General features: G+C 39.9%; 4 protein-coding genes across 15 annotated transcripts; 1 reads left to right on the plus strand and 3 right to left on the minus strand.

Annotated features, from left to right (window-relative positions):
* Positions 1-8,802: 8,802 nt before the first annotated feature.
* gapvd1 (GTPase activating protein and VPS9 domains 1) lies at positions 8,803-34,623 on the minus strand. Of its 9 annotated transcripts, XM_068604736.1 has the most exons (29): positions 34,486-34,623; positions 29,189-29,398; positions 27,961-28,228; positions 27,280-27,852; positions 27,103-27,186; positions 26,876-27,010; positions 25,682-25,874; positions 24,996-25,076; positions 23,469-23,626; positions 22,954-23,083; positions 22,739-22,864; positions 22,412-22,585; positions 19,741-19,878; positions 17,947-18,081; positions 17,226-17,345; positions 16,831-16,905; positions 15,647-15,990; positions 15,439-15,526; positions 14,601-14,633; positions 13,928-13,999; positions 13,693-13,821; positions 13,431-13,557; positions 13,204-13,316; positions 12,403-12,562; positions 12,059-12,246; positions 11,385-11,598; positions 11,131-11,203; positions 10,816-11,013; positions 8,803-10,524 (listed from the first exon to the last, which is right to left on the minus strand). In XM_068604736.1, the coding sequence occupies exons 2-29, from the start codon at positions 29,371-29,373 to the stop codon at positions 10,384-10,386; spliced, it is 4,455 nt and encodes a 1,484-aa protein (XP_068460837.1). In that variant the 5' UTR covers positions 29,374-29,398; positions 34,486-34,623; the 3' UTR covers positions 8,803-10,383. The 9 variants fall into 9 exon arrangements, with proteins under 9 accessions (XP_068460837.1, XP_068460830.1, XP_068460831.1 ...); XM_068604729.1 differs by lacking the exon at positions 14,601-14,633 and having other exon boundaries at positions 13,913-13,999; positions 23,469-23,623; XM_068604730.1 differs by lacking the exon at positions 14,601-14,633 and having other exon boundaries at positions 13,913-13,999; positions 17,947-18,078.
* Positions 34,624-37,498: 2,875 nt separating this feature from the next.
* On the minus strand, positions 37,499-44,589 carry unm_hu7912 (un-named hu7912). Its single transcript, XM_068566839.1, has 2 exons — positions 44,352-44,589; positions 37,499-41,746 (listed from the first exon to the last, which is right to left on the minus strand). Exon 2 carries the CDS (start codon positions 41,692-41,694, stop codon positions 38,485-38,487), a length of 3,210 nt encoding a protein of 1,069 aa, XP_068422940.1. The 5' UTR covers positions 41,695-41,746; positions 44,352-44,589; the 3' UTR covers positions 37,499-38,484.
* A 5,950-nt stretch (positions 44,590-50,539) lies between these two features.
* On the minus strand, positions 50,540-60,352 carry syn1 (synapsin I). 4 transcript variants are annotated; one of them, XM_068605134.1, is made up of 14 exons: positions 60,112-60,352; positions 59,345-59,838; positions 58,405-58,462; positions 57,614-57,705; positions 57,294-57,450; positions 57,086-57,175; positions 56,532-56,594; positions 56,291-56,433; positions 56,114-56,188; positions 55,923-56,025; positions 55,696-55,833; positions 55,078-55,147; positions 54,464-54,950; positions 50,540-53,400 (listed from the first exon to the last, which is right to left on the minus strand). In XM_068605134.1, the coding sequence occupies exons 2-14, from the start codon at positions 59,707-59,709 to the stop codon at positions 53,373-53,375; spliced, it is 1,869 nt and encodes a 622-aa protein (XP_068461235.1). In that variant the 5' UTR covers positions 59,710-59,838; positions 60,112-60,352; the 3' UTR covers positions 50,540-53,372. The 4 variants fall into 4 exon arrangements, with proteins under 4 accessions (XP_068461235.1, XP_068461234.1, XP_068461236.1 ...); XM_068605133.1 differs by having other exon boundaries at positions 50,540-53,438; XM_068605135.1 differs by having other exon boundaries at positions 53,315-53,400; positions 54,460-54,950.
* A 4,977-nt stretch (positions 60,353-65,329) lies between these two features.
* On the plus strand, positions 65,330-69,001 carry vgll4l (vestigial like 4 like). Its single transcript, XM_068605138.1, has 5 exons — positions 65,330-65,396; positions 66,992-67,115; positions 67,215-67,458; positions 68,023-68,104; positions 68,255-69,001. Exons 1-5 carry the CDS (start codon positions 65,330-65,332, stop codon positions 68,554-68,556), a joined length of 819 nt encoding a protein of 272 aa, XP_068461239.1. The 3' UTR covers positions 68,557-69,001.
* Positions 69,002-72,089: the final 3,088 nt, after the last annotated feature.

Here is a 72,089-nt window from a genome sequence, read left to right on the forward strand (position 1 = left end):
CAAAAAAAAAAATAGAAGCTAATTGTAATCTGTCATAATCCTTGAGTTAAACACTTGAATATAAGTTGCTCATTAGAGACGCTTCAGCCACTGGGCCACTGATGACTAGCAGTGTAAAAGGCAACCCAACAGCCTCCTTGATAAGGCTCTTGGTTGCACTGAGACTGTTTGTGATGTGCAATCCATGAGAGACAGAGGAAGCAGGCAGGCAGACAGTCATTATTTTCTCCACAATTACCTGAAGTCCTTGATAACGAGCAAAAAAAATGCCATATAATTAGAAAAACACCAGCAACACCATTATTGTCAGGAGAACACAACAGTATAATGAAGCAATTATAAATGAGCAGCTTTGTGCTTGTCATTAATTTCTGCTTTTAAGGATGTGGAGATGAAGCATGGCTAAACGTCAGAGGGAGCAGGGAGGATGTTTAGGTGGGTTAGGCTACGAGGAGCGCACTCTGGGGTGTTGTGTGTGTGTGTGTGCGTGTGTGTGGGAGGGGGGTGTGCGGGGGTGCTGCGGCATAGACAGAACGGCGGGTGATGAGTCCACCAAGTGGCAGGATGGACAAAATATCCACTGGGGGACACTTTAAGCACGTTATAATAACTTTCTATCATGAAAGTGCAACTAAGGCTTTCAGTCTGAAATGTGTGTTTACAAATATGCTCAGATGAGGACGTGCAGGTTCCACTGCGGCCAAAGACGGCCGGATATCATCACACTGCATTCAAGTTGTTTATTTTGCATCAAGTGGAAGATGCTCGGTTGCCAAATGAAAGGTAATGAGGAAAAGTACATGCTGGGTAAGGAGCTTGCCCTTTTCACAAATCATCACAGAGATTGATCTCTCCTTCCCTTCCCCTCACTTGCATCCAGTCTCAATTGAGAGATACATTTGAAATTCATGCATATTTTCCTTTGAAATGTATACTGTGCTCCTGATGCAGCCGTGCAATTAGATAACATGTTGCATTTCATTAAAAATATGTCCTCCCAACCATTGAGTGGATTAGAGAGTATTTTTATTAATGAGCCTGTTTCCCTCTTTGATTTCTCCACATATTGAAATGAGTGGAGACAAGCTGAAATCCCAGTTTCCTCCTGATATGTCAGGGCGACTGTGCAGCTCAGTTGTCTACCGCCTCAAAGGCATCAAGGTGAGCAAATAAGAAAGACAGTGAGTGAGTGAAGTCACTCCACTTGGCATACACTGAGAGTACAAGTCCAAAGCAATGTCCTCAGTTAGAAATGCCATCTTATTAACACATCCCACAGCACACTTCATCACATTGTCTTGAGAAGGCAATTGTATGGAAGAGGCAATTAGGACAGAGAAGCTGTGAGGTTGCCATTATTTTTGAATTTAATGACCACGCAATACGGAGCTAGATGTAGAAATGAGGGCTACAATACTACAATTATGCATAATCTGGCAGATCTTACCGCACCCCCCACACTACTCTTCTTTTCGCCTTGAATAAATTTACATGAAAATGCATCCCTGCCTAATTTATTCCGAAAAATTAGAATATACATTACAAATATTTCCATAGACGGCAACATGCGGTTTACAATTTAATGACTTATTTCTTTGTATTCATGCTTATGGATTAGACCGGTAGGGCACACCATCCAAAGTTTTTTTTAAGATAAATAATCAAACAGGTAAATATTCTAAGATATATATATATATATATATATATATATATATATATATATATATATATATATATATATATATATATATATATATATATATATACGTATATTCACCTTTCATTTTTTTTCCAGCAGCTGTGCGATTTATTCTATAGGAAAAGAAAGCTTTACGGCCCAAAAGAGAGAGAATACACACCTTGGAAATGTGTGCTCTGTATGCAAGTGTGTGTGTGTGTGTGTGTGTGTGTGTGTGTGTGTGTGTGTGTGTGTGTGTGTTATAACTGTGCTGAAAAAGCAAGCGTGTGTGTGTGTGTGTGTGTGTGTGTGTGTGTGTGTGTGTGTGTGTGTGTGTGTGTGCACACGTGCCACTTGTAGTGGCAAGATGCATGACTCTGGACACAACCCAAAAGCAGGGATTATTGACATGGATGCTCCACCATTAATAAGCTGCCGTATCCTTTTGTGTTCGGGGTCTCCATTGCTGCAGTTAACTATAACTTGTCAAGGCTGCTCCAGCCGCACAATGCGTACCTCATGCATCTCCTGTCAGCAGGCATAATTCCTGGATGCTGGCACGCCGCTGATTTCTGCATAAGTGATGCGAGCCTTCTAGTAGAGTTAGGAGCACGAGTCTTTTGCCATTGAGAGATGTTCATCATTCTTGATCTGGCTCTGTCAAGACCTGGTGTTTTAGTGCCTCTCACGATTAGGCAGAATTGACAGGCCAAGAAGGCGGTGAATAGCAAAAATGTGTGGAACTAAGGGGGTGTGGTGTAGGCTGTAGGGTGAAGTGGAGTGTGGCCGCCATTTAATCTGCAATTTATCAGTTTAGGCTGCACCATGTAACATCAGGGAGATTACATTCTGGAGAGAAGGAGCTCTATCTCTCCTCCATCCCCTCCTCCTCCCCTATCTCCTCTCAAATGCCTCCTAATGTCGTCTGACGGCAGAACGCGGAGGACAAAGAGGGAGGACTGTCTTTATTGTCACCATTATTGTTTCTGAAACCCTTAATTAATATATAGCATTGTAGACTCCTCTGTGAGTAAGCAATGAAGTGCCAGTGACAGAAAGACAGAGCTTAAGAGGTTTGCTGCAGCGAGACAGGCTGCATCTTTCATAGAGTCTATTTGTCATAAAAAAAAAAGTTGGGTCAGATTTAATATGCACAAGCACACAGACTGCACGTGCGTTCAAACAACCACGCACACACTCGCTGCCATTGACGCCTGCATATGACCTCTGACAACACTGATCACGTTTGGCCAATAAATGCTTAATTGCCATTTTTCCGTTGGGCTGCTTTATTGATGTCGCTTCAAAAGTGATTAATATGAACTGTTAATTAGCTGTTGCATTTAGTACTAAACAAAACTGAACTGGCACGTGGAATTTTATTGATTTCCTAGATTTTTCTAACATCGTACAGAGATGAAATTAATAAAAAAAATAATGTTATTATGGTTCAATGTCAATGTAAAATGTAATTCATTTAATTAAAACATTTGCGATTGGAAATAAAAGTCTTAAGCATAGTGTTTTTGGACTTGATGTTTAATGGATTAATGCCTTTGTTTTATAAATATTTATAGCAATTTGTCATAAGCAGCATGAGGACACAGGTGTGGATTTAAAAAAAAATACATATTTACATATTTCAAATATTCTAAAATCCAAATTATTTTCTCAACATTTGTGCTTCCTGCACACTCTCAATGATGTTCAAAAGGATCATTAACAAGGTCACTAACTCTATTAATATAGACCGGTAGAGCATACCAACAATAGTTTTATCTTTTGTTCTGGGAGGGCATAAACAGAAAAACAAAGAAGCTGGCTTACAGAAAGGAAACCCATGGCAGTCTGATATTAAAATGGTTCAGGAGTCAAGTAGAACAAGTCAAGCAGCTGGAGGGCAAACGAGAGAGAGAGAAAGAGGAAGGAAAGAACAGGTCATTCTTAAAGGCTAATGGACTGTCAATGGTCATATTGTATTATCAAATATTATAAAATATGTTTGCTTCATGTGAAGATTGTGCTATTAGTCATTGTCTGTCTATTATTTAATCAAGACTCCTGATCAACAACAACAGAAATTAATTAAATGTACATACTAGTGTTAAAATAGTGACCATGTGTACAATTGTAACAGAGTTTCCAATTAGAGTTAAAAAAAAAAAAAAAAAAAGAAAATGTTTCAGTCTTCACATTTTTTAAATTAGACCCCCTGCACACACATTGTCGTCCTACGTATTGCAAACCTCTTCATTGTGGAGTCTGTCTCCCAGCTGCTGAGACCAGAGCACTCTCCTGCTGCAGCATACTGGCCTGTCCACCAGATGGACTGCAGCCTGAACAGCAGGCCGTTCTGGGCTCAAACTAAACACATTTCTGTGCCTGGACACACAGCTTGTTAAACATTATACACTTTGATTTTTGATAAGGGAATAAATGTGAGCGTTTAAAATCAAGTGTTGTACGATACAGAGTGCACACACACACACACACGCTGATGCATTTTATTGCTTCATGATCGCCAATAAAGCGACCTTTATTAAGCATGCCTGTGTCCCAGTGGTTATTTGAGAGACATTCAGAAGGGGAAGTATGATTCTCTCTCCAGCGACAGAGAGCTTGATTCATCCTGAAAAGGGGATTGAACTCTCACAAGATGAAGACATGACATCTTCGGCTTACTTGATGTCAATGATAGGACAGCTCACTTGTAAATCGGGCATGTTGCCAGCCAGCTCTCCCTGGGTCCTGAATGCTGCCTCTGAACAGAGGCCAACGACACAGATGACATCCGGGGAAGCCCATCACCTGTTGCTTAAGGACAGAATAATCAAAGTGGGTCATATTGGGACGCTGGCCTCTCAGTGTGTGCAAGGGCTGATGTGTTCATTTAGTGTGTGTGTGTGTGTGTGTGTGTGTGTGTGTGTGTGTGTGTGTGTGTGTTCCCTTGACTTGTCAGGGCAGCAGTCAGAGCTGAGCCCTGAAATCCACCCCATGACAGAGATCATCAGCATCAGCAGCAGATCTTCAGCCTAGATCATGTTCACAATGAGCGTTGCACCAAACAGTGACACAACTGCACTGTCCTGTTGGACATCGACATTTTGCCTGCCAACATGTCTAACCATTGATTTAGACATATTAAAATCAGCAGACATGAGTAAGCAATATGAACATGTCTCAAGGCAATAACAAAGGTCATTTTAATACAAACAAATATCTTTATTGATTTACATGCATCCAGGTAAAATATGTTATTGTTGGCCAGAAGGGATTTTTTTCTTTTCTTACGATCCCCGTCTGACACAGTCCTAACAATATTGCTTAATTGCAACCTCAATGAAACATGCACGCTCAATCATGGAGGGAGTTTTCTGTCGAATTTATGGAAATGCATGAAAGAGGCCTGTGTTAGTTGTAGGGTACACCTGCACTTGTCAAGGTACTCAAGTACACCGGGTAATTGGCTGTTGATTGCTGCCATTAACATGTGATGGCTAAGTGCATCTAATTCCTGTTCTATTTCCACGGTTCAATTTGATGTCACCACCCACTCTTTCTCTCACAGGTGATTAGCTGTGCCTGTGAAAATTGTTCTTTTTCTAATGATATAAGCACAATATAAGGAAGGAGTGGTAGCCTCAGAAGCACCATTGTACCTGACACCGTTGCTTAATTGATATCCTTTGTGGTGAGCAGTAAAGGAAAACATGATGGGGAATGTCATTTATGACTGTGTGTACTATTGTAGACTAACCCCAGTAGGTTTGATGCCACAATAAAAGTGCAAAGGGATGCCATAATCTACATTTCTGTCCTTCGGAATGATGCTATAGCATGAGTGTTTGGGTTAGCATTGAGCCTACTGTACCTTTTGTTTAATATTAACTCTCTATAGCCGCCTTCTAATGAACCAGAGCTATTCTGTTATTTGTTACAAGACACAAATCTCCTTTGTCTTTGTAGTTTAAGTTGCAATAATTACAGAGAATGGTGCTCACTTTTTCTATTTGCATCTCTTACACTCTCACCACCTCAGGGCACAGATACTTGGTATCCCTTTGAGTTTTAATCTCCTCCTCTGCCTGCATCCTTGCGGCTTTTTAATTTAAGCTTTCATATGTGTATTTGACATTTGTGTTCATTTAGACCCCCCTTTCGCTCCCCACAATTAATTTAATTGACGTGCGGCTGCCTTGTGTTGTGTATTTTGTCCTTTGTGAAGATTTTCCCGCCACCAACAACAGATTAGTCCCAGTGAGATATGTACATATGGAACCATACCATGCAGTATTTGCACAAAAGGGCTGAAAGGAGGGCTCGCACTTGTGTGATGACACTTTTTACATTATATGAAATGCCACGCAGTCAACAGGCCATTCTTGCATGTTAAGTGATAACAAGTATTAGTCTTATATGCCTGTTTATTTGACTTTAAGTGTGTTATATGTCCATCCTACTACTATATCCACTGAAAAAAATGAAAGGTCCAATGATAACAATATTCAGATTTTTTATTTGACGACTATCCACGATGAACAACACAGATCCAGACAGCAAACGCCACTGGTTTTAAATTTCAAGCCGCCGTGCCCCGTGGTGTTCTTTGTCTGAGCTGCTCTCAGATCAGATCTGCAGACCGTCGTGGGGAATGGTGCGTCTGCCATCTGCAGGACAGCGAGGGGGAAACACACTTACAGTGGGTAAGGCACATGTGCAGTCATCAAGGATAACAGTACTGATGTGGTTTGTCATTATTCCTGCAGCTGCATGCACTTATGGTAAATATGAAAATCCTGCATCCTAGATGTAAACTGCTTGCAATAAAAAAAGAGTAATATTCCAGTTAATTTCACATAGAATAACCTTGTTTGTGGTATATCATGGTGTGTTTTTGTCATGCTTTTCAGCAATAATATATTCTCTTAACTTTTAGATCACCACAATTCTTTAGAGATCTATTTCCACTCTAATTTTACAGTTGATGATGACTCGATTTATGTATTAAAATGGAATGATTGCAATTTTAGTGTTCTCCTGTAAAATATCCTGTTCACCAGCTTCTCATTGTAATTGAACAGTAGGGGGTTTCTCCGCAGATCTTCTACAGAAAGAACCTTCCAACGTGCAAAGTCATGCATGAGCCCTGCTGGACTGATCATCCGTCATTCCACAGCCATCTGCGTGAGACCTCAGGCTTGTTGATGTCTTCAAGCAACAGAACGACATTAATTTAAACTCAGACGAGTCTTTCCCACTTGATCCATCTGCCACCTGAAAAACAAACTCCACTTTACTTTACCTTGTCCAATTTGGAAGTAGTGTTGCACCTCATGTGATGCCTGCACAGCCTCATGGTGCCTGTAGTTCACTGCTGATGAAAGCATCAGCCATTAATAACATAGTATGTGTATGGAGTAGCATAAGACAAAACAAAACCAAGCATCCTTGTATCTCAAATCAGGTAAGTGTCACCCAGTAAAAAAATATTATCTCCAAATCTAGCCCATTGGCTTATGCAACTAATTAACTTCACATACCAAAATTTGAATTTAAATTAACAATTGTGAGATACCATCAGGGGACACAAAGCACCCTATGAAGAAGTTTATGATGAAAAAAGGATGAGTATTAAAGAAGGGAATCGGTGAAGTAAAGAGGGCTTTTAGATGAGGGGATATCTCCAATTACAATCCACGTACACTTGTCAGCAGTAATGAAATGTTTGCTGAGAGGTTGCTATTTGTGGCTGCTAGATTGGATGATGCTGCTCCACTGCCCCCACTTACAATTATATTCCACGCATAAATTTCCCTACAATCTCTTCTATTGTGTGAACTGTCAGCCAGATTACCTACAACTGTCCCAAGAAGGCTCAGAATAATGAAACACTGTTGTGTATAATAGGTAGGACATTCTCCCCTTGCAGTGGAAATGTATCGCAAGAGTCACATAACAAGAATTAAACTTCTGCTCCTTTTATTGTTTTTAAATAATTACATAATGCAATAATCACAGTAAAGACAAACCGGAGATCCCCGCATGTCGTAATTGTGCAAGCTTACAATTAAATGTAAAAGTTGTTTTTTCTTCTCTGCTCAGCTTTTCAATTCAATCGCACAGGGAGCAGAGCATGAAGCTTTGAAGAACAGACCAACTCTTTTGTCTGTACACTTGACACTACCACCCAGTGGTTTGCATACGATCAAAGCAAAAATGAAGTTGCCATCACAGCCATGTGCATAGTTGTGTAGATAATCTGGTGTTTTGATCAGTGTTGCTACTGGGGTCATCTGTAGCTGCTGCGACCAGTTCTCTGAGGAAACGCTGAAACATTATCCAGGTCCAAATAATTTCATCCGATTTGTGCAGTATGTATTTCCAATTAAAGTGACGTCACATAAACCTAATTAGTATAGATGCAACCTGCAACTTGATTTTCCAGTGCATGGTTTTCTCATCCAATTGATTACAGAGACGCTGCGAGGAAGCATACTGCACATATAAATCTGTGTATGTGCTACTGAAGGCAGATATAAAAAATGTATTTGTGATTTGCCTACATATGTGGAAGCTTAAAATATTAACAGTCGGGTGCTTAACTCGGCTACTCAAACTTTATTCCAATCAAAATATCTTTGTTAAATAACTGTAAAGGCCAGCATAATGACATCTCAGAATGCACTGCTCCCTGTCAATTTCTTTTCAGGCAAACATCTGTTTTGTGCTAAATTAATTGTGTTTTGATATGCAAGTATCACAGACACAAAGAGAAGCTTTGCATCCTTTTGCAGGTTCAATTACTGGCCTGGCAGATGCTAACTCTATTCTACTGTTTATCATGATTGAGAATGTACAGACCATTCAATGACTTCATGCAAGAGGAGGCAGAGGGTCAACCAATCAGACGATCATCTCACACGCGAGATAAAAACCACGCTCATATAATACACTGACCACTTTTAGCATAAACTGAAGAAAACAAAATCAGTAACAAGTCAATGGTGTTGATTATTTGTGTTCTATCCTACTGTGTATTGTGCCGTCAGGTGAACTAATGAGAAAAGTAATGGATCATTGGAAACTATAATACACAAATATGTGCACAAAAATGAAGCAGAGGATTTCAAGAGAAAGAGGAGTTTTAGTCATTTCTGGATAATTAAAAGACATGCTTGTACTACACTTGGAAATATACAATGACACTGGGATATCACAGAACGCCAAATTGGGGAGAGAAAAAAAGAAAGCAATAGAAGTGCACGAGTCCCTTTCTTGAACTTATGAGGTAGAGAGCCAATACCAAATAGTTTACTAGTCTGCCCATGTAATTTCTCGGGTACAATATTAAAAACTAAAATGTCTTTGTTCGCTAACAATGGCTTGTGTTAATTAAGGGCGATGTAACCAGAATAAGAATCTCAGCAGATCAATATCCAACAGTTTTCTCCTTTTCCCTCACTGTTTTACTATTTCTTACCAGTGGGAAACTGATCCAGTACTCTGTTGACAACCAATACGGGACAGTCCTAATCAGGCTCATTGGCTCCAACACTGAGGTAGGATCTCAAATACCAAAAGGGGACATTTGTTCAGATTCAGGTGCATTAAAGGGACTAAGCCATGACAATCAGTGACGTGGAGATGCCCATATTTCTGCAGCGAGGGCTGGACAAAGGTTTCTCAGTGAGACAGGGTTGGCCCATTGGAGTGTGTTTGTGTGTGTCAAAAATAACTACCTGTACAGAGTAACCCACATCAAAAGGCACAATTTTCAGTATTTCCATAAATGCCACTGCTAATCTGAATGAGTTGACCCTGTATCATAATCCCAGCCTACTCATCACTAAGGTGCCTTCCTAACTCAAGCTTTTCTGACAAATGTATTAAAGTTACACCATTTGCCTCAGACATCTTAAATGGGCATGATATGCATTTTCATTTTTTTTTCATTTTTTTTTTTTTCATTAGATAAACAAAAGCATTAAATAGAATTAGAGAAATAAATACATTTTATTTCATATAAATATGTGGGCCCTTATGTCCAAATTGTCACTGCCACACTTGTTTTCTGGGAATAAGATGAAGTAAACAATTCATTGAAAAAGCTGCCCTACTTGTTTGATACACTTACCTTGTGAGTAGTATGATTATTGTGAATTGATATCAGTTTTTATGAGTCGTTTAATCCCATCAGTAACTACCACGCACTGTAAATCCCGGAGTTACAATGCCTTTAATTAACATTAAATTGTAATTTAATTGGAAGCCCTTCCCTCTCACTCAGTGGGGAATAAAAAGATCAGTGATCACATCAAGGAAGTCTGGTCCCTTTATATAGGATTATCTTTTAGATTGGTTTAATGTCATATTGGTAATTGTATATTTATAAAATTTCTAATACAGACCCCAGATTGAAGAGACAAAAAACGAATATCCAAATCAGGTTCAGAGTTAACAACTTGCCAATTTTTTTCACCAAGGCTGTTTTTTCAGCACAGCTAAAACCTGGATTTGTCCACATACATACAGTAATATATATTTTGTACTCTTTCAACGTCTCTGGCTATGTACAAGCTATACAAATAAAGAGCAGGCTGAGGGCCAGGTTTTATAAGGTGTGCAGAGGGAGCAGTTGGTTGGGAAGTCTCCAAGTCTCCCGGCTCCTTCCCCCGCAGCCTGCCCATACAGGTGGCTGTTCTGCTTCACTTGCGATCGTCGATGGTCTTAATGAATTCCAGCGCCGCGGTGAACTGCATCCACCAATAGCACTCCTCCCCACTCAGCCGGCTGGCATAGAAATTATTGATGTACTGAACGGTGGACAGCAGGCAGGGCGGGTTTGCCTGGAGGGGAGGAGATGTAGGGATGGGCCCACATTAGCCGCCGAAAGAACCTCACGCAACGCCGTACGGATTACAATCATAAATATGTAAATATGTAAAATATATCCACACAGGTTAGCGGATAGCAATCTTTTTCATGCATGAAGTTACAATGCAGTCATTTGGGAAATCATGTTGTGATGAGTATTCTTAGTCTTCATTTCCAAAAATCAGTCAATAAGCGATCAATGAAGGTCAAAGAAAGAGTTTAGAGACAGAGCTTAGTGCCGACTGTGCTGCTAACCAACTTACCCTTATGAGAACAAAGACGAGTACAGGGACAAAGTCATCTGCTCCAGGGACGGAGTCCTCATTGGCTAGACTGAGGAGGTTCATGATGGTGGAACACATGCGCAGTACACACTGGACCTTGTCACGTGGTGTCTTATATGCATTGATGGTCTTTATCTCAGACTGTGCAGAGGGCCAGGGAGCCTCCTTCAGATAAACCTGGTACCAAAAAAGTTAAATAAATCAGTTAAAAGAGTAATATCAGTTAACATGACTAATATGTTTTTTTTTTTTTGCTTCTCCACAAATTAATAGAAGTGATCAACAACAAAATACCTCTGGGATTTGAAGAGCTTTATGATTGGCCGTCACAACTTTTGTGAGCCGCTGGATATGTTCATAAAAAAGCCTGTGTGAAACAAAACAACTAAGTTCATGACAACAGAGAGCAAATTTATCTTCCTCACTGGTTTCCTACTGATTATTTTATGAAGATTTAAAAACCTAAATCTGATCATAAAACAACATTTTATTTTGGAGTATTGCCTAGTGTGACTGTGTAGTACTGGTGTCATTGCAGCTATACTCACTGGTCTCTGAGAATATCTCCATCCTGGTTGGGGTAGAAGGCCAGTTTGAAGATGCGGTTCATAACGCTGCGCTCAATAGCCATCTGGGCATCCTGCAGCTGGTCCTCGCTAGCGTACTGCCAAATGGCATCACGGGCCATGGCACCATACAAGTAGCGCAGAAAATCCTCCACGGCTGCCGTCTTGTCATCTGATGCTGTGCACCCCTGGAACGCTGGAGGGGAGCAGAGAAACAACAGATGTAACACCAGCGCAGGACGTAGCTGCAGCCCCTTCTGTAAATCGTCTGAAGTGAGCTTGGAAGTAATGTTGTGGACAGGCATATCAAATACATGCAAATAAATGTATGTGATGATTGGAATGAATCTCTACTAACAGGTCTGGCCAAATATAGTGTAATTTTATATTAGATGTAATTACATTGTCAAATGTATAAGGTAGACAACAATCCTTTCATCATAAATCCCACTTCAGGGTTTTATTTAAATGTCCTGTAAGGGTCACCACTGCCGTTTTGTTGTTGTGTTTGAGAAGTGGAATTAGGGGAAAAAAAGAAAAGGCAGAAAATATGACGGCAGAGAGGTCCAGATTTTCTCTACTCTCTGACAGCTGAAGTTTATAACAAGTTTATATGCTCTTGTTAAGTTACACTGAATGTGAAAATGTGGAGATACCTTTTATGAAGTCAAGCATCTTGGACTCCATGTGTTCAAGAAGAAGCCGGACACACACGGTGGTAAAGTAGCGGTTAGCCACCTCCTTGTCTCTCAGCACCCTCTGGAGGAGCCTCTCCAGGTGGGCCTGAGAGGTCTGCAGGCCCTGACGACACCTCGTTAGATAGGCTATGTATGGGGCCCGCTTTCTAAAGAAAACACACAGAAATGTATATTGTATTAGTGCCGCTGTATTGCTGGCTCTCTATAGTTGCCTAAAACATCAAATTATGATTGAACAAAGGACAGATAAAAGGAAACACCCATGGGGTACCATGAGTGACTCTTCAGTCCTCCATAGTTACCTGTAGTCCTCCGCAATGGCAGCCAGCAGCTTCCTGCAGGTACGTGCGTCGAAGCGGGTGACACAGCGCGTCGTCTCCTGGATCTGGGCCATCTGGTTCTTATCCTGAAGGTTGATGGCCTCTGCTAGCTGGATCTTTAGGAAGCAGACGATCTCATTGTCTGAGAGAGGGGACGATAGGGAGACAGCATTAGACAACACTGCTCGCCACTCGCAAAGGAACAACTGGCTGCTGTAATCTGATCAACCTGCTGCCTCAACATGACAATGTGACTGATGGCCACAAAGATGGAGTCCTACTGTTGAGCATTTCACAGGATGTCACTTGATTGTGCCTGCTCCTGATGTGAAAGTGGTGCCCTGCAGAACTGCTTTGTGCTTATTTCTTTTTATGCAGCATCAGCATACTTGTATCTTTCTGATAACATGTTTTAGCAATAATAATGTAGGTGGTTACACAAGTATTTTATTAAGTAGGATGGTTTTATGTGATATATAACTGGCACCATACGGTGTTTCTCTTTTAACCTCCCCCACTCTTTCAACCATGCCCCAATTCTTGGAAGGCGAGTCAGAAGGTCAAGGTGGTACAGATAGGGTATCTTGCTTCAGGACACTTTCAGCATATTGGATGCTTGCCAACATTAAAGGCTCGTGCCCTGCTCCCTGTGGAGGGGTTTGTCAAAGGCACCGAAATTCTCGTTGATAGTACCAACTTTAGCGTATGCTATGATCAATTATTAGTCACCATAGCAGCACTAATACAAGATAGGTCAAGCATAGATGCAGGAGGAAGAGCTACCGTCACAGTCCATGTGGTCAGGCAGCCCGTTTCGTGTGGTTGTATGAGACATGATGGGCAGAGCCACCGAGTCTGCAGAACACAATGCCAACCTCAACTTCTTCTTTGCATCACTGGAAGACACAAACAAAAAAACTCTAACCAACAGCATTGGTGAAGAATATCTGTAAAGTAAATCAGAAATGGTTGAGCGATGGATTATGAATTGGGTTTCGTGGTGTCCTGACCTGAAAGAGAACTTCGAGTCATGCTGCTGTGCTGTCTGGCTGGCTGAGTCTGGGAGGTCATCAGTGGAAATGTTCTGCAGAGTGTCTTCTCTAGGAGAGCCGTGCACACTGTCCTCAACACAAAGATCTGTAAACATGAACAAAAATAGGAAAAAATAGGAAAATCATTTAATGTATCTTCTGCAAGTCTACATTCTGTAATATTCATACATATATAGTAAAAAAAACAACAACAAAAAACAACACAATTTTCTTTCCTGACCTCCTGTACCATCATAAGAAGCTCCCCCTGTGGCTCCATCACTCGGGCTGGTCCGCTTGATGTTCCTGTACTTGTCCAGAATGTCTTCAGCTGCCTGAGCTTGAGAGCTCTGTCTGGGCAATGGGTCATCTGATAAACCCACCAACACAAGAGATGCATTACAATAAAACCACCATCATAGATATCTGTATTTTGTCTCTAATTAGGAATGTAATTTTACCTAACCAGGACCGACCTTGTGGTACACGCTCTGGGGCAACATCGTCTTTCTCATGCTTGTCTCTTTTCCGAAATGCAGCTATCGGAGCTGTAGAGGAGAGACATGTGATTAGTGAGTTGACACTACATTCATTATTGCCGGATGACAAGCTGGTCATGAGTTGCCTGCTGACAGCCACATTGGTCAATCTTTGGTATATTTCCATGGTTTGTATTGAGAGAAACCAATCTCAATGTTGGATGTATGGTATCATACATTACCAGAAAAGGTTTTAGTGTAGAACTTAACAAACGTCAAAGCAAAATAATATTGAAATGGTAAATTGAACCATTGTTTCATAGCAGAATATCACAAAGGTTCAAAGCAAGTCATCATAAAAAAGTCCTGTCAATATACTATTGATGTAAATAGGTCCATTGATGCTTATCCTATTAACTACTTAAAAAGGTACAAAAAGGACAAACAAGTGCCCCCGATTCTCTCACACACACACAAAATGGTAATACTAGCAAAAAAAAGGAAAAGGGGTGATAAAACGAATGCATGAATGAGGAGTGTGGGAGTGTGAACTCAGGTTACAACCATGTCACATCACAGCTCTAAGGCGACATCTACAAAGCAGCATGGGTACGCAGCCGCTGGCTCCAGCAGTAAAGCTAGCTCAATGATGACAGCGTGGAAGCGTTACCTGGGACATCACTCTCAGCCGTCCAATACAGCACTGTGAGGAACACAACAGACAGGGTTGGCCTTTCACACACGAGCTGCCGCTCTGCTGGACAACTGCCTGTGCATCACCATGCAGAGCAACAGGACAACACAATGGACTCTACAGAGGTTTGGCTAGAGATTGGCGGTTTAGGCTTCATGGCGCTATACTTTTCTACGTGAACACATTCCTCCATTTTATGAATATCAATTTAATGTTTGCTTAAGAAACATCATTATCTCAAAGAGTAATAAACAGCCAGTCTGTGTGGGCACAGCTCATTATTTCACAGACAGATGTATGAGAGACAGTTATAAAGTAGAACTGCAACAAGAGATGTGTCATCTATCAGTGCTGATGACAGAAAGGTCCATCTAATGACCATTAGCCGCTGGCTGACAGCACTGCTGGGAGGGCTACAGCCATACAATCTACACAGCTAAAGCTCCTCAGATGACTGATTAGCTTTGAAACATCTATATAAATCTACAGCCAGTGAGACGTGAGAGAAAAAGGACTGGACAAGTCTCTGAGGTAACTTCAAACAACAATAAACATGATTTTCCAACTGGAGCATCAGCAATGGAGTGGACAATATGGATCATCATTCTCTTTCTCACATTATAAATTGTTTTTCGCTCTGCTCTTTAAAGTGTGATATTTCCTGTCTGTTGTGATTAAGAGAACGTTTTTTCCCGCAACAAACAAAACAAAGGAGCGCTGCAATCAAACAGATTGCTTTCAAATCTATAAAAGTTGATTTTAAAGTGAAGAAAAGACGGGATGCCTAAAATGACCAAGTGTTTTGTTTCCTTACCTTTGGGAATGGCTGAAACAAAACGCTTCTTCCACCATGGCCTGTTGCGGTCAGACTTCTCGTCGTCACTGTCTTTTCTGTCCTCAGCCTTTGGATAGAAATGACCACACTGAGACACTAACAGGTATATTACGACACACAACAATCCCTATGTAGGAAATCTTGTGTTTATATAGCAAAAGCCAAGAGTGCCTCTGTAACTAGTTACCTCTCCTTTCAGAGAGTCCTTGCTGGGGGAGGAGGACGGCCCTAAGGCGAAGGCCCCGGCAGGGTCGCGCTCTTCAACCGCAACCCGCCGGTTAAGGCCGGGGTCACTTGTGGGCCGGCGACCTGGGCACACAATGTCAGAGCTGCGGCTACGAACCAGCCTGTCCGGGAAGGAGTGGCGCTGCTTGGTGTGCTCCAGCTCAGCCTGGGCCAGGCAGTGGGGCATGAAGAGAGAGTGGCGTGTCTCCTGCCCCAGGGCACTGGCTTCGGGGATGGGAGGATCAGGGGGAGGGTGAAGGGGCCTAGCGTAGTGCACTTTGGGCCTCACTATTGTTCCAGTGGAGCCTGAGGTAGTAAAACAAAAAGAAAAAAGGTTGAGGAAAATTTGAGAAGAAAAATTTAAAATGGACAATAATAAGTGCATATTGTATATTTGCATTCTCCTTAATCTTTAAGTTACTTACTTAACAGCAGACAGAAAAAGTCCACAAAGTCTTCCCGAAGAAGATTTTTGTGTTTAACAGTTTTTATGAAATTATAATGAAATTATACAAGGAGGTTCACTGAGTGGATTGTTGTTCTGTACCACAGAATATCACTTGTTTCAGAATAGTGGCTAAACATTTTAAAACCAGTAGAAAAAAAACACCTCAAAAAGGTGGGGGAGGGTGCTAAAGAGAGATGTTCGTGGGAGACTAGCCCTGGGTATAGGTAGGCCACCTGTTCCAAGGGTAGACTCTCTTCTGAAAAGCTTCCAATGGCAGCCTTGTGCCATGAGCACAGTGGGACAAGGGGACAGTGCCAAAGAGCCTGGGGTGATGAGGTCTCTCAACCTGTCATGCCTTCACCTTGCCATGACCATTACTCTCTCACACAGTTTACACCTGCACTACAAACACAATGCACAGTAACAGAGACTGTGGGGAATAATTTGGGGTGCTAAATGGGCCAAACTAAATGACATTTAACTTGCACTTATAGTATGACCAGCAATTTTTCGTGTGTGTAAGTGTGTGTGTGTGAGAGAGTGTGTGTTTGTTTTTGTGTGTGCATGCGTGTGTGATGGGCTCAGGCATTCTTTTGGTTAATTCCAAAGAGCTCAAGCTGTTCTGTGAGCCTACAAGGGATTGAATGATACTTTTCTAGCTCCGATGGGCTATAGAGCATTCTGGGAGTGCAAATTACCTTCATTGGAGAGGGGATCGAACATGGCCAGTAAGGAATCGGCCTGTGACTGTGGAGATGTCAGATGGTGTGCTCCTACACAAGAGGACACAAGACAATTAAGAGCATTTACAAAATTAACCACTGATACACAAATGCACATTACTGTAATTAAAAAAAAATGTTTAGAACATTTAGTTAAAAAGATAATAGCCTGGTGATTCCCCAGTCAGACTAACAAAACATATCTAATTTTAACTTTTATGACAATTACAGTGGCTGAGTACTAAAACAGTGATTTAGCTTGGTGGCAGCTGTGCAAGTGACAGGGATTGATAGCTCTGGCTGATGATGTTTAGACCAGATAGACACTGAACTGGCTTAGCTAGCCTAGCGGGGATGTGGCACTCTCCTACCGTGGCCTGACTCCTCCCCATCTGGACTGGTCACAGAGTCCTTCCCTCCAAAGTCTGAGCTGCACTCTGACCGCAGGTCCTCGATCTTGTTGGGGATGTCTTCAGAGGTTGCACTGATGCCTGCGTCAGGAAAACATAGCAAAACAAAAACAGTAGAGTTGCCATTTTGGACAAAAGAAACTTAATACAGTAAAATACTTGTACTTGTCAAAAAACAAAAACTGCATGTTCAATGCTTCTCAAACAAAAGAGGATATTTTTCTCTTTACTATACAGTATGCTTCGTCTCATATGGGAACCCACTGGGAACTCCAAATTGGTAGCGTAAGCTCCCATGGGTGAGGGGGAAGACACAGATAAGAGTGATCATCAGATGCAGACTATCCATTGGCCAGATCCCGCGGGACGTTTTCCTGTGAGCTGAGCCACGAACATCACCGCTGGCTTCTTAATCTAGGATACTACTTCATGTGTGTCAACATAGCATGTCCACGTGAGCCCAAGGAAAAGACAACCAGCAATAGCTATCCAGAAAAAAAACACTGTCCCATTACACTGGTTAACAACCCTCCAAACAGGATTGTGCAACATAGGTTAAAAGAGAGTGAGAAAGTTTATTTAATAAGTAATCAGTTTAGGAATTTTTTGAAAAGCAAACAGGACAAAAAACAAAAGCAAAAAAAATAACTGCTAAGGGTGGGAGTGGAGATTAAATTTATACCTGAGACAACACTGAGGCCTGGTGTGCTAGGTCTCGAGCTGACCTCTCTGACCTCTGTGTCATCGGAGGTACTGCCAACCCCTGAGCAGCTCTCCAGCTCCTGCAGACGCTCCTCCTGTTTGAGATCCGGGGCTTCTGGAAATGGACCCAAAAGGAAAGAAAAATTTTTATATATATATATATATATATATACATATACATATATATATATATATATATATATACATATACATATATATATATATATATATATATATACATATACATATATATATATATATATATATATATATACATATACATATACATATATATATATATATACATATACATATACATATATATATATATATATACATATACATATACATATATATATATATATATATATATATACATATATATATATACATATACATATACATATATATATACATATACATATATATATACATATATATATATATATATACATATATATATACATATATATATATATATATATACATATACATATATATATACATATACATATATATATACATATATATATACATATATATATATATATATATACATATACATATATATATACATATATATATACATATATATATATATATATATATATATATATATATATATATAAAATAAATACAATTAAATATATATTTTTAATATATATTTCTAATTTGAAATATGGATTAATTTGAAAGAAACTACTGGCAGTTTGCAACAGATGATGGTCATTCATTCTTTCCAAACCCCCCTCCGTTACGATCATTGGGAAACCAAGTGTGCACATATGCATGAAATCAAACAAAGCATACATTATTATTTCTTATAACAGCCAAACCAAACCATAAAGCTGGTACGGCCAATTCTTTGGCTACCCAATGGAGCTGTTGGGTCGAACCCAGAGGCTCCATACTAACAGCAGTACTCATTTGCATGCTCGTTAGTAATAATGTGTTGGGGAAGTGCTCTTCAGAGTGTAGTTTTCTGCTGCCTAGCCATGAAACAAGTGTTCTACTCCAAGCAAGCCTCCTATCGTGCTATTACCGAGCAGAACAGGGGTAGCAAACGGAACAAAAAGCAATCAAGACACTCATGCATGTCATTTCTGCACATATTGGAATGCTGTACTACCTCAATTAACATAAGGCACCAGGCTTTTCAAAGAAACACTTAACACTGTTAATAAAAGCAATCTACTGATTTTCACAAAACACAGGTTTTTAAAAGGGGGAGTTAAGCAGATTATTTCTCATTATTAAAAAGGTTAGGGCTTCATGTTCTAAATCTATGATTTAGAACATTATGAATTTGGATTGGCACTGACTGACGTAAACTGACTGTCATAACAATATATGAACACCAGCCACAGAGAAATTCAATGGTAAGTCTCGCCAGATGAAAAACTGACGCTGTGTAAACTGACTGAGGACAGCTGCCGTCCTTGTGCTTTCATCCCCACTGCTCCACCACAGGTGCACACACACCTGGTGGTCCCTCTAAGGAAACCCTGAGCTGCCTTTTACTGGCACACGCAGATCTGCCCTGAAAGACAGGCTAGTGCACACAAATATGATGACAGATGCACCCACACATTTTTGGTATGGAATACCAGAAAACCACACCTGGTGTCCCAACCCCCACAATATCAAACAAACATAAATATGCATGCATAAACACACATGCATGCAAACACAGATCTGAGACCTTAATCTAGATTAAGTGTAAGAATCTAGACTATAACCAAAGCAAACTGTCGGAGCGAACCTGGCTCCCTACCCGAGTCACTGGGAAGGACTTCCACGCTCCAAGCCTCGCTTGTGGTCTCCGAGATGGTGGAGCCATAGGGGTCCAGCAGCACTGAACCCGAGCCAGGAAGACACAGCAGGCTGCCGAGCATGTTCTCTGCAGCTGCCCCTGAGAGCACAGAGAGAAATAGACGAAAAGTTAATCTCTGTCCACAGCATGAACCGTCTTTTTCTTTTTGCTGGAAAAGTAAAAAGTCACCTCTATAGTTGCAAAGTCATCTTGAAGGCACCTTTTTGTACTTTACCACACCTCTGTTGGTTGTGTTGGCACTGGTGTTGATTCATATTTTGTAATTAGTTCTGATAAATTATTCAGATATTGAATGGGAGCAACGTGAACTTGAGAATACCACTACAAAAAATAGGCCTTCAGCACTGAGTAAACATTTTTGAGTTGTTCACACTTCTTGTTCCATTCCATAACATATTGTATATAGTACTAAGGCTGACGATTAATTATTATTTTTCAATTTTGGTTAACGATTTTAACTTTTTCAATTTACAAATCTATTTTGACCATGCAATTACAATTTTAAAGTAAAAACTTCTTTTAACTTCCGAGCCCCCAAAAAGAAATCTCCAAAACATATCCAATTTACAAGGATATAAAAACAGAAAAAAGTAGAAGATCTTCACATGGATCCACTTATCAATTGAACAACTATTTAAGCTATTTTAACTATTTAAGTTATTTGTTTTAGCACTGTATGGAACCGAATGTATTGATTTCACATGTAAAATCTTAAAATTAAAACCTGTTCCATCACCTTTGCGGTTTGCCTACAGCGCTGACTTTTAAACAGCACTGTGAAATGGCCCAAGACGAGCAGAAAATCCTCTCTAAATGGTGTGTGGATGGGGCTTCAAAGCATACAGAGACACAGAGAGAGTTGGAGGTCACATGCATTTTATGCTGGGACCCACAGGCACATATACCACTGTGCCAAAGGTCAGAGGTTAATGGTAATATCTCACCCTGCCCCGGCCTCCAGGGCCATGACTTTGAGCTGTTGATTAAGCATAGCATTACTCACAACCAAATTACCGCTTAGCCCACCCTCCCACAATGTCCTCAGCACGGTGTCCCTCCATCTCCATTTGGGAAGCCGTGGCTTAACAAGGCGGAAGAATGCGGAGGAGCGAGCAGGTGTGAGTGGGAGTCAGTGGCCCAGGCTCAAGACCAAAAGTCGACCTGTGGTAGCCGTGCCCCCTGGTATGTCACGCTTCCACTTCATGGCGCACACACGCACACACCATGAGCACACATACATGCCAGCACCCGGGCAACAGTGTGTTCTGCTGTTGGCGGGGGGCAGGGTTCTCATTGGCGGTGGGAGAGCACTATCCCGCTGTCCGTGTTTACAGTCTTCAAGGTAGGGGCGCAGAGTACTTGTCTTTCAGGTGGATGATTAAATGAGTGGCACAACAAGAAGTGAAACAATTAGAATTTCTGCCTCATTATCATGGTAATCTTATCAGTGGGATAATGAGGTATTAATGGATATTTAATGTGCATCTCATAACCCAATCCCTTGGAGAAAACACATAAGGAAATCGCTGTAAATTCACTTAATGATGGAAAAGTCCCCCAACACCATATTCCGAAGAATGAAAAATGGTGGATGCAAATGAGAAGGAACCAAGGTCAATAAGACTGCAGGGACTGAGTGAATGTCAGCGAGACAGAAGGAGAGAGAGATGGGCAGGGGGAAGGCTGTGAAGAACAAGACTGAGGCAGAGGAGACAGGAGGGTCTGAATAACTATCTGAAGATGTTTATCTTTTACAGTAGATCAGCATATTAAGATTACGCATGTACTTATTAGCTACCACCACTGTGATTATGCAAGCGAACTTCAGGCTTTACTTCCAGAGACACTTAGATAATGAACTAAGGGGCAAAACAAGTTATAGTTTATCTAGATGCGTCCACGTCATTAGTCTATTTTATCAATTTGAAGACGCATCTGCAGTAGAATGAAAACAGACAAATAGTATGAAATTGGTATTTTTTGGCTTCATTCTCAATTAGTATCATGATCAAATAAATATATCATTCAGCATTTATTTTCTTCAATTTAAAAAAGGTACAAAAGACTAAGCTATATTGTATTACTCACATACTAAGCATCATTTAAAGTTATGATTTGGCAGTGAGACACGACATTGCAATGCATTTGGAAAACAAAGAGACATTTATACATCTCCTCAAACACAAAAAAACATACCAGTGTATCAAACCATGCAGATGAGAACCACTAAAAACACAGGCCTATGTTATTTGTTTCACATTAAGTAACAATTGTACTAATTATGTGTCTTCAATACTGATTGGCAATTTGAATAATTCATCAATCAAAGAAAACTATCATGAGCGAATGTAAAATCAGTGCCATAAGGCATGCGGTGCATTTCTTCATAGAGGTGAATTGCTGACCTGCCTTGTGATGCTATTTCACCCACATACCACAAGATGATGACATTTCCCTAAATGTACTTAATCAACAGTCAGGGAAGATCCCCACATGTGGTAAATTAATCTCATAAAATGGCAATGATCACATGCGTGATCAAGCTGCAGAGATCAATCAATTTGCTTAGTGATGCAGGAAGTAAAAGTAGGTTAAATAAGCCATGCCCAACCTGCTATTTCCTGCAGTCGATCTTCATCCATGTTGGGGTCAAAGTCACTGCCGAGCACATCGGTGCTCCAGGTTTCGCTGACCGTCTCAGAGATGTCACGATCATCGGTCAGACCCATCATGTCTCTGATCTCAAACTTGCGCAGTTTGTCATCCAGGTTGTCCTGAGTTGTGGCTGAAGGGAACATGCAGTATGTTAGACAGGGCTTGCTCATGGAAAACTTTCATCTGGAATTTTTCTTATATTTTGTCGGTTGACAAAATTGCTGGATCTGAAAAATATATATTTATACTTCTTTTAGCAGCATACAGACATATATACACAGACCCTGTTCATGCTCCAACAGCTGAAGAGCCTCCACCCCGTTGCTCCCTGACGGTCCAGCTCCCAGCTCAGAAACAGACTCTCCCTCCAGGTCCAGAGAGGACACGGAGTTAGAACGATTGGATGGTCCTGTGGATTTTTTTAAAATCACGATTAAAAACGTATGCAAAGTATTAGTTGATAATTGTTTGTTTAGCTTTATGATTCTTCAGACTGACCCTCTGAGATGCCTTCCAAGTTGTCACTGCAAAGGGAGAAGCGAAGGGTTTTGTCTGGTTTACCATGCTGCTTTGTATCATCAGCATGGCCATCCCCCTGGGCCACATCAGCCATCTGCAGGTTCAACACCTAGAAAATTAAAATAATTCCTTTAATATATATATATATATATATATATATATATATATATATATATATATATATATATATATATATATATAAATCCATCTTGTGTTTGATGCCAACTTGCATAGAGTCATTCTTCTTAGTGCCATTCTTTCATCCATAGACAGCAGAAGAACGTTAAAGTTGGATAAGAGAGTGAGGTATCTATGTGATACAAGGTTTCTTAACAACCGCATAACATTGCAAGCACACACAAAGCACTGCAGAATGCATGACATCGACTCTGAGAAGTCTTGTTCCCCTTCAGTGACGAGAAAAAAATATGGTATTGAATTTATTACATCATCGTCTCTCGGGCAAATTAGTACATTAATTCAAGTCACATTACCTCATTCTCTGACATCATCCCAGGGACAGACTGAGGACCATTTCCTAGGGAAATCACTAGCACCTCCTCTGGCATCAACTCCTGTAGGGACTCCTGGGAGCTGGCCTCTGCCTCCCCCTCCTGGGCTATGTTGGTACGACTGCGGCTACGGGCAGCTGCTGGTTGGTAAATTGGAGGGTATAAGTAGGGAAATCACTGCAATATTTCCACAAACAATCAAACATTATTCGTGAAAATGAACAGCTCTAGCCTAAAGCTTGAAACTAGAGGAACAAGACTTTCATCTGATATGTCACACCAATGCTGAATTCTTAAGAAATGAGAATTACTTGCAAATGATCTGCAGGTCATAATGACTATCAGTTTCACAAAGAAAATGTCAAAATAACCTTAGATACATTTGCAAGTATTTCCTTATGTAGCTATACATTGGGTGTGACATTAAAGACAAATATATGTATTCCTACTGTACAGAGTTCATTAGTTAAGCTGATACAAAAATGCATAGGCAGGTTTGCTCATGATGTTTAAAAAAACTAAAGACACTATATCTGACATAATTTGTTGTTGTAATGCTTGAATATTGAAATTTGTAAAGACTGTACATGCAAATATTATAATGTTCAATATGGAGGTATGTTCTGTGCTGAAACATGGTATTCTATGCAGGTTGAAATACGAACTGATGTGCTTTCACAATGTGAAATGCCTGAAATGCTTGAGCAGCGCATGACATTCATACCACTCTAAAGAAATATTTCAGCCCTATGTTTCTGTAGCTTTCGTACTCGTACGGCATTGATTATGTACCTCCATCCTCCAGATGGAGAATTTATTTTTAAAGAACTGTTAAGAGAACAATAAGTACAGGACCGGGTACAGGATACAGATATTTGAGGACCATAAAAAGTATGCTGGTGAGATCGCACGGTCTTCAATAACAACATTTTCTCAGTCGAGAATCTTAAGAGCACTGAAAAGGAAACACTGTACGTCCTCTGATTAATTTACAAACACAAAGAGCCAATATTATCCTTGATATTATCACTAGAACTTATTTTTATCCTCACTTTATCTGAGATGAGTGGATGTCATATGTTCTTTTAGGAACACAACCACACCACCACAATTATTAAAGGAAGATATTGCGCTAGTGTTGCTTTTATTTTCACTTTGGCGAAAACCAGAAAGACGAAAGGTGTGAGTTAGATTTTTCCCCCACTCTACCTGGTAATGAAAAGCCATAGTCTGCTGTATGAGGAAGCAAAAAAGAGAAAAACTTAGCAAAAGAAATCAGTTGAAAAACATTGTAGCTCTAATAATGAGCAAAAGCACTGTGTGAGGCAAAGCAAGCGTGGTGAGAGCACACGGACAACAGCAGTGCTATGCAACGGTGGTGTGGCGGGAAGGCTACTGTGCCGTTAAGAGCATTAACTAAATGAGTTTGATCTCACACACAACTTGGTGCAAGAACAGTTACACAGGCTAAGTCCTCTCCAGCTCTAACACGACTAACGGGCTACCCACCAAAAGGGGTTACTAATGGAATGTGAGCAGACAGAGAGGTGGTTGTTGCGTCCCAGGATGTTATAGCAGCTAAGTGTTGTCCTGGACATTCAGTGGCAGCACAGGAGAAAAGGGAGAGGACAAAGTCGCGGGTTGGAGAAAGTAGACAGTATACATCTGAGAATTTGTAAAGTATTTCAAGAATCAACTTAAGATTGTGAGTATAAACGTCATATTTCAGAGGAGCAAGCACTAGTGATTCATTTCTAATTAAGGGGGTGTTGCTACAGCATCATTTGTCTTGAGAAGGCTAATGAAGGTAGTCCATGCATCTTTTCCATCCATTCCAATTAAAATGAGTTCATTTATATTTGGTAATTTAATTGGTTGTCATTTCTGTAATTGAGCCTCAATCCAGGCCATGCTAATTATCTTTATAACAAGCTGAGAAGAAGCTCATTAGGTTCCTATAAAACACAGGCCTTTCACTAGTCGTCCCCACTCAACTCTACGGTACTTGTTTATTATGCTTCTCATTAGGCAAAATTGCGCTTTCATCTTCTACAAGTTTCAAGTTGTGATATTCCTTTAGAAGCAAAATAACATTTAGATCCTCATATCATGAAATTACAAGAGGTTGCATTACTTTGAGCCCATCAATACATCTATTCAAAAAAAGTGGCAGTGACACAGGTGGAGGTAGGTACCTATGGGGAGTCGGTTCTTCTTGTTGGCAGGAGTGGTAGCTGGGGAGAGCTGGGGGGTGTTGGAGGGAGTGAGTTCCAGACTGTTGCTCTTCACAGTTCGAGACTGGGGCACGTTGGCAACTAGGGTTTCCAGAGCCATGTGCTCCTCCTCCCGAAGGTGGTCCCCTGCCATCACATTACGCACAAAGTCCACCTATCCAGGAAGTGAGAAACTTTATTCTTGAAACTATGATGATAAATCAGTCTTTAGAAGTCCACAGTTAACCTGAACTGTCTGGTACAAAACATAGGAATACACATAGAGTTATGAGAGTTCAATGATTCAAGTTCAAAGGTTATTTTGAACAGAAGGAAAGAATTAACACGAAAGCCACACACAGCTTTCCTAGACAAATAAACAATGTTTTTGTGCTGATATAAACAACAAAATGAATGAATAAATATGTTGAAAATTGAAGTCACACTGAGTCATGGGATTAATGCATGAGTTTTCCCTCTCGCCAAATCTCTGCTTTGTTTGCTCCCGACTCATCTCCGATTCACCTATCTTTAACTGTATATAGGATGGCAGCATCAGTCACATATTTAGTCAAGCTATTGACATTCAAGTGAAAGTGACTCACTTGTGTAGCTCCTTTTTTAAAACAGTATCTCCAGAGTTGGGATTGAACTGCTAGTAATGTATTTGTAAACAGTGCTAAATTATGTACTGACAATAGGTTATGGGAAATAATGATGACACATATGCCAAATGCAGTGTAATGCAATGAGTTATGAAGAAACCATGAACTAAACTGACATGAAGACATGCACACAAGCAAGATATTTGCGCAACAATTATGACAAACTCTGTCTGAATGAATGCTTGTATTAAATCAACATCAATAGTCTCACAAAAAAGACAAACATACATCTCCAGAAGGATGTTTACTGCTCATATTCATATAATGTTAATTATTTTGTCCACCGCCTATAAATTAACTCTGCATTGGAACATTTTTAAGATTTTTTTGTTGTTTCAGAAAATTATGCAGGAAGTGTGTACAGAAAGTTGAATAGTCTGTAGGAAGTATATTAAAACTTTAGAAGGCCTAGATCTACAGTTCAACCCTGCAACAGGGCTGCAGTCTGAAACGAAAACTTTCAAAATGGTAGCTAAGGATACATTTGGATATTAATTGCAAAAGAGCCTACCAACACGAGCAGCTGATTGTGTGAGATATAGACCGCAGTCCTACTGAGGCCTTCAAGAAGGTTCATTGAAGACATGGGTGGGGTCTCGACTGCTCTTCCTCCAATTACCACATCCAGAAAGGCAGCTACACAACTCTGCAGACAGAGACAAAGATGTATAAATCAGTACAAGGAGAATATGTTGCGCTGGGGCTGGAAATAACTAGCGATTACTATGGTACACAAACCTTATCAAATTTAGCCAAACTGCTTTTCCGCCTTGGGTCCGCATCATCATCAGTCATGGCCAACTGCTGCAAAAGCTGCCCCACCTGTGTAACAAAATAATATGCAATCTCCATCTTTACCGTCGAATGGCTCCCACATGTATGATGTGTGAACAGGATACTTGCTGTGCCACTAACCTGCATTAGATTGAAGCGGGCCACTTCATTGATGGGGGCGTCTGAGATGATGCCATACTGCTCTGGGTTAACTATAGCTGGGCAGATGAAGCAGGTCAGCAGCAGGTCTGTACACATGGTGCGCACCTCACCCACTTCGAGACGCTCCACACATGACAAAGTCTTGTACATCTGCGACACAATCCAGCGCAGGCTGTGGGGAAAGCAGTAGGTGTTCTGCTTTAGGTAACCAATAAACTTGTTGACCAGAGCTACCAGCTTGGCTTCATTGGCCTCCACAGCTGCCTGCACCCTTTGTTTGTAGCCCTCAGAGCCCTTCTCGCCAAAGCGTTCCTGCTGGGCCGGAGTGAGGCGCTCAGTCACCTTGGCTGGATCGATCTCCAGGTGGTCTTCATCTTCCACCAGCAGCTGCATAATGGGTTCATGGAGGGTGGCGGTGAGGAAGAGCTTGGCTGAGTACAGGCCCTCGGAAAAGAGCTTGAAAAGGATGCTGAAGGCACAGGTTCCACGTCGCAGAAGGCGGCGAGGGTTGTCACTCTCTTTCAGTTCGAACTCAACCAGATATCTCAAAACCTGGGCAAAAAAGACAAGTTACAATAGAGGAAAACAGGTCGTACTACTTTAAGAGTTTTAAATTGTTTCACAAATGTGTTACGCTCGAGACAGGTCTGGGCCACTGACCTGTAGCAGGTAGCTCTCATCTTCCTGCATGATACAGTTGCCATAAAGTGAGGTGAAGACTGTATAGGTGACCCCCTGGGTGTGCTCCTGGCTCAGCCTCTCTCCTGCAACCAGACAGGAAGCCACCAGTCTTGGGTTCTCCCATAACCTGGCCAAGAACTCGCCATAGATTGTCTCCTGGAAGCCCAGTGTCTTATAGCCATCAACAAACTGTGTGTCTTCCAGCATTTTGGCATGTTGGCAGCATTCAGCCGGCGAGGCCTCCGCACTGTAGAAAAGAGTTTTTTCATTATTACTCAAGTCCAAAATATAAAACCTTGTGTAGCAACAACTACTATCAGTATATACTGCAATTCCCTCTCACTAAGAGACAACTAGATCTCACTCCACTTACAGCCATGGTGGGTATAAAAGGGTATATCCCAGCTTTTTTACGTGGTAGACGACACATCATCCAACCTTGTTCTAACTGACATATGTCAAACTTTAGACAATCAAGTAGAAGCATTAGTTTGTAGGCTCAAATATCAAGGTCTTACTTGCTCTGCACCTACAGGGTCCAATCTAAACTGTAGTGACAGGGCCAAGTGCACACAAGAACAACAAACTGTATTAAAATTGTCCTTACCAGCACAATAGAACTTACATTGAGAAAATACTAGGGATTGCCGCATTGTCACCGATACCTGATTCACTTATTTGAATGAGTATCCGACAAATATCCAATGTCAGTATCCATGTGCCTTTAGAAAATGTGCACCACATCGGTAACACTTTTTTGCATTTTTACTTCGTAGTAATTAAGGAGAAGTTTTGCATTTACCAGTATTTTAATGATTTACTGACAACATACTGTATATTGCTATCTTTCATTCAAAACTGCATTCTGTTGACACAAGTAAACTAAGAGACAATAATAAATGACAGGCATGACACAGATTGTCCTTGGTATACATCTGTTTGAGTAAAGATATTTTCAAAAAACGTTGTGTGTTCATCAATGAGTGTTGAAGGTGCTGTGAGACAAGTTTTAACCTTAGAGAGAGTCAGGTTAACTGTTAGCCACATGACTAAAATAAATATGCTAAGCAAGGCAGATCTTAACCTGGCTACAGCGCTGTACATTATGCACAGGCAAAACTTAAAATCTCATCTCACTTTTGAAAGCATATTTCCCAAAAGGTCCATCTATTCCTTTGAGGGAGTGGCTTATGATGGCAAGTCTGACCTGGTGAGAATGAGACGATCAAGGTTGATCCTCTGCTGCTTGGCAATCCATGCGGCCCGGTACAGTCTCTCAGCTGTCTTCAGTACATCGCTGTTGAGCCTCTGGATTAGCTGTTTCTCCGATGCCACATACAGCCGCTCCTGCTTCAGGTGGTGGGCCAGAGTGTGAATGTCTGGCTTCACCATCTTCACAAGCAGAGAGGTAAATTACCTAAAAAAAAAAAAAAGGAAAATAGGTGAATACCTAGTACTGAAACTGATCAAAAGCTCAAATTACACACAAAAAGCTTGTGATTTTAATTAAAACAAAGCAATGACTTAGTTGATGCTCAGAATGTTAATTGAAACAATTTTGATAATCAATTATCATGTATGACATATCACAGAAAAACACCTAACAAGCTCAAGCAGGATATCACAGCCTCTTCTTCAAACATGAACATCCTTTTTTATCCATCGCCAGCAAGTTCCCATTTTCTGGCATTGGACTCAAGATTGTGGGAATATCTAGCACGTGTATTTGCCTGTTACCAAACAAACACTGCAATGAACCCAAGAAAGTTAGTATCCTGCACTTGTTCCACTTGTTTAACTTCCTGAGTAATATAGTTAATTTAGGTTGTTTTGCAAACAGTATTAGTGTTCTATATTTGAGCTTTGCTGCATTAAAAAGTAATTGTATTTAGAGGAGAAGCATAACGTGGTTCCCTTTTCTGTAAAGTACACATGATGCTTGCATAACGCAAGGAAAGTGATGATTTGCATTCTATGTGCTTCACACACTGGCCCAACGACAACAACAAAAGCACGCTTTTCACAAGCTTCAGATTACGCCAAATAGCTGAATATGCAAATCCCTCTCCCTTCCCAGATATACACAGCCAAGACATACAAACCAAGCCGAGTGCATGAAATTTGAATGATTTCTTGGTGAATCATTCACACAAAAGCTTCTTTGTGGCTGGTCGCTCATATAGCAAAGACATATTTAAGTGTGGAGTTATGGTTATGGGAAGAGAATGAGACTAGATTGAAGAAAACTGCCTCAGAATGGGAATGACTGCAAGGCTGCCATTGTTCAAATGCTAACAGACAACCACAGCATTAGAGTTGATGTGTCTGACAAATCAAATTGGTTATACAGATTTAAATACATAATGATAGCCTCCGTATTAAACTCCTTGGGTAAACCAAGAATAAACAGTTATTACTTATCTCCAGTTACTATGATAGATTTGAATTTTTGGGGGGTAAAAAACAAGTCAACGTAAAACCCTATTTTAATGAATTAACACTTTTATACAAATAAACATTCAGTATGGGATTTTGTGGTTTGGGGAGAAAAAAAAAGCATATTTATTACTTCACAAAATACAACTGATCTTTATCACATTCACATGAGAAACATGATAGCCTCCTGAGTGCTGCAATAGATCAATACTAAGACAACAATCTAACAAGCAATGAATCACTTAAAGGAAAGGGCACTTGTACTATTTTCTGAGATGTTAAGACTAATCAAATAGTTGAAAAGAAATCAATAATTAACTGGATCAGGAAAATAACAGCAGTGCTTTCCTTTAAGTTCCCTTTTACAGTCTGCAATATAGTTGTAATAGGTAGTTGTAAGCAGTGTGTTTATTAATGTAGTTGCCAACAGCTACAGCTTATCCTATGTGGAACCATAGGTGGAGCCTGATGTAAAATCAGATATTGCAATTATTGGAATCTGACATCCCCCACATGCAAATTGTGAGGAATCGTGAAGAAACTGCCAAATAAATATCATGCCATGTTAGATCTGATCAATTTATTGTGGGTTGTTTTAATTTAGATTTGCTTTCAAAATACTCCCCCAGACTACATGAACTGTCCTTAAGTAAGAATAAGAATAATCTACATCAGTTAATTTCTAGTCCTACACATCAAAATAAATCCAATTATCTTAAAAACATATTTTAAGGTCATCAGGGTATGTGGTGTTTGGTGGCTACATAAGTTACATTTTAACTTTGGCTACAACAAAGTGTTATTATTTTTCATTTTGTTGTATTTTGTCTATAAAATATCAATAATTTAAAGAAAGTCCATGGTCTTCAGAGTGCTTTTTGTTCCAACTAATAGCCCAATACCCCAAATGATTCCCATTTTATAGTCAAATAAAAGTAACATTTTGGTATTTTTGCTTCAAAAATTATAAACGATTAATCAAGAGGTATAAAAGTAGTTGTCAGTACTGTATTACATGACAACGTACAGGAGGGAGCCACGCTACTTGGTGGGGGCTAGAAGTTGTTGTCTAGTAACCTAGGACCTTTCTAGATAAAGCTCTGGAGGGTAAATAAGAAAGCTAAATTTTATTAGGTTTTATTTTGTTTCCATTTCTTATACTTGGGAGGAAGTGAAAAAACAACGAGACTATTGACTGGCTATTAGTGAGGTTAACTGTTATTTGTCATGGCCTCCTGTGCCAGTCAGCTCCAATACAATAAACTGCATAAAGCCACCTGGTGAGTCAGTTATGGAGAACACTGAGGAACTCTAAAGCAGAAGAGAAACCAAACAACAGACTGTGTGAGGTAAGGCATGTTCTGCACTGTTGTGTGACAGTGGTTGTAGTTGTGGCAGAACAACCACACTGTTAAGATACTGTTAACATAGTGGCAAGAGGACCAGTCGTCATCCATCACATCAGCACTAAAACCGTAAAGAAGTCATCAGAGGCAGGGCAAAGAAAAAAAATGTATGATTGAAAATACCACGGCAAGTCCAACCGCTTGAATTATCGAATGACAAAGTTAAAAAAAAAATTATAAAAATGTGAAAGCAAATAACACTACAGTTATTATTATACTATTCCACTATTATACCACACACACACACACACACACACACACACACACACACACACACACACACAAACACCTTTTTTTAGATATTCAAACAAAAGATTTCACTTTCTAAACAAACATCCTCTTCACACTTCCCTTTCAGATGTCTTTCACTGCTCAGCAAGCAGATACTGTACACCAAGTACCTGAGATTTAAGAGTGACCTTTCCCACCATTCAGTTCAGGTTAGTGATGTAACTGACTATTGTCAATCCGAGATCCATAAGGATTCCACCTTTCATGGTGCAGCACGCATGTGAACTGTGTATCAATTACACAGCTTAACGTTAAACACCGTGTAAAATAAACTCTTAATGACGCTCGTTATTCACCAATATTCAGTAATATATGCGATCAGGACACCGACATTTATGCTTTTCTACTCGCCGATCTGTGATAATGTTATCTTGTTCACGACCAATCCGTGTTTAAATCCTATTCAACACATAAGGAGGCTTAAATTGACGGGACTGTGGGAGCACTGCTAATGGCCAAAAAGAGAAATGCACACAATACATGTCCCAATTCAGTGGCAGAGTCTTACTAAATCCTTCCTAATATCAAATACATTATAAAAGGGGGATAAAAACCTGCTTCATGTTGCTCTTCCATATTCAGGTGAGAAAACAATGTTATCCACTGTTTGCAATTTTCACCAGCTTGGATATTCATTTAATTACAGGGTGTTAAATAGAGGTTTTATGGATAAACTGTATTTACCAATAACATAGTTTTCCTGAGAATACCAGTTGTTCATCAGGTGCTGAAGTTAAATGTTATAACTTGTACTGTAGACGTGGGTATCATTGAACGTAACCCAGTTCACCACAGGGCTGCCACTTTATCTACCATCTTAAAAGGCAACTTCCGACCATTAGAAGTTTTTGATTTGGCCAGTAGATGAGAAGCACCAGAGTGCACATTAGTTTTGGGCTCGGTCAGGACACACCTTCTCAACTGGGCAAGAGATGCAAGTTCAGCATCTTTTTGAACCTTTCGAGAGACCTATAAAGGTGGGTCAAACCAGCACGAACACATACACAGCATCCACCAGCTCAACATCCTCTTAGGTTACACAACATTGCAGTCATTTCCTTCAGTGACTGCAGATTGTTATAAATTGTATATACTTTAGTATACATTGTCATCAACTGAAATGATAAGCCAACAACATATGGTGGTCATCCCCAAATAAATATGAACCTACTAAGTAATAAATAAGCCTAAGAATTAATAAAAATCCAGTTACAGAGCAACAAGTGTGTGATCCCTTCATCACACTGGAATCAACAGAGCTGATTAAGACTTATTTATACAACAAAGTGAGATACTGAGACTGACTTCTGAAGCTATTATAAGGCATGTTTTGCTGTGTAAGGTTGAGGTGGCATTTGACACTCGGTATTAATATTAGTCCTTTTAAAGTAAGCAAATACAGAGATGGGATAATTCAGGATCAGTATACTCTGACACCAGTTATTGTCTGCACACTAATATATATATATATATATATATATATATATATATATATATATATATATATATATATATATATATATATTAAAGTCAGAAGTTCAAAAAACCTTCTCGTCTTTTGTAAGCATGTCTGGCAAACATTACAAAGTTAAATGAATTACATTTGATGATACAGTACAAAGTATCATTTGACAAGTGGTCGCCAACACATGTTAAGCATTTTACCTTATTAATAAGACTATTCTTATTTTCATATTTGACAAAACAAAGACATAGAGTTCAAGAGTTATTGGTAATAAACAGTATTGAAACATTGGTCATGAAAAATGACAGCCTGCTATTATACCTGATAGCTTTACAAGACTACTAATACAAATAGTGTCAGAGTGGTTAAAATATTAGGCTCCAAGTTTAGCTCGACATTACCTTCACAGGATCAAAGGGTGGGTGTGGGCACAGTTGACACTAAAGCTATAACATGTTATAATGTCGTGGATTCGATAGTTTATAAGCCAACACATTGAGATGAGTTAGGTTAAGCTAATGTCTATAGCCGTTTGTTAGGTTACATTTGCTGAGATTACCATCACACGAGCTGAGAAACATATTAAATATACCACGCATTTAACGTCAGGTCAACTGACGTCAAATGCTATGAAGAAACTGACACCCAGGTGTTAGCTCCACTGTTACCAGCCGAGACTTGGCTTGTGTTGGCACTGATTTGAGAAGGCGCACAGACAGAAAACTGGTGAGCTATCCAACCCGAGCAGTAGCCTGCTAACGTTAACCAAGTTGAACTCGTCTTGCTAGTCAAGCAGGCTGAGCTAACGATGAGCTAGTTAGCTGCGTTAGCTTAGCTTTCGGCTGCAAGCTCCCCAGTGTCCAAATCTGATCAGCAAAACATGCTAACATAAATTTAGCAACTCACCTAATGCGAATAGAGTTCACTTGTTGTTCCCTATTTCTCCAAACACAGCCGATCGTAAGATTTCACGAGTCACAGTGATTGTGTGTTGGCGGTTAGCCGTCTCACACTGGCTGCTGCAGGAGCGAACAGTGCTGTCATTTGCTGTCATCACGAGGAGACCTGCGCACCCCGCATGCGCAAAGGCTTGTTAAAGGAAGCTTTTTTACCCACAGGCCGACACGCCATTGTATGGTTGTAACAATAGTTGGTGCAAGTTTCTGACAAATCGAACAGCACTTTTAAATGGAAAACGACATACTAAAAACACATATTTGGGGATTTTATGATACTGGATAATATCTAAGACAGCATTTAAATTGCAGTTGATGTCCATGTCATGATTATATTGCGGTATTGTTTTATTCCCATCAAAATGTCACTTTGTCAGATTTTTGACTCCAACTCCTGTCAATGCCCAAGTGTCAATCTAATTCATAATGATAAATGTGTTGCACTGAATTAATGTTTATTATTATTTAATTTGTAAAAACAAAACTTGGTTTGATAATACCACTTCCCAATCTAAATATATACTATGGAAATAAAACAGTATAAAGCAAATCATGACAGTGAAAATGTACATAATGTGACGTTGTTAATCACTCAGATTTGAGAAAAACATGTTTCTCTCCCTCTTTTGCTTGTGTGAGTCCATTTAATAAATGATTGTATTTTAGGTTTTGATTTCTGTGTGGTGCAGTGGCACTGTATTGTGTTTTCGAATGTTCAAAAAGATGGATTGATATGACCACATACGGTAACTATTATTGTACTCTGATGGATTTAGCTGCTGCAGAGAGCCAAGATGAGGTCATTACAGAAAAAGATGTAATCAAAGAATATAGGTTCTCATTGTATTCAAGTCTGTGCCAAAATGAACGTTGAAATGTGCTGTCGCTGTGCTATATTGTCTCCTGCTTATCATGGTCATAAAGAAATCCCTTGCTAATACTCATCCAATAGCGATGGGGGACAAGCTCCAGAGTCATTTTCCTGCCAAAACAGATTTTAAATATTATATAATTATGAGTTACTCTAATCAAGTGGCTATCTTCCAACGTTTATTTTTAGTCCTTCGTCTTTGTAGTCTATTTTCCCTCCACCACAACATCAAGGAAACACACTCTGGTAAAACACAGAAAGGGTATTTAAAAAGCCACAATGTAACTTCATTTTAATACCTTTAATTCATTTGAGTGCAACTGTCTGAAAAAAATGCATGATCGTATGATTGAATGGATTGAAACAACTGTGTTGACAGAGGACTGCACTTTCTTAGTATTAAGATCTAAAAGCAGGACATTCTCTCGAACTTGATCCTCTGACAGCATTGTAATATTATAATGTAGTACAATAACAGATATTATTATTATTATTATTATTATTATTATTATTATTATTATTATTTCCGAGTTTATATTTGTCAGGAGGACAAACTGTTTTCCAATAAGGATAGCATTATGCAATTAAAAAGGGATATTATTATAACTGAATAAATACACATACTCAGCTAGTAAATTGTGTTGTTACACCTCCACTTACATGCACTGACATATATATATATATATATATATATATATATATATATATATATATATATATATATATATATATATATATATATATATATATATATATATATATGAACTTGATATAGGTTTAGTGCTGAAAAAATTGGGGAGAACAAATGAATACATGCATTCTTCCACTAGATGGTGGTCTAATAACAAAGAACAACACCGAATGAAAATCTTTGAGTAAACAACCTGTTACAGAGTAACTCGAACCAGACATGTTATACAACATTAGTATAAAAAAGAGGGAAGGAAAGAGGGAATATCCAAGCATCTGCCAATTTTAAACACATTACAAACTATATAGAGAGTTTGATGAAATGTATTTATGTTTGAAGATACCCTCTCGTTCTTTTTCTTTTACTAATGTGGTATAACATGTCTGATTCGGAATATATATATATATATATATATATATATATATATATATATATATATATATATATATATATATATATATATATATATATATATGAGAGATGAAGACACCAAGTCTTCATCTCCAATTCACTTTGTTTGCTGGATGCTATTTATCAAAAAAAATCCTGACTTTGTTACTCAAGATTACGATATTGCTTTGTGTTTTGTCGTAACTTTAAGCACAAGCCAGTGCCATAATACCGGAGAGAAGATTTATTTGGGCAATATCCCCAAAACTATAGACAATTTCATACCAAAACAATCAAGGACGATAGCACTAAAGTTAAGAGGAAAAATGTGTATTTTTGATTTGCGATTTAACTGTACCTTATAACGGAATGTGTTTTTCTTGTGTACTCCTGCATGGGTGCCATAAAACCATATGAAATCTTAAGCATAGCTAATGAACGAAAGGGGCAGGCAGCTGATGTCTTCAGACATGCTAATATCTAATTAACCCTTCTTTTTTTACTCAAGAAGATAAACACAAAGCCATGTCACTCGTTAAATTCCATTTATTCTATATATATATATGGGTTATAAACATCACAAAATAGAAGGTTGAGGAAGGTCTTTCACAAAGGTATATAATCAAGTAAAAGAGCAACCTTAGATTAGTCAACAATGGCAATGAAAGCAGGCATATCATTACATCTGGGTGCAGTGCTGCAGCTGTATTAGGAACATTCTTATTTTATCATTTATCTTTTAGTGCAAATAAGGTCTTTGCAGCTCTGAGCTCCAGGGAATTATTCAATATTAATAAAATAGGATATTACAATATAGATATTAAGGTTGCTCTTTTATTGCATATTGTTTAAGAACATACTGTGGTATTAGTTGCAATAAAGTCTGAAAGTCATGATGTTCAAATTATCTAATATTCATTTTATATATATATATATATATATATATATATATATATATATATATATATATATATATATATATATATATATATATATATATATATACCTCTTACATGTCTAAGCATCAAATGGTATCTCATTAACATGATAAATATAATTATAAGCAATATCCATATTAAAATACCTGAATATAAATAACATGCTTTGAGCAAAATAATTGGTCATTTACAATGGTAGTTCAAAAAACCGAAGTTAAGAACTGTCAAGCCTTTATAAATAGCTACACCTATACATTGCTTTGTGTCAAATGCATTTTTTTTTTTCGACTGAAGGCCACTTCCAAACAAAGCAATTTATACAAAAGTGAAATCAAGTCTTATCACAAGATGAAATAACTCAAAATAAAATTCTTAATCGAGTGGGAAACAAATAGGTGCTCTGATTGTACTTCTTTGTCTATCAAACAATATTTAACATGGCAAATCAAAACGTACCCACACAACTACAATATACTTAGGAAATAATAATTAAGTACAAATAAACAGTTGCATTATTACAACCACTGTCACAAGTTTTAATGTACATTTTTGATATAACATTTGTTGGAGAAATTAATAATGGATACATGTTACAACATGATAACAGGCTGTATCTACCATTATGTGGTTCCAATGCAATGTATATTTCATAAATATTGTGTGCTTCATACATTATCTGCAGAAACTGCATGGATCATACATGTTCACGTCTTAACACCTGGGTAACTTGTGACTAGTCTACATGCAGGCTATTAACTCTTCTGAATGCAACAGGAGCAAAACAAGCCAAAAACAACATAGGGCATCATATAAAAATGTAAGTGTATACTGTATGTTTGTGTGTCTTTGTGTGAGTGAGTGAGTGAGTGAGTGAGTGAGTGAGCGTGTTTGTGCGTGTGTGTGAGAGAAAAATAAGAGAAAGAGAGCGACAGTAAGAGAGATTTGTCACAGATATACACAGATGTCCATATCAATGTTCAGTTTGCTAAACAACACCATATATTTACAGTTTGTACATTTAGTGTAGCTGACATCATCATCATAACTATTTAGTGTTGTCTATATAATATCATCCAAGAGATGAGGGGTACCAACCCAGTCCAGTGTTCTTGGCTCAGACGCAGCCATGATCATGCACATAAACTGTTTCCCTGTTCTCTTATCTATTGGGTAAATTGTAGTCGGAGTGAACCTTTTGTTGCTCTCCACAAATTCACACAGCTGATTATAGATATTGGGGTACTCGTGCCGAAGGAAGACTCCCCTGGTCCTGAGCTCACGCTGGATATTGACAAAGCACACCTCCCTGGCTTTCCTGCCCTCCTCTCCCTCCTCGTCAATGTCCGGTGTGCCAGGAGGCGGAGTGAGGATGAGAGTTTCCATTTCACTATCCTTCCTGAGTACCTTTTTGTCAGGGCTTGAGGAGGCCAAGGAAACCTTTGCATATTTTCGAACTGTTGGTGCTGGGACCCTTGGTGAAGGTCTGTTAGGCACTAGTTCACCAACAGCTACAGATACATTCAGAAGAAAACATTCATTGGGGTCATACTCGTTACCTGCCTGCTGCAGGTCTTTGCAGTATTCGCCTAGGTTGTCCTTGAAGCCATCCAGCTCTCTGAGAGACAGGTATGTTGGAGACATGAGGAGGCTCTCGAGTCCAACTTGGAGAAAGTTGTCAGCAGTCTCTGGATTAGCAAAGCCCAGAAAGAGAACACCTCTCCCTCTGGAGAGATAGCCAGCTTTAGCAACGCGAGAGAAGGCTTTGTGGATCCCTGTATTCTCTCTGCAGAACTTTAGAGTGTGGCGACACACACTGTTCACACGGCTGTACAGACAGGTCTCTTTATGGACATCCCAGTCATCCCTGCGACAGTTTCGTGAGCAGTAAAAGGTGTAGCAACTGTGACATGATTTGAAGTACAAGCAGGCGTTGAACATACTCTCACTCCGGTTGCACTTTTTGTTCGCGCACACCATAGTGTCGTCCTCATCTGTGCTGTGGTCTGGAGAACAGTCTTCTGCACTCCTTTGTAAAGCATCACACCCACTGTCAGGGTCTTTAATTGTGTCCGGGCTGGATTTAGATGAGGGGAGCTGTGTGTTCAGGCATCCTACGTTTTCCAGTCTAGAAGATGCTCTGTCTTTGTCAACATCTTCAGTAATTAGATGCTTCAGCTGGTCCAAAAGGTCCTCGCTTGACTTTCTGCTAGTTGGTGGTTTGTAATCAACGACCAAATCAGCTAAGAGTTCGTCAAGTTGCTCTAGACTCTGCTGGAGGGAGAAGTTGTTGTGTTTCCTCTCTTTGGTTATGTCCTGTGTATTTTGTGGCTGCTTATGATGCATTACTCTCGGAGATGGTATCTTTTCACCATCCGACGTATCCCAGCTGACAGAGTGCACATCACGTCGCTTTCTGTTGCCTCCGCATATGTCATTATCTGTTATGGTGATCTCAGGAGTTACAAACCAGTGCCCTCTCTTGGTATTCCTCCACGGATTGCTTGAGCCCCTCTCTAATGAGCTTTCAGAGAGCGAAAGGGCGGCATAGCGTCTTGGTGAACTTGAGAGGTTAAGTATAACAGGTTGACTCTGTATGTCAGAGGTTGCTCCATGCTTTGCTTGGTGAAACAGGTTCTCATAGCTTCGACCACGAGGCACTGATTGCTCTCTTTCATGCCGGGGATATAGAATATTGTCCCAAGACTTGGAGTGGTTTCTGACCTCTGCTCCTAATCTACTTGTCTCCACACCACTGTTAGTAAACCACGGAGGTATACTGGGGTCTTGCCTTACTCTAGGTGGTGTGTGCTGAGAGGACTGGTTAGAGTAACCAGATATACTCGAGCGATACCAGTCATCTGAAAAGGCCTGCGACATTCGAGGGCGTTGCCGACCCTCCGTATGGTATGGCCTTGATGGAAAGTACTGCTCCTCAGGAGAGCATGGTTTGGAATAAAACAACCTTGAGTTACTCATATAGTATGGATTGGAACGGTTGTCCTCTCCATAGTAAGATCTAGACAGTGGGGTTTGAGAAAAGTATGATCCTGCCTCACTAGTGGAGCAAGGCCGACTATACACAGAGTGTGCTGGCTCTCTGTTGGAAAGGTTTTCTGTGTAATACGACCTAACGGGAAGGGTGTGCACCCATCGAGTCCTTGGGTCATACTGACTAGTCATCGTACTACCCTGGCTGGTTAGACTGGACCGTTCATCCTGAAAGTATGTTCTTGAAGAGGGAGGGACATGATACCGAACTGGGTCCTCTGTATAGAAAAACTTGGTTGGTATGTTTGGATTTGAGTAAGCTCTTTGTTCTTGACTCAGGTACGGTGCTGTTGGTGACGGCATTCTGTGCATGTCTAGATGCTGATATGAAATAGGAGACATGCTGGTGGTATAGTGGTATCCTTGTCTAAAATCTCCACTGTAGCATTCACTCGGAGTAGGCGTTGGTGAGGACACAATCTGCCGAGGTACATACAAACCCCTACTGCTACTAGCCTGGGAGTATCGCTGCCAAAGTTGCTCAGTTCGTACATTGGGAACCTGCCTAGATGTGTGCTGCAGTACAGCAGCATCTGGTTTAATGTCCACACGGCACCTGACATGAGGGGTTATGGCCGGTTTATCTGGTTTACCTTCCTCAAAACAGTCTGAGACATAGAGGGGAGTCTGAGGCTGAAGTTTGATAGGATGCACCTCATTCAAAAAAGCTTTGTTTGAGGAGAAGAATTCTCTATGTGTTTCAGAAGTCCTGAAGGTGTCCGACGCAGCCTGAGGCGCATCCCTCTCCTTCCTGGCTCCTGGAGGGGACACTGAGATGGGCACAGGAGTGAGGGTGGACTTAATTCTTGGAGCGCTTCGAGATCTTGTTCTCTTTTTAGAGTCTGACCATGCAACATGGCTGGTTTTATCCTGTGTGGTGTGCTGCTGGAACTGTCTGGTGTTGAACAGATCGGGAGAGGAAAAGCGAAGGTGTCCCGCTTGATCTAGACCATTCCACATTAGATCTTTGTTTAATGTCTGATGCTCTGTCCTCTTGTAAGGGTACTCCATTGAGGAAGAGAGGGACTGTGGGTCATCCAGTGACTCAATGAAGTCAAAGCTACGGCAGTGTCTTTTGTTGATGATTTCTGGTTTGTCTATCATTTTCAAGTCACATTGCCGGGAAGAGTGTAAAGAAATGGAGTGGTCGCTGATGGGATTTAGAGTAAAGTCCCGATATAGAGTTGATGCCAGTATATCAGGGGGATGCGTTCGTGTCATCTTAAAGGAACATCAATGCTCTCCATGCAGTGTGATTCAAGATCGACACAGCCTGAGGAAAGAGAGAGAAGAAAACAAATATCCAATTTAAATGTACAGGGAGTTATTTATGACAATAGTAGGATTAGTGTATGTTTGATTGTGAAGCAAATCTTTTCAACAATTTTGAAATAATCATAATAGGTTTTATTTAGAAACATCTATACAGATACACCTTATATATTTACAGATTTACAGAATCTGTACAACAACAACCTGAGTCCATGATATAGCAGCCTGCAACGATGATAGTATATATTTAACAAAACTGATAGATTATTTGCCAGCCAAGTGAGATCATTTATCATATTTGAGGGGGCAATTTGTATGTAATCATACCACAGAAAATGACAAGACATGACTTTTAATCAGACTGAAGACACTGTATGCTAAAATGAACTACATAATGAACTAAGTACACATTATCCTGCACTGCTAACTACAAGGTTTCTTTATTTCAAGAAAAGGCAAAACATAACTTACTGAAATCAAATTGTTGGTAGAATTGTATATTGTTTGTAGACAATAATATTAAAGCATTTTAAAACCAATTTTAATTGATCTGAGACTAATACTACATACTATATTCCTCTTACTGCACAACTGCAGCATAACACTGTTAACCATTAAATCTTGTGACCTATTACCGACAGTACACATTAAACTAAGTAAATAAGTGTCTATCCTCGTTTTTACAATTAAAAAAAAAATGCTATGCAACAACACTTTTCTGTTTCCTACTATTTAAATTATTCACATCTTATGAATGAATAATATGTGAATATCTGCTTAAACATCCAGAGTATTTTTTTAAGGGCGTTGAATATTTTCTTGAACAAAATTATTCCGTTTCAACAATGGATTTATGTGTGATAAACACATGGGCTTTCTTGTTGGCACCCATCCACAAGCTAATGCTGAGTTACCATCTGTTCGTCATGACGAGAGAGGACTGACCAGCCATCCCTCTGTCATGTCTCCACAACACACCTAAATATCACGTCCTTTCACACATGACCAACCGTGACAGACAAACCACCCATTGTATTTGCTGCTTTGTCTCATTCCTTAGATGTGTTTGTTTCAAATACACATTATAAGGTACCTGCATGTATTTTGCTACTCTCAATATGAATAAACACAGTAGCTAGTTACATGCATGTGTTCTTTATTTCATTTCAAAACACTGCTTATGAGATGCATTATTGAATGTCAATAGGGAAAAACATTGCAAAGGAAAACCAGATCACAGGTCATTTGGCAAGATCAATCACCTGATTTGTGGATAATCACATTGATTTACTTTTCTTTAAATGTATCATGCATTTTGTCCAATTCCATGGAGTAGTCGAACAAACTTTAGAAGTCATCTTAAAGTGCTAGTGTTTTAGCTGCACAAGTAATTATATACCTCAATTTGACTAAATCCAACACAATTCATGAAGTAACTCAAGTGTAGTATAAACAAATTTCCCATTTGTTTTTTTTTGGATATGTGAAAATACTATACACAGTACTATTACACAGTAATACTAGGAATAGTCATGCAAAGCAACGACACAAGTTCCAATAGTAATTCAACAAAATGCCATAGGAGATTAATATAATAAGACAGTTAATTAAGTAGGTATTAGTAAGGTCTACGTCACTACTGACATCACTACTGACATCACTACTGACCACCTCCGACACACTTTTAAGTCCCTGTGGAACTTTATTAAAGTAGTAATATGTCACTGATCTAGGAATGAAGATAAGACAAAATAGCATGTTTGTGTTAAATTGGAGGACAGAATGCATGCAGACCTTCATCTACTCATCCTCATGGCCTCAGGATGTTCGTGAATAATGGGACTACACATTCCTGCGCAAGTATAAAACGGCATGCCACATACTGTCTCCATGGCTACAGCACACAGCAAAGAAACCCTCCAACACTGCTGGAGTTGCACACTCAGGGAACAAATTCAGCCTGAAAAAATGGACTCCCATTCACTATGAATTGCTTTAATGTCTGTGTGGGCAAAATCCATCTGTGACACACAAGTGCAACTTTTTTTTTTTTTTTTTACCTTAAATCAAAAGACAAACCATATATATATATATATATATATATATATATATATATATATATATATATATATATATATATATATATATATATATATATATATACAATAGTTAAGTCATAACCAACAGGCTGTGTTTTACTGTTGCAGCTTATATTTGATATTTGTGTTTGCAGTTTAATATAAATTGAACAACAAACTTCAACTGTATTATGCCAATGCTACTAATGTCACACAATAACAATTGCGATGCAGATTCGGCTGAAACCTCCTCATGGGGCCATACCGAGGCGTATTGAGCCCCGGCGTTACAAAATACTTGCTCTCACGCACTTCGACAGCCTTTTTATTTTGGTGCTGCGGCACGAACGGCCCTCCATCCTCTGTTGCTGACCTAACGCCTTTGAGCCGGGAATGACATCATTTGCACAAAACCAAGAAAAAAAAAAGCAACGGGTTCAAATCAGGACAGAGCCCTGCGGGAAAGGGGGGATGAGTTTGGCTAAGTTTGGAAAGGAGAAGATTTCGCGAGTGCGTGAGGGGCCTTACCGTCTCGCCATCGAGTAGATCGGCTGCGGTGAACATGGTGAAGCAGCAGCTCGTTCTGCGCGAGGTGCAGCTGCAGCCCCACTGCACCTGCTGTAAGCCTCCCGGAGCCGAGCACTCGTCCTTCATGCTGCCTTACATGTTGTCTACTTCACCCGGAGATGGTCTCGGAGTCGCGTACGGCTCTCTGTGTGTGCGTGTGTGTGTGTGCGCGTGTGTGTGTGTTTGTGTGTGATGGAGAGGAAAGAGGAGGTGTGTCTGAGCCTGCGCTTGTGCGCGTGCCTCTGGGGGCGTGGTTGTGCGTGTTTTTATGGGGAGGGAGGGAGGGAGGGAGAAAAGGTTGGGGTGTTGGAGGAGGCTGGGGTGGGTGATCAGTCTCGGAACAGCAATGCAGTCTCTGCGTTCATCTCGTAACATGGAGCCCGGAGGACTACTGCATGGGCATTTCTGGGGGAACTGCTGTGTGTTTGGTCCGCCTGCAATGTGAGGTGTTTTGTGATCAGCTTTCTTCATCTCGAGGCAAAGCGGTTCTGACATTTACATTGTTAGAAAGTTTGCAGACAGACTACACATGCTGCCCGCGAAATGAGGCATCTTCTACACTTGACTGGTCACTTCTGATCTTCCTTCCACACTGTTGCACACACATTCTACATGGTGATGAAAAATCGGAAGTATACCTTCATTTTGTTGCCTTGATGGTTGATTGATGTGTCATGTAAGACTGTAGATTGTTTTCATGATCCCTTATACACCACGTATTTTCTTGAGCAGTCAAAATAGCCTATTAGGTCTATAAAATGCCAGAAAATAATAGCAATAATTTTCCATAGCTCAAGGTGTCATCTTCAAATTGGCCTACCTTGTTATATTCAACCAACAGCTCAAACCCAGATTCGTATACATTTTATTGGCAACATACGATGTCCTCTTGTACTCTATGGAAATCAAATATTCCTTGACACAACAGGATTTTGATACAAGACATCATCTGCCCCAAAGTCTCACCTCGCCACAGCCTTGTGCATTGTCTGAATTGATGATGGGGACAGCTGGCTGTGAGCCCCAGCCGGGAGCACGTGACTGCTGCTGGAAAACTGCTTATTGAAGCAATCTCACATAAGATACAAATCACTACAGACAAACTGTGCTGATGGGGCTGAAGATCTCAATGATGTTTCACATTGATAGAGCTCATGTTGTTACACTGCTTGCACACAGTAAATGATCGCCAGGTTTTTATCTATACTTTTCCTGCATGCATTTGGTTACAAAACACCGCAGCTAACCGAGACTCCATCTGTGGTATACCACGTGTATGAGATATGATTCAGAATGACAGAACAGTGGATTTCACATTGTGTGGCATCCAACATCCTTGAGAGTGGGATCTTTCTGAGCATGTGTGACTCACCCTCTCAAACACAGTGCATTGGCATCAGTTTGTGTCAGCTGTTGGTTAGCAGGCATAAGTGCCTGTCAGCTGGCTGCTAGCAGGTGTCTTAGGCACCTTGTAGGATCTGTGGAGGGGAAATCAATGGTCCTCTGTTCATTAGAGGCCCCTCTGACAGGGATCAATCAGGCTTATACCACCACAAAGTAACTACATTAAAGCAGAACCCTGCTTCACTCCGGCTCCACTGCTCCAACAAGCTTTCATGCTGCTCTGACATATCAGCCATAATGAGCCATAAGGAAGAATCTGGACATTCTGCTTTGTTGTCGTTCTGCACTCATGCTGACACAGTAAACAACCTTCAGTTCTCCAGCTGCATCCAATTAATTCCATGAAAGATTAAGTTAGTGGCTACAAACTTTCTTTTTGATTTTTGTGTTAGAGGGAATTACATAAGAAATGCAGGGATGCACATCCAGCCAAACCCCACTGCTTACGTAGTCCAGCCCATAATAGCCAGTGTGGCAGGCTAATACAAAGCAACTCTCAGCTTCGGTTATTATGGACTGTAATGACATGACAGAGGAAACAAGAAAAACACATTAGACAGCAATGTTAAGGCAAACACAATTTACCTGGACTGTTTCACAAGGAATCCCATGGGCAGCTATGTTGTCCGCGGTCTCTGCAGTGGTTAATATTTCACACAACCAGGATTAGACCTCTCAGATAGACAAATGTCAGATTGTGGGAGGTTCCTTCAGATCTTTTGCATGTCTTGTATGAAATATAGATTCTCTGATCCAGTGGCCTCAAAGATGAGTGAATCGCAGCAGCTGTGAATTTGAAGACTCTAGGGAGATGCACCCAGTCTTCCCTTAATCCCGAATGAACCCAGATTAAATTCCCAACAATTTAATCCACTCAATCCTCTCTTCCCAACTTTCTTGCCCCCAGACATAATTTACAGTTGTGGCAGTCCAAATACACCACATGCCACTCAGACCACGTGTTTGTGTGGGGATTTAGATGCAGTGAAGTGAAGTGTTTGGATGCTCTCTTGGCTCAATGGAAGAAACCACGCCGACATAGCTTTGATTCCTGGTGGATCAGACTAGATTATAGTCAACGGGTGTTTAGGCCTTTCCAGAGTGCACTTGAGTTAGAAACACTCTTACTAGTGCTCATGTAGCTGATAATGTATGTCGTAAAGGAAGAAAATATTTGCAAAGCTTCACTGCGTGAAGAAACCTTGACCAAACGCGATGCTCTTGAGACGTGAAGAATATATTATAATTGAAAAACCATTTCAATGTTATTTCTCACGCTTAAATAGCAACTTATGTTTACTTTGGCTGCACACAAAAGGAACATTTTAATCCACTGCAAATAACACTCATAAACAAATTCATGTACAAGCCAAACCATTTGGGAGCGGTATCCATGGTAACCCACACTGAGTAGGAGCAAAAGAGACTGAATTGAATTGAAAGGGAGCAGAGCGCTGATGAGAGTCTTCCATGGAGACCATGAACATGTACGTCACGAGGACGAAGGGAGATGAAAACTGCTTGTAAACTTTCGACAATCTGCAAATGCACCGCAGGAGGGATTGAGCAGTACAGTTTCACCGCGACGCACGTTTGGTGGAAAACGTGCGGCTGGCCCTGATTATCTCCAGCAGAGATTGACAATTTAAAGTCAGCATAAGGTACAACATAAGGAAGCCCCCTGTGGCTGCCCTACGGTAAAAATAACATAGGAAGAAAGGCTTGTGTGGGCAGATCCTCCTCTCAGTACATGTAGGTCAAAGTAAGAATATAGTGTAGATATTATTCACAGCTGCACTGAGCAAACACAAACTCCTCTGTTCCTCTGTCCTGGTCTCTGGAGTCACAGTAAGACATCCCATGGTGAGTCTTAATTAAATCTTTACACACTCCTCTCTCATCCTTCATCATCTGCTCTTTGGCTAAGGAATCACTCAGTCATGTGTGCAAGTTTATTAAAGGGGAAACACATTTAGGCCAAAGAGACGGGCCTCTCTGTGGGTGCAGTTTCTTTCCGAGGCCTCCTGATGGTGTGAATTATTTGTGGCTGTGCATTGTCACTATGCTATTGTTATGTAACTGAAAGCAATTATTTTACATTTAGAGTGTCATCAGATTATCAAACTACGATTGAGGTCAGCAGGAGGTTTGATAATGCAGGGCTGTCATTAAGGGCCCGCTATTCAAGACTGGACAGACAACAAATCTTTTGTGGCTTGTTTAGGAAGAATCAATGAGGTCCTTCTAAATATGGATATATCTCTCGCTCTCCATCCCACAGCAGCACAATGCAAAGTAGTACTGACTTGCACTAATTGTGCGAAGGCTGCAGGCCATGTATAATAGCGGTAACAGTTTCCCATTCAAAGACTACCATCTGATATCTGAATATAACAACTGAATGGTGGACTGACATTGGCTTTTCTTTTTCCTCTGTAAAAGGAAGTAAGCAAGTATTGGAAATGAATGAGACAAATGTGACATGACACCGTAGCCTGCAATCGTTCCCATTAAAATCCTGCTTAGCTTGCGCATCCCATCAAATTATATGTGCAAATCGGTTTTGACACTTAACGTATGTAATTACGTATTCCAGTTGCCATTTGCAGCCATCCAGATGCACCTGCGCTCTCAGCCTTCTCCAGGCTGTTTAAATGGGTCAGCTCAGGAAATATTCTGGCTCAGAGAAGAAGTCGTGAGCACCCCTCCCGTAACAGAGCAAGACTATTGCTGGCAGTACTCTTGACTCATTGTTTGTGACCTGCAAAGTCATAGAAGTTGTATTAGAATGATTATACAACACCTGAGGTGCAGGACTGTAGTGGGAGAAAAACACAATTTCTGTATTTTTTTTGTGAATGGTTGGCATAGTTTGCCAGATTGTGTAAAAGCCTGCTGCCCTCTTGAAAGTAAACCCTTTGCTAGTAAAGGATCAAAATGTGAAGCGGTATGGGTACATTTTCCGACAAAAGTGGAACCTATTCATCTTCTGGAACATGTTTGACATGAAGTTATGTCAGTTCAGATCAGATGAGCATCTGAACTGCTAACCAAACCTAGATTTGTTAGGAGAGAACGCTATGGCCCACTGAGCATCGAGATAAGAAGTGCAAGCGGGTCGACAGCTCTAAAAACCACTGACCTTTTGTAAGTGAGCTGCTATAAAAAAATCTTGAGCTCAAAATTGGGTTTTGCACTTCAGACACTTTGGTCTGCGATGAAATCTTTCTAGGGAAAAATAAATTGATCCATATTCAGACACTGCAAGTCACTTTAAAGTTGAATGAGGGAAAGTAAAATATCTTAATTTTGATGCATTTATTTCAGCCGTATGATGCAGTCATTGATGTATACAATAAAACCCAGACATTGCATTGAGGATGCGTAAAACTATTGGCCTCTCTCAGCTGCAGCTGCTGCATTCAGATATGCAGTCCTAATGAAAGTCCAAAAGATATTAGTTATAGTTTTCCCTCAAACAGTAATCATGCCATTATCCTAATAAGAAAAGATATAGGCTTGACTATGCTGAGTGGTATTCAGGCAACCATTTGTTCATATGTACCTGATTAGTTCAGTTTAATAAGATTATGGACACATTGGTATATGTGTTTTCTGTCTGATTATGACTTAAAATAATGTAATGTATGTTTTGGAAGACACAATGAAAACAAGACCTGTTTCCCGTTTAGAAGACAATCATCAAGAAATACCTTGTCTCTGTGATATTACCAAACATAATAATGGTCCGATTGCTAAATTGTGAAATACAAACATCTAATTTCTAAAAATAGAATAGAATAAGAATCCTAACTGTAGCGCAGCAAATTATGTTACCTTGTTGTTTGAGATACTTCTAGTTTAAAAGAAATCGAGCTGACGTTCTAATCAAATATGATGTCACATATTGCACGTTGCTTTCATCAAAAAGTATTTTCCAAATGAATGTGATAATTAGTTTTGATCAAACAGACATAAAAGGGTTATTACTCCATTGTAAAATTAATTACATAACCTGTTTAATCTGGGCAGAATTGAAGGCTGTGGCAGTCAGGCTGCAGGCCGACACCACCTGGTGGTCACATTGTGACTGCTATTGCAATACAAGACATTGTTCAGCTGAGCAAAATGTGGCATATTTTAATGCTTTGAAAAATGTTTTAGAGTTCTTTTCAGCGCTTTCCTGACTACAAATTTGAGATTTTTTTTTTTTTAAATATTGGCATACTATACAAAATTTGGCAATTCCAAAGTAAAAATAGTATTTTCACTTTCTTGATCTCGATGTCATGGCAGGTCATAAAAGTTTTATTTTCAGAAATATTTGTTTTAGGGGGCTTTACAATCTGTACAACATACAATACTCTGTATCCTTTGACCTTCAACTTGAAAAAAGAAAAACGCTACAAACAACTACAAGCAAAAGAGCTGATGTACAGACATAATGAAGTGAAACTTTAAATCAGAACACTGTTCCATATTCAGTCAATACCAAATAAAAGGGTCATTGTTGGTCATAGACTTTATTAGACATGTGCATGTTTTAATAACATAGTAATTTTCACATAGTATAGCTACATTGCATATAACATCAAATATTTATTTTTTTTACATTGAATTCAATTCCACCATGATTTACATTATCTCATCTTTGATTGACAAAAACCTCAACTGTTGATTCTTGCACTTACATTTATGATGAACATTTTAAAATCTGGCAGGCATAAATTGATAATAAGTTCAACTCAAATTTGTAAAGATTTAATCTTTTCACAATGGTTATACAACTCATTTAAAAAAACAAACAATAAAACCAGTTTTAACAAAGAAATCAATGTACATTCACAGTCAGATACATCCACCATAAATTATGTAAACTTTTAAAAAGAAAAAAACAATCTGTAAATATCAAAAACATAAATACATACAACTACTTCTTTGCATCACTGTCATAGTTCATCCTGTCAGTCTCAGGAGGTGCCATGACAAATAGTTTGTCCTATAATGGCCAACAGGCCTCTGAGCAACAGTATGACATTTTTAAAGTTAACTATCCATGCTAATTGTGATGGCGCATTTTCATAAATTACACACTCAGTGTAACAATTACACAAAGCTGCTCTTACTGATTCTCTTGGCGTTGGGCTGTACCACAATAAGTCAAACAGCAATGCACTGACACCGAGTCACTGTAAAGTTTGAAAGTGGAGCTCTGAATCACTAATGCATAAACGTACAAGCCCCAGATAGTCCTGCCTCATAGAAAAAAAGAAGTGTGTACAAAATAGTTCAAATAAAAACACAGAATAAAGAAACAAAAACTTTAAGACACGTAATATCAACAAGCACAAATAGCAGCAGGGGAAAGGTGAAAATCTGCATCCCTCAGAGCTCTGTACAACACATCTATTTGGTTTGACCAGTTACAGAACGACATTCACATGTTTATGCACCATTGAGCACAAGGGGTCACTGTGGCTACACAAAACACAGGCAGCATGAAGAAGAAGAAGAATCTGCAGGGGAACCAGGGCTCCTTTATGCTTTTGGCTATTGGGTCTTTTCTAAAAAGCATGATATTGCCATACTACGTTGACATTCAATTAGAAATCACTCTTTCTGGAAGACATTTTAGTGCCTGGAAAAATAATTGTTTTTCAGGAGTGATCAAAGAAAAGGTTAACAGTACGAGGAAGGATTTGCAGGAAGTACTACTTCTACTGCAAGGTTAAACCCCCAGTTAACATTGCTATACTCCAAAAAATAAACTTGACTCAATTCATTAACTTACTGTAAATCCATAGCTAGTTTATAGTAAGAAGCTGTTTTCAATACATTGCATTTGAGTCAAGGGAATATGAAATTAAACTGTCTGTAAATAATCAAATTGTTCACTAACTGTACCTGAACAGTTGCAAACCCTGCCTATGCTGTATCTTTCTGTGCCACACCTGTCACACACACAGCAGCACCTCAGGGTGGGAACACCGAGTTGTTGCTTTGTCAAGTGGCAGATGAATAAACCTGAAAATAAAGACTTCATACATCAGTCAGTGTAACTGTATTCAAGTATAATTTTGCAGTATTCTCTGTGTGCAAATGCATCCGAAATAATAGAACGATTCTTCCTTATTAAAATGCATGCGTTTCCTTCATTATTAGTAAACAAGCACAATAAAACTGCAGTGGAAGACCCTTACCCACATACAAGTGTCACAATCAATTGGAAATCCCTGAGACAACTCCATTTGATCTGACATTCTTGTCTGTGTAAGGCATGCTTTTAACAGGGAGCGCTTTTGGCCTTTTGTTCTTGTGCAACAAAAAAAAAGGAACAAAATTGGCAGCAACAACATACTCACAACACCTACTAGGTTTACTGTACTAACTAATTCAACTACGTGTGACGACACAGTTACAAGCGCCAATGTCAGGGGTTGGAAAGTGCGGCCATTGCCTTCTGTTGACATGCAGCTAAGACATCACCATGAGCGGTCAACGGCTCGAACAGATCTAACATTAACTCTGGACATTTAATGTGTGCAGCTGTGCTGTGTTAGAGACTGTACAAACATTGTTTTTAGGGCGGACGTTCCACAATTGCAAATTGTATTTTCGCTGAGGAGAGTGCTGTCTTATTTGTTGGGGAGAGTAGGGAAAGGTCTTTTATTTTTTTTATATCTTACCCCATATTTCTATACTAGGTCATATTTTATGTTGTTTAAGTGAGATGAATTATACAAAAATAGTTCGTAAATAAAGATGCTTTGTATGTGGTTTAAGAGGTGTATGGTGTGATAATAATCACAATAATAATGGTAATAATAATAATAATAATAATAATAATAATAATAATAATAATAATAATAATAATAATAATAATAATAGGTTTTAACAGATTCTAGGTTTAAAAATATAAACTGCTGTATTTTCACTATTTTGTTATGTTTGGAACAAATATATAATTTTGACAATATTGAAAAACCCTGTGGAGGGCTTTCCTTTTTTTAATAAAATAAAATATCAGATTCAACAGTTGTTCACTCCCCAATGATTTTTGTACAGTCCCTTAATTAATTCAGTTGATCAGCTAGCCGACCAAAATGCAAACATAAAGATCACAATGACTTCACGGCACCAAACAAGTGGGAGCAGTATTTTGTTGTTTAGTTTCTTATCTTTGTGTATGTGAGTGAGTGCATGCATATACAGGCTTTGTTCTGTGATTTGTTTGTGGAACACAATTAGTGGATGGCTTACTTTAGCTTGAGGCGAGGCAAGGAATGTTTCAGATATCAGCGCCTAAATTAACTGTGTATCCTACTTTTTGTTCATTTTAAAAGGTGTTAACTATTTAGGCAGTGGGTGTCAAGTGTGTACATTTTCACATCATGGTCAATGTACATGAATTGGATCCTGTTGGTCCTTGTTCACTGGGGGAGTCTGTCCTTCAGTTTGCCTGTCCATCTGTCTGTCAGTAGGAAGAGGGGAGGGGGGCTTCTGCCGTCTCAGTCTGAAAAGAGACTGGCAAAAGATTTGCGTAGATTGCGTATGGTTTCAGCCTTCACCTCATCCTGGCTAAGGCTGGCTCGTGGCGCTGGGGTTTCTGGAATGTTGAAGGTATTGGTAAGAGACTGGGATTTGCTATAAAAAAAAAGGAAAATGGCAATAGAGGAGAGGAAGAGGCTATTAAAGTCATGCAGCAAACTCATGGAATGAAAAGACATGGAGCACGGCAAGAGAGAGAGAGAGAGAGAGAGAGAGAGAGAGAGAGAGAGAGAGAGAGAGAGAGAGAGAGAGAGAGAGGCAGGAGTAAAGAATTATAAAAGCTTTCTATATGGCCATTCAATATTACCTTATCATTTCAAGTTATAGTAACTGTGATATGATATAGTGAATGCTTTTCTGGATGCAAAGAAAGGATGACACGTGTTTCATGTTTCTATTTCAGGAGATCATAATGCAATCTAATATAATCCAAATTCAGGATCATGTGAGTCCTTTGTCCATGAAACTCATCAGCTGGAAAGAGTATTGACCAAAAAGGTAGAAGCAATAATACAGATTAAATGATTGATGATAATCAGATTTCTCTGAGTTATCAGTTTTATCTAACTTTAAATTTTGTGTTGACTGAAATCAGAAAAAATAAAAGTTAAAATTACTTTCCAGGATATGCCAATAATATTTCAGATTGAAATTGTTGAAACAAGATTGATTCATTTATATTTCTGTAGTAAATAAATACTTCATATAACGAGACATTAACCCAAACAGTTATATATTAAATAACCACTTTATGAGACAACTTCTAACAGTTGAACAATACTTAATTTATTTTTTAAAAAGAAAACTGAAAACTCAAAATGTTGAACATGTGTTAACCTGTGTGAATATGGAATGTGACAAATGCAAGCCAGCTTCAACTTGTAGTTGTTTTAATGTGTGGCGATCTTAACAGACAATCTGAAATGTTATGTTTGTTGAAACTGCTGCTGAAGGACTGAAAATGTAAGAATCAATAAATCATGCACATTCAAAGGGGAACATCTGTCAAAAGAAGTGCATGAAAAGATTTCCCACATGGCATGCATATCCAGATGCAGGCAAAACATAAGAAAAATTAGAGGAAACTGATCCACAATCATTTATCATATACACTTACTTACTTTAGTTGTGGAGAGCCGCTCATCGCCGGGTTGTCCAGACTGGGCTTGTTTGGGGGCTGAGGCTTTTGCTGCAGCGGGGGTCGTCCCCCTGGACCCCCATGACCTTGAGCACCAGGTCGGGGCTGCTGGGTGGTGGGTCCTCCAGGGCGACCTTGCTTCTGTTGCTGCGCTGCCCCCAATGACTGCTGCCTCGGAGGCTGTGCTGGCCTCTGTTGAGGTTTCCCCTGCTGGGGGACAGACTGTTGCCTCTGAGCTTGAGGGGAACCTCCCTGGCTCCGCTGAGGAGAGCCCTGACCAGAAGGAGTTCTCTGGCCTTGAGGAGATCCCTGACCTGGTGGCCGTGGCTGGGCTGCAGGTCCTTGGGTAGCCTTAGCCTGGGCACTGGGGTCACCGGTTGCTGGGTTCGCAGCAGATTGCTGGGCTTGTGCGGGAGGTTGGCCTTGAGGCTGTGGGCGCTGCTGAGATGGAGGACTCTGCTGAGGACCACCTACAGGAGAAAAACAAATCAACAAATCACATGCAAATCTTTTTCTATTACCCTGGCCTGGACTTGGAAATAAAGAGAGATAATTTAGACAAAAATAAATTATATCATTTAACTTCAAAGTGCTTACCCTGAGGTGAGGGGCGATGTTGAGCTTGTGGTACTTTGGGCTGTGAGACAGGCTGAGGAGAAATTGCTCTCTACAACATACAGAAGTTAAAAGGGCAGAAAATATGTATTATAATTGTGAAAAGAATCAGTGCTTGGCCTATTCATTTTCATTTTGTCTCTCGGTTAAACACATGTGACATAAATCTCCACTTTTATGGATACACCTGAAAGTACTGTCAGACTGTGAGACTTGAATTACGTATTGGTCCTCTCCAAGCAGACATAGACATCTATTTTCAGGCATTACTTTGAAGCCAGTTTTCTAAATAATATTACTGCTTCTATCTTTTGAATCAATAATAACACTTTATTCTTAACTCTTTATTATTCCCCAATGTATAGTTACGACAATTACCTTGAGTTTGGTCAAGGTCACCTCTACACTTAGAAGCTTGCAGGCTCGGCACAACATAAACATGGACATACATTTGTTTCACTATGTATTTACTCATTTACAGCGCATTGTACATTTGTTATCTTTTAAGTTTCTGATGTTCTTAGAAACCTTGTGTGTACGCTAAATAACAACAAAGCTGACTTGACATATATTACTAATAAAAGTGTGGAAAATAAGGACCTGTGCAGGCTGTCCTGCTGGAGAAGAGTTCATAGTGCGTGGAACAGCCTGGTTCATCTTGGAAATCACCAGCTCTGCAATCTGAACACGATCCTCGTCCTGCTGGTCTCCAATCAGTGGCATCGAACAGTCATCAACCTAAGAATCCACATATGATGGATTTAATAGATTTCTCTTATGAACACAGACACATATTCTATTGATGTTATTTTACTGCCTTTTAGTACCTCTATAATGTAGTCCTTGCCATCTTTACCATGTAGAGCCTCCACAGCACAGATATCCAACCCTCCAAAGATGTCAGCACAAGAGTCCACCCACATTCTGTACCTGTAATAACATTAAACAGATCTATAATAATACAATGAGACATTATAGGATTTAATACCTCATCTCCTCTACATTTATGAGATCTTACTTGTCTGACATGGCCACCTGCTCGAGCATAGATGAGCCAGTATTGGTTTTCCAGTTGCCAGAAATTGATGTTCTCCTGTTTATTAGAATTGTATTTATTATTTTGCGATTCAACCACTTTCATTTGGTATAATAATGGACCGGTGTGTTGCCTCTTTGGCCGTAATCTGAAACTCACATGTAGGCTTTGTAATGGTTGCCGATCTTCTGGATGCGGACATCATACTTTGCATCAATGAAGGGCTCGGATGTGGCATATGTCTTGGTCAGTGCCACAACACTGGCAATGTCTTGAAAATCATATTGATTGTCCACTTTCACCTGGAGTAGGTAAAAATATAAATATACATTTATATATTGGTCCGAGAAATATTGTGCTCACATTGAATTCAGTAAACACCCGAGCCCTCCAGTACTACCTTTCCCATTCCTGAGTGAGCATGACCCATCTTTACCACGACTGGAAAGCGGGGGGAGGTAATCTGAAACAAGATAATTTCATATCATAGCTTAATCAAAACACTCTCATGACTAAAACACAATTTTTTATGCATTTCTGCCAAACCGAATTGACACACAGCACCCATCCTCTATTTCGCAAGAGATTCTGAATCATATTGATGGCTTGAAAGCCAGCACAGTACTGTCCGCAAGGGTGGAGATGACTGCTCTGCAGCAACAGACTCTGACATAACTATAATGTCACTCAGTTGGCAGACAAATAATCAAAAACTCAATGGAAAAAAAACAAGACACTCCCCAGAAACTTTGATTGCTCTCAGCTGCTGCATGAGATGAATATTGACATGGAAGTGAATTACACTCCGGAAATGTGAAATGGGCTGTGCAGAGGGATGACCTGTTTATGCATAAGCCTGTGTGTGTCTCTTTAAGGCTTCAGCATTCAGACATACCCATCATCACAAGTGGAAATGGGGAGGAGAGAGAGGAGAGCAGATGGCAGAGAACTCACCATTTCCTTGTGGTTTGGATAGTAAACCTGCTCTATCAGAGGAAACTCATCTGAGCCCAGTTGCTTGGAGAGTCGAGACATCTGAGCAAACTAAAATGGGCACAAATGTTTAAAAGAAAGCCTTTGTAATCCAAAATATAAGTTTCATATGTCTATATAGATAAAATGGTGTCATATGGTTTCAAATTAATTAATAAATAATACTTGCCACCCATGGTTTGTCACAGAAATTGTAGACAGAGTGCACAGAGTTAACACTTGGCAGTCCAGCATACTGCAGTCCAATCACTATGTCCCTGTGGTCTCCATTCTTGTCCATGCTGAAGGCATGTTGTCTGATCAGCACAAAGTTTGGCTTCAAAGATCTGGAAGAGAGGACATTAGCAAAATATTAAACAGCATTGCAAGACAGTCATGAGGCACTTCCATTCATGGTTGAGTGGAATTTCAGCAGATTTCAACATAACCTCATATTTGCAGAAGCACTTTCAAACTTTTTTAACTAGAAATATTTTGCAGAGTACTTACTTAGTAACCTTATGCCCATTCCTGATTGCATCAATGTCCACATTGTAAGTGCCTGTGGAATTCACCACCAGGCTGATTTCAGAGAATTCGGCCTAAAAAAAAGGAATTAAAATCACGATCACAGCAGCAGGACAGTGACATATCACCTATTCCACATGAGTTTTGTTCAATAGGGTGCAATTATGAGATGGCAGACTTAATCTGAAGTGTGTTCTACCTGTTAAGAGGCCACAGTGGAAATAATGGAAATGCCAGGGCAACATGAAGTAGAGGGATACAAACAAAAAGGGAGAAATATGCCTTGTGCAGTGGAAAATATGTATTACTATCAGGGTGTCCTCAAAGTGCTGTTGAGTGGATTGCAACATAAGTTGCCACTGACAGCCAGTGTTAATAATACTAAAAATAATAATGAATATTAGTAAATAAATAAGGCTACACAGAGCAGCGTGGGAATGAATAGAGCAGCCTCCACTGATATACATGTCTAAGACATTTATAATTCTAAGCTTCTCTATGAACACAGTAGTAGCTCCTATTGTACAGAGATGTCACTGCTAAAGAAAAAAAAGATATGCAACCCAAATATGATCGAAGGGAAGACAAATGATGCACAATATGGGCAGGCTTCTGTAACATCCCTCCCACTAAAGTTCACAGTTCTATAGTCACGAGACTAAAGTTGGTTTATTTCAACTAGTCCAGTTATTTTTTTAAGTTCATTGTCCTCCAGGAGTAAAGATTGACATTAACACAGAGTAAGTAAGGAAATAGTTATGTGTAAAACCTACCTGTTCTACCTTGATGTCAAACTCACTGTGGACTTTTCTTCCTCTGAAGACCTTTACCCTGCATGTGAAATGTAGATTTGAGTCTAATTGGTGTGAATTCAGAACTGACCAAAGAAAGAGTTATGTCAAATACATAAATATAGCTAGTTCAAAGTAACAACATGTTATTTCTCCACAGATAAAGTAATATGTTAGTGGCAATATGTAGCATGCTGGTATGACTGTAAGAACTTTCATTTCATCAGGACTATAGGCCCGAATGCACCATGCAACATGACCAAAAAAATAAAGCTAACATCATTTAACTACCTGATGCACATGGAGATGTAAATTGGACATATGGACATTATTACTGGAGCAGGTCTGTTACATCCACTTTATGAAGTATACTATCCACATCCTGCATGTCATGACAGAGTGTGAGAACCACCCCGTACTGTGGGATGGAGGGGTTTTGATTTGAAGATGCACTGATGCATAGTTTGTTATCACCTTGGTTGTTATTTGGGGAGAGTGATGTGTGATGTGTGCTGTGTGCGCAAACAGGCTTGACTAAACCTGATGCATGCATTTTTCTTGTGCACAATTTTCTCTTACACCCAGTCTACTTGAACATACCTTCTTCATCATTGTGGCATTATCCCATACCCTGTGCATTGGCCTAATGCTAAGCATGTTATTGGCAGAATAGCAACCAGCTGATCTTCAATTGAAAATGGCTCCCCTGCCTTTAGTCTTTCCCCGTTTGCCATGGCAATATCAGTACACAAACACATTGCACTGCGTTTCAGGTATAAGCAAATTTAGTTACACATGATATAGCTCACAGCACTGGGCGAATCTATGACCTTCTAGATGTTAGGCCACTGCAACCCACGCTCTGCCACACATTTTGGTCTAGACGATGAGGCACCGTGCGGGCAATGCGCACTGCTCTTACCAGTCGGTCTGCTGGTCATCGATAACCAGGAGGATCTTGGCGCTGCTGGAGACTCCTGCCCGGTCAGCTGCTTCGGATAAGGTCGCAGCCGCAGCAGCGGTGGTCTGTTTAACAGCATTTGATATGGATGAGAAGAAGCCGGAGCCTCCACCTCCACCGGGCTGCTGCTGCGGCTGCGGCGGCGGCTGCGGCTGCGGCTGCGCCGGCGGCTGCGGCTGGCTGGTGGACTGCCGCCTCTCCATCGGGCCGGGCGACACTGCGGGGCTTTGCTCCGGCGGGTCGGGGCGTTGGAGATCGGTCATGTAGCCATTGGGCAGGTTGGACATGAAATTGCTGTCCGAGAGTCGTCGACGCAGGTAGTTCATGATGGAGACTTTCTATAGGAGAGGTGTCCAAATATCCTCAAACTGGATGCGACTTGCAGCTTGGTGTTCAGGAGCAAAACGGAATGACTAGGCTACTTTCCGTTGTAAAGGGGCGGGGATCAATGTTATCTAAAGAGAAATAAGTCTTGTGTTATCAATTGTGTGCAGATTGTTTACATATAATTACATTAGTAAGGAATCGTGACTTTCAAGCTTGAAGAATTAGCTAAGGTAGAGCAATCACGCAGCATATTGATAATAGCTGATCAAATTAGGGTCCATACGATTGACTCAAGCGATATAATTATTATTCACATGTATATCTGATGGAATGTGTGAATAAACCCCATTTATCAGAGCAACCGCTATAGTACTGTCATAATAAGGCACGATGCAGCCTACCTGGGAGTGTATCCGCCCCGAAGATGAGGTGGTGATGCCTAATTATTATCTCTCACATGAAACCTAAATATAGGTTACTCTCATGTCCTCTGTGCAGTAGAAAAAGCGGTGCATCGGGTTGAACTAGTGAAATCAAAGCTACAGTCCTTCCAGCATCTCCGCCGTCCTCCCTGTCCTTAGCCTACCCTCAAACCCTAGTTTTTTTTCCCCGCATGCCCTGCGTCACTCCCAGTCATCCTGAAGGAAAGTGGCCTGCGAGGCTGCATGAGAGTCAAGTTAAGCAATGGGCGAAACACGACTTCCTGGTGTTGCTTTCAAATTAAACGCACGTCCACGGGTTTGTTAGATTTTGTTAGTTTTCACAACATAGCGTTTGCACCGCACAGGTTAAATTCCATGAGAATAATATATCGTAACATTCTAATTGAAAGGTAACACATTGTTTATTTTGACACGTTTTTTAAAGTTGAAAATAGACAGAGACATTTATTTATATTTTGTAATTTAAAGTGCCTTTTTTATCACAATAAACCCTTGATTCTGTAATAATGTTCTCACAGCAACATGCTGTGTAAAACTACTTGCCAGCGGTTCACTTGCGTTCAGTAAGTGAAGCTGAAATGATGACAGGAAATTACTAGGTGTTTTTAATAACTGCTTAAATTATGTAAGTAAACCCACATCTATGGGTACAGCTTCTAAATGTGAGGATGTGTTGCCTTTGTATGTTTTGCGTCATTGTAAACTAAATATTTGGGGGCATATGTCGTACAAAACAAGCACTTAGAATAGGCACGTAAGCCTTGCAGTCTTGACGTTGACCAAACGGTTAGTGGTTCAAATGAATATAATCAATGGATTAATTTAGGTGAAACTAGTTTGTGCAGCCATCACATTATTTAAAAGAGTGGCAGCTGAAATCACTCAAATGGCTTGCCAATGTTTAAGTCTTTGAAGCTATTAAAATTAATATTATTTAACTTCCTGTATTCGGCCTGTGATTGTCTGACTTGACGCATATGATGGGGTATGATGGTGGTGCTGATGACAGTACCAGGGGTGTCGCTCTGTCAGACATGAGCTCGCTGTGACTCCACAGGGTGCAATATGGGTGTTGATGTGATATTGTATCCTGTTGTGTTCAATAATGCATCAGTGGCACACTTACTATTTTGATTTCAGGGCGCTGACCCAGTGTGTTACTTTTGATTTTCAGAAAAGGCAATACAGATTGAGAGAGATGCGCCATCTGTTGGTGACACTCAAGTCAGTAATGAACACAAACCTCCAGGGAGTCCTAAACCCTGTAATGGAAACTGTACTGTCTGTGTGGTGGTGATTGAACCACCAAGAGTGGACACAGATACACAGTGCATTTTAATCCCTTGAATAATGCCTGGTCGAGGACGTCATTATAGCCTGTATCCTGACAAAATCATGAAAAACACATGACAATGCTTAATGGCATCTTCTGCATGGCAAATAAGTGTTAATTTAAATATATTTTGGTATTTAGAAATAACGGATATTAAATGAACGTAACGGTATACAACCTTATATCATTGGTTGATACATTTAAATGTAAAACTTCTTACAAAACGTAAACCATACAGAGCTCCCTGACTATACACAAAACAAGAGAAACAGAAACAACAACAAACATACCAGAGAACCCTTACACAGCGTCCCCAAAATTATGACAAATGGTAGCCTGCACTCAGGCACCATGACACCACTGGTTAGACAGCTCCAAACGCTCGCAGCTCGGAGAGGGAAAGAGAAGGAATCACTGGATCTGGGATTGCATATCCAACCCACTAAATGATTGATGCCTCTCAAGTGTAAGTGCTCCAGGAGCGGCAAAGTGAGCGTGGCAGACCTGAAACAGACAGAAAGCCCTCTTCCAAGAAGAGGTTGGAGTTAAGTTAGGGGGTGTAACAACCTTTAAAAAATGTCCCTATAACTAATTTTTGCTTACTTGGTTGACTCTACTGAAACTTGGTTGAATACAGGCTGGACAAAAAATCACAATCACTTACGTGCCAACTCTTGAAATGTTACAAAAACTGTTAAACAGGGCTGATGTTAAATTCTCACTTAGGATGACAGAGTTGATGGATTTTGATCTTACAGAGATGGCACTCTATTGCATTTTTTTTTTATTGAAACCTTAAGGATTGTGTCCTTAAGGATTGTGCTAAGCCTTTATTTTGAATCAATGAAATCAATCAATCAAAGAAACACAAGCTGTGTGGCGTTTATTGGGTTCTTGTCAATCTTCCCTCGAAACATCCTCCCTCAATTCACTCACGAACAATATTATGGAAAGCAAGTGCATTCAAACAGCATGTGCAGATATGCTCCACCCACTTCTTCAAGACCTTGTTACTCTTGAAAAACACAAAGTCGATGTGTAACAGTTAGGTGAGTGTGGGAAAGGAGCTGTTTATGTGTCAGCTGATCACCTATCCCGGATCAGGGTCCTTTTAGTGGTATTTACTTTCCACCTCGGTCCAATTGTAGCTCTCGAGAGTCGCCCTATATGAGAAACCCAAATGCCTTCAAGAACCAAAAATGCTCTGCACTTCCCCTTGTAAAAATTATCAACATTTCTTTGTCACTTATGGGCAATGGGGTTGCTATGCTCATGAGTAGACTGCCAGGTGTGAGAGTACCTGTTCAGCCTTTTAGCAAGCACGTTGCCCAGAAGCAGCGGTGACAAAGAAATATGGATGTTGGCCACGATGTGGATTAAAATCATATCATTTTGGAGTCAGATATTCAGAGCTACTCATTTGAGTGTGAATATAATACAGACAGGCTATAGCCCATGTAAAAATATACTTTACTATATTTGGTCAAAAATATTATTAAAAATTCTACACTCTGCATCATCCTTATATGTAAAAACCAGCCCTTTTAAAAAATCTACATTTTTTTTATTATTAGCTTTTCTTTCAGAAAATCAAGTAATGAATCAATCAATAAATGCAGTTTTTACTCACTCTGTAGTTCCTACTGCTTTTTGCCGGTAAGCTGTAAAATCAGAGCGTTAGCTCGGCCCTGTTGTCCCTGCTGTCAGCCGACTATGGCAGTCGGGTAACAAACGTTGTTTCACAGCTAAACAGCAAACCAATATGTGTTTCTGAAAACACTAAAGCAATAAAAAATAAGTAAAGTAACAGAATATTGATTACTATTTGATCAACTGCCGATAGTCTGACAGTTTCAGATTGACAGCTGCGTTAGTGACTCACCAACTTGTTTGTTTTTCTGCGGGTGCGTGGAATTTTGCAAATGCCATTAGGACCTAGAAGAGCAGAGGAACCTGTTTTTTCAGTCTGTATGTCTCTTTCCTTGGACATTTCAAATGTTTACATTATAATTTCACAACTTAATTTGGCAACTTGTCGAGCGTTTTGAGCACTGAAATACCTCAGAAACCAAACTTAAATACATTTGTTTTTAATATGAATATACTCTTTTGCTTTGTTTTACTCTTTCTCTTTTGTTTTGTACAACTATACACTGAATTATTAACAGAGAACTGATGTTCATTTTGAGCAACTCCCTGCTTCACTTATATGTTGCAGTGTAACCAGTTGAGTCTTCTAAGACCAAGGAGCAATTGTAGTTTCTTAGATGGAAGGTTATCTTGTTTTAACAGCTGACAGAGTGGCTAACAATTGCCTGTGTATTGAAACAAAATATACTAAGAATCCACCATTAGTACACTAATAATCAAGTGAATTTAATAAAATTAAGATTATTCAGAAAATTGCTGCACTATGATTGGGCTCACCAATTTTAATTTTTATCAAAATCGCACCATGGCCCACTGGAAGTTCCAAATTCCAGGAGATGTGTGTCAAAATTACATTTTAAATAAAATGTCGCTGTGCTGTAGAGCTATTCGGGCTTAACCTCATATTCTAGACAATTGTAGCGCATACACAAGAAAAAATGAATGTTGCAAAACTAGAAAAACAGTCAATCAGATTCCATGCATTTTAAACTCAGATTCCTTGCAAAGGCAACGCTGCATTGAATTGATCAGTGCACAAACAGGTTTTTTAAGAAGTGTATAGTGGGAAAAAAATGTTATTCCTATTGTTTTTAATGGTGCACAGTACCCCACAGTAGGTTTTGATGGCATGTTGTTGCAGGGTACTGACATAGGGGGGCAGTGTGGAGCTTTAATTGAGTTCAATACAACACATCTCATGTAGGTATTACTCACAGGAAGCCCATTATATGTGCTGTGCTTCTTTAGCAGCTGCTATCACCATTAAATTGATTGAAACAGGCTAATGTATACCAGGGCAGGGCAGAGGATCGTTTTTATTGATTCTAATGCACTTACACCAGAATATACCGAATATGATTGATATGTTGGCATATATAAACATATTACTCACACTCCTAATGATTTTCCTTTAGATGACTCCCACACAGTATCTGAGTGAGTGGCCTCCAAAGACTTGCTACGAGGGGCCAAACTCCTCAGGCGAGATTGTTCTCATGCTAGCAGCATTCTCAGAACTTAGGAGTCTTTGTCTGGCCATCAACAAAAGCCTCTGGATTACTGGTGAGGCAGGCTCACAGTACAGCTGCGTGCGTGTACAGGCAGGTCAGTGGAATGACTGGAGCTCCGGTGGGCTAAGAGCTCTAAAAAATGCAGTTTGGTGAGATTGCAGATCAGGGGGAAGGGAGGGAGGGGAGTGGGACAGGTGGTGATTCCATGGAGGGAAACAAAAGGCACACTTCCCTTTTTATCAGGGATCAATCTAAAAAGTTTTGTGAAAAAGTGGTTAAAGACCAAAAGAAGTGTATTCTTGTACAAAGAAAGTGTTGAATAAAGCAAAAGCTTCTTGAATCAATGTGGATTCTGTGGTACCGTGACATTTAGCAACTACACTTTCTGCCTTTGAGACTGAACTACCTGTGCGCTCATTCTGCATGTAGAACAATAACAACCCCGGGTGAATGGGGGCCTTTGATTGGCCTCTGCAGCAGCCAATCTGAATGCAAGGAATGAGTCACAGGGAAGCCACTGCACCTATCTGCACTCACCTGATACGTTACCTGTCGGAGCTCAGATCCAGAGTCTCATTACCTTTCCAATACAATCTACAACTGAGGCTCATTGTGTCCTGTAAGCTCCAGCAGACAAGTTACTCCTTGCTATTTAGGTTCACTCAGACAAAGACAAGGCGCCATGGCTGTGGCTAATTTCCAATACATTACCCGAATGAGCAGTGGCTTCAAGGTCTACATTTTAGAAGGTGAGCATGATTCCCATGGTTCTTTTATTGTCTCGTGTCGCATGATGAGAGTAAATACTTATCTCTGTGGTTAGTCTCTGTGGTTATACTTGAACATTTGAGTGTATTTCACTTTTAGTTTATATTTGTTTATGTTTATATGTTAAGATTTTGTGTCATTTCGAAACCATGTGTGTTCATTGCAGTCGTAGTTACCTTTGTTCTTGACATGATATTATTCTAGATACATTATCAAATACAAAGAATTAGACGTGACGTCAGTCACATGGAAGATAAACACTAACAGCTACATTAGACTTTTAAGTGAAATAGGCTTTTTTGTATTGTATAATACAGTCTGTTTGTCATAAATAAGATATGTGGGTTTCATAAGACTTCCTACTTACTTTTTTACTTTCAAGAATATCAAGATTTAACCCAGATTCTGTCAATTGTGTTATAGGTTGTGTATCTGTAAACACAGAAAAGCAGAAGGTCAGGCAGAATATTCCCCACACTAACAGGGAATAAATATCCATGCCTGAGGCACTAGAAAATCAGCATAGGTGTGGTTATACCTGCCCCTCCACAATGGCACCCTCTGTGAAGTCATGGATTGGAGCACTTGGCGTGTGAAGACAGAGGACAGCTTACATTGTTTTACAGCTCCAGACACATCCTCATCTCACTGTTTGATTTCAATATGTGTTAGTGTGACTTATTGAACGCACCGATGGGTTGATTTGAATACAGTTCATGGACTCACACATCATTGTGGAGTTTTTCAAGTGCTATGAGCATATAGTCAGACCATAAGCCACAGTAAACCTATTCTGCCTTCACAATTACAGCAGTGTCTTTTATTTTGACTGGATATGCATGACTTTTGCACGTGTGAGTTTACTGCTGTGAGACAGGAACCACAAGAGCCAATGGAATTAAAACTAAAACTCTTGTTGCTTGGATTGAATTTAATAAATGGTAATCCCGCTTTGTATAAAAAAACGTGGAAAATAATGTTGTGGGTTTAACTTGCACTTTGAGTGTAGCGTGCTTTTCTCCTATTTAACACATCAATGACATCATCAGCTTCTTCTTAATGTGTTTCAACTTGTGTAATTGCAAAAATCAAGTGTGTGTTCACATTGATGGCGCTTTCACAAATGGGTGCCGCCCAAATCAGGGTCCTTAAAGTCTCAACGGTTTGAGATTTGTGGCACCTGATCTGAATAAAACCTGTTGATTTTGCCCTTTTAGCTGCGTGATGATCGGGCTGAACGCCAATATTATGCAGAAAAACAACATTTACCGTTAGCACTGAATCAGCTGTGTGGTGTTGTAACGCTCACTGATCTGGTAGTTCAAGTTCTACAACTTAACTGAGTTTACAATTAACGGTGGCCAAAAAAAAAAAAACATTTTCCCACGATTAGTAGCAGTTATGCAGGTTCATGTCATGGATCAAAACAAGCAGTTACTCATCACCTGTAGTAAAATCATCATTGCCAGTAAATGACCATTTGTTTTTCACATTTTGACTTGGCAAATAAGGCATAGCCAACACACACATTTTAAGCTTCTTATTCTAACTTTGTGCTTTACTTTTGTTTTTCCAGGTCAGCCCCATCTCAGGAGCGAAGACCGATACAGATCAATTGCAAATGATCGGGCTCGAGTGCCCACAGTGCTTCCAGTCAAACTCAAGCGAAGCCACGAGAGAGGTCTCACATTGGAGGAAAGGTTGGTATATTCATGTTTACAAAATATTAGAATTATTAATTAAAATGGTGTCAAAGATCTCTCTGAGATGTAACAAGTCCTAATGAATAAATGTTTCAGGCGAGAGCGGGCCCTGAGCAGAAGCAGTGTCAAAGCTGCCCAGAGAGCAGCACCAACAGTGTTCAACCGGCCACACAGTCCCGCATCTACGTGGAGTCCAACTCCCAGCCCCACCAGCCTTCTGCCCAACCACATGTACTACGCACCAGTCATGGATGAGCCACTTGCCCTCATCAAAAAACCAAGAAAAGACCCTGAAAGCACAGAGGAAAAGACTAAAAGCTCTGCTCCTGCTCAAATCCAGGTAATTTAACCAAAACAGTTGTTGCTTGCGTCCTCAATGTGCTTCTCACAAAGGTCATGGATATTTGGGCTTTCGCAACTTATGTCCCTTCGTAGAGTCGCTGTAGCTCCAGGCGACCCACACCAGTGGTACATCTCCCATCTGTAGTCAGTGAATAAAACTGCGCAGGCATTCTCCTTCCAAGAGTGTTAACAGGCCTAAGCTTGTTCAAGCTATGCAACCCAGCCAGATTCAGGAAGAAAATGTGAGCAATGGAGGAATTCCATCAACAAGACCAAACAGACTGCTCTCTCTTTGACCTGCATGTGCCACCGCACCGGGGATAATCTGACGTTAATGGGCAAACCAAACCCGATTAATCGGTTTTAAAATGATTCTGTGTTCAAATTCATCTTTGTACATTATTTGTTTGTCATGGGATGTGTGGGATGAAGTACACTGCCCGGTTTAGATGAAAGTGATTTTTAGGGATGAAGAGAAAACAAAAAGCAAAGCTGCTGTGTTATAGAAGCAGAAATAAATTGTGTCTTTTGATTTGATGAATGACCCCATCTTCTTTTTCAGATGCGTCCTTCTGTGATCACTTGTGTCTCCTCATCAAGGAACCCCTCCTGCAGATCAGACGTCCATAGGAACCCCTCATCAGGTCAGTTTCACAATCTCGCGAATGAGCTCATGCGCCAGACGGTCACTCCCTAATCGTCACACGTTCATCATAATGTAGATATCTGTTCACTTTTCATGACTCACCCAGGTGCGTATTTGACATTGATCATTATTCATTTCCTTTTTCCAGTGATTTCCAGATGCAACTATGACCATGTTGTTGAGGAGCACTTTCAGAGGAGCCTCGGAGTGAACTACCAGAAAGCTCGCGCTCAGCAGCTCTCCATCAGCGTGTCTGTCGATGACCACTTTACCAAGGCTTTGGGAGACAAATGGCTGCAGATTAAATCCAAGTCTTCCTCCTGTTCTTCCACACCTCCCAGCAGCCCAAGTGTCACTCACTCCCCCACTTACAGCCACAGCCCGAAAGAGTCCCACAAAGAGTCCATCAGCAGCTCATCGTCGACTTCCAGCCGCTGGTCTCTCAATTAAATCAGAAACGACCTCTGATATGAGAAGAAACTGAGACTTTTAACGTTTCACTGTGTGCAGCTCTGCTTGTCGAGCAATGGAAATGGCAGTGCTAGTGTTGTGTGGGCGAGCTGGCAGATTCGGTGCTGTGACTTTGGACTTCCGTGTGTCCAAATTTAAGACACGTTAATGCAGATGAGTGTAACAATAACTGGGATGTCCGTGTTTTGTTACATTTCTACCTTCTGCTTGTGGATAGCATTTGACCTGAGCTGCTGTTGATGGTGATATGGGGTGATTGAACATCAGCGAAATAATCCTTAACATTTCTTTGATTTTGTGTCGTTTTTAATGCCGTCTGAATGACATAATGTCTTGTATTATATTTATGTTCTGATAACATTTGGGTTCCTTATCGTCTAAATGACTGGCCTATCTGCTGTATAATATGCTTACAAGCTGTAAACAAAAGAGATTTTAAAAAAATTAAAAAAAAATCTTCAATAGCTTTGTGTGTTTTCTCATTTTTAAATAACAAAAACAAACACACACTGAATGACAAATGTAAACTTTTGTATTTTTGTTTAACTCTTTGAAGGGAGATGCTAAGGATGTCACAAAATGAACAAACCTTTCAACTTGAAGGTCATAAACTAGAGGACACCTTATAAGAACTGAGCAGGGTGGTGTACCAGACAACCTAATATCAGTTGTGACTCAGTGTGCGTCTACAACACGTCCGGCGCATACATAGCATTTACAGAGAGCTGTTGCCACACACTGAGTGAAAACTAAATGGCTGTATGAGCAACACTTTTGGCACTTTTTCTGGGAAGTTTGCGGGAATGTAAGGTGCATGTTCCAGCAGGAACCAGGCCTTGTGTTCTGACATTCCTGTCTCCTGAGAAAATGACTTTGTAAGATCCTACAGATCCTGTTTGGCAAGGGATAGGAGGGAGGGAAGAGGGGAAGGAAGGGTTGGGCTAATATAGGCCTGAGCATGAGAACCAGCCAAGCGCTTCAGTTACTTATTTACATGTCCTATCTTGCCTAACTTTAAATATGATAAGCCACATAAAAAATCCAATGCCTATGTCTTTGAAATTACACAAACAGTAATTTTAAACAGGTGAAAATTACCTAAGTGTTCTGATAGATTGGACACATTGGAAACAAAATAAGTGTTTTTAAATTAAAACAGTTAAGGTAAACCATTAAAAGTGTTAAAGCAAATGCCACTGGGTGGTTTGAGTTAAGACATGAAGACAAGAGTGTGTACAATCTGAATAGCAGCATAACGTTTGCATCAAACAGATCTTAAAGCGATTTCATTCGAACAGAAGACCAAACTGCTGCTTATTACTTAGTGTTGAGACTTGTATTTCCACAGAATATTCTTTATCCAGTTTAACCTGAACAGGGCATTGATGCCATCTAGAGGCGCTTAGGTTCACACAACATGACAAATGGTCTCATGTTGCGCAACCAAGAGACCAGACGACTAAAGCCACAGCTCTGCAGAGTGACAAATGAAAGTCACTCTCTCGACAGACATCCATCCATCCATCCATTATCTTAACCGCTTATCCTCATTAGGGTCGCGGGGCGCTGGAGCCGATCCCAGCTGTCAAGGGGCGAAGGCAGGGTACACCCTGGACAAGTCGCCAGTTCATCACAGGGCCCTCTCTCGACAGACAGACCTTTAAAAATGTGAGAGTAAAGTCTTTGCTCAAAGTACCACCAGGAGGCGACTCCATAATAGGTTTTTACAACTGCATGTCATTCATAATCCACTTCACTTTGTATTTGACATACACTGAATCTGTTTCTGATGTGTCTGGCACTGATAAACAAAAAATAATGTATGGTATAATTATAAGAGTTTATATAAGTAATTATTTGTATAACATTAACTATTATTTCTGAATACATTGTAGATCTTTATATGATTATAGTTACACCATGTATTTGATGTACAAACTAAGCCACAGTTATATGCACACTTGCTGCATGAGATGAATGACATGTGTATGACAGATGCAGTATTACAGCACTGTTGTTTAGTACAAGTGGGAGTTCAAATGATATGGAACAACGTGGCCATGAGAATGTTAGGAGGAAAAAATTCTCAAGCTGCTGCAACACAAATGCACATTGTTGTTTGAGGCAACAATACAAGATAATTACAATTCTGAATACCTCAAACATGACAGAAAACAACATTTAACTCAATTTAGCTGTGGCAGTAGTAATTAAGGATGCATCACTGCACAGAAGATCTCTGGGAAAGTTCTTGCACTTTGTCTGATCTGTCAAAAGTCTGATCACCGTCAACACAGCATGGAGCATTTTGTAAATCATTTTAATTGGAGCTCTAATCCCATGAGAACATGATTATGTGGAATGTGTTTCTGTTGGGATGGAAATCTGTTTTCCTGGTTCTTGTTCAACCTATTTATTTAAACGATCAAAGATAGCGTTCTGGGATCATAATGATCGTTTGGTTTCAGACTGCTGGGTGTTCTCGATCTAAAAACTGGCATCTTTATTCATCCTACAGTAGCAATGGTGAAACACTTAAAAACTGAACAAAATCCCATTTAATTAGAGAAACTGTTGTAAAGCCTTCGCACATTTTATGTGCTGTTTGTTATTCATTTACCAATACAAGAACACCCCAACATGACAACATATATTTAAAACAAGTAGGCAACAAGTTGCCAAAGGGTAGTAGTATAAAAGTGTTTATAATAATATAGTTTTGTTTTACATCATGCATACATGACACATACATCATTTAAAGCATATTCAAAGCAACTAAAGAAACCGCCTGAAAATAAATTGCACCACGTTGTGAGTGGATAATGGACATTTATGTTTGTTTCTAATTGCTGCATTTTTTTTAGCATTGCATTTATCTATGTATGTGACACTAAATGTGAGTTGCGTTGTATCATAGTGGTATGGTTACATATGCACTATGTATGGGCATGCTCATAGAGAGTACATTATTGTCTACCCTTGTGTGTATGTTTCTAACTTTACAGTATCTTGTTTTTATTTGTGTATAATTGTTATCTCAGAAATTATCTCAGGGATGGGTCTCGCTCGAGGGATTTTATTGATATGATAAGAAACAAGTGATAACAACAAGTAATAACATGAATGTCAATTGGTAATCGAAATATGGAACATTTTAAACAGATTTTTTCCAACATCAGTGCGTCTGCCACCTTCACATTTCTGTTCAGAGGTGTAGGTCACTTCCCTTTGCACTTGCTTTGGAGAGGTCAAACTATTCCACACAGGTAGCATTTATGCACATGAGTCAACTTGTCAAATGTCACAAAGCCTGCATAATCCCAACAGGAACTAAATAAATGATTAATGAAGAGGAACCCATCAGCAGATTTGGAGGCAGTGTAGCATTTCAAAAAATAGTACATGTTGCTGATTTTGAAGGCGGCCTAACAGTCCTGTGGAGTTTCTCAGTAAAGTGGCAGGTACATGGTGAACATCAGGTAAATCAGTAACATAGTTTGAGACTGTTGTTT

This window comes from Clinocottus analis, unplaced genomic scaffold (genome assembly GCF_023055335.1).
Source record: "Clinocottus analis isolate CAN_PGR_092001 unplaced genomic scaffold, fCliAna1.0.p SCAF_7, whole genome shotgun sequence".
Lineage (NCBI taxonomy): Eukaryota > Metazoa > Chordata > Actinopteri > Perciformes > Cottidae > Clinocottus > Clinocottus analis.

Coding starts and splice junctions, on each gene's coding strand:
- gapvd1 (XM_068604736.1), bottom strand. CDS start 29,373: ATGGTGAAGCCAGACATTCACACTCTGGCCCACCACCTGAAGCAGGAG. Junction 27,853..27,960: donor ATGAGAGCTACCTGCTACAG/GTCAGTGGCCCA, acceptor TTTTTTGCCCAG/GTTTTGAGATATCTGGTTGA. Junction 16,906..17,225: donor TGGGGAGGAGTCAGGCCACG/GTAGGAGAGTGC, acceptor CCTCTTGTGTAG/GAGCACACCATCTGACATCT.
- unm_hu7912 (XM_068566839.1), bottom strand. CDS start 41,694: ATGACACGAACGCATCCCCCTGATATACTGGCATCAACTCTATATCGG.
- syn1 (XM_068605133.1), bottom strand. CDS start 59,709: ATGAACTACCTGCGTCGACGACTCTCGGACAGCAATTTCATGTCCAAC. Junction 58,463..59,344: donor GATGACCAGCAGACCGACTG/GTAAGAGCAGTG, acceptor TTTCACATGCAG/GGTAAAGGTCTTCAGAGGAA. Junction 56,434..56,531: donor CTCACTCAGGAATGGGAAAG/GTAGTACTGGAG, acceptor TACCTACTCCAG/GTGAAAGTGGACAATCAATA.
- vgll4l (XM_068605138.1), top strand. CDS start 65,330: ATGGCTGTGGCTAATTTCCAATACATTACCCGAATGAGCAGTGGCTTC. Junction 67,116..67,214: donor GGTCTCACATTGGAGGAAAG/GTTGGTATATTC, acceptor TAAATGTTTCAG/GCGAGAGCGGGCCCTGAGCA. Junction 67,459..68,022: donor CTGCTCCTGCTCAAATCCAG/GTAATTTAACCA, acceptor CTTCTTTTTCAG/ATGCGTCCTTCTGTGATCAC.